The sequence below is a fragment of the Anas platyrhynchos genome, chromosome 30, assembly GCF_047663525.1.
Source record: "Anas platyrhynchos isolate ZD024472 breed Pekin duck chromosome 30, IASCAAS_PekinDuck_T2T, whole genome shotgun sequence".
In the NCBI taxonomy this organism is placed as follows: Eukaryota; Metazoa; Chordata; class Aves; order Anseriformes; family Anatidae; genus Anas; species Anas platyrhynchos.
In genome coordinates this window covers 3646160-3716229 of record NC_092616.1, presented here as the reverse complement: position 1 = coordinate 3716229, position 70070 = coordinate 3646160, and the positions used below count along the sequence as shown (strand labels likewise).

The 70070-nt window shown below is 50.2% G+C and overlaps 4 protein-coding genes across 4 annotated transcripts; 1 reads left to right on the top strand and 3 right to left on the bottom strand.

Annotated features, from left to right (window-relative positions):
• Positions 1-21468: 21468 nt before the first annotated feature.
• LOC139999833 (olfactory receptor 14A16-like) lies at positions 21469-24061 on the bottom strand. Its single transcript, XM_072029459.1, has 2 exons — positions 23134-24061; positions 21469-21566 (listed from the first exon to the last, which is right to left on the bottom strand). The coding sequence occupies exons 1-2, from the start codon at positions 24059-24061 to the stop codon at positions 21469-21471; spliced, it is 1026 nt and encodes a 341-aa protein (XP_071885560.1).
• An 8356-nt stretch (positions 24062-32417) lies between these two features.
• Positions 32418-33386, bottom strand: LOC139999832 (olfactory receptor 14C36-like). Its single transcript, XM_072029458.1, has 2 exons — positions 32997-33386; positions 32418-32825 (listed from the first exon to the last, which is right to left on the bottom strand). Exons 1-2 carry the CDS (start codon positions 33384-33386, stop codon positions 32418-32420), a joined length of 798 nt encoding a protein of 265 aa, XP_071885559.1.
• Positions 33387-43165: 9779 nt separating this feature from the next.
• LOC139999831 (olfactory receptor 14A16-like) lies at positions 43166-45758 on the bottom strand. The gene is made up of 2 exons (XM_072029457.1): positions 44831-45758; positions 43166-43263 (listed from the first exon to the last, which is right to left on the bottom strand). The coding sequence occupies exons 1-2, from the start codon at positions 45756-45758 to the stop codon at positions 43166-43168; spliced, it is 1026 nt and encodes a 341-aa protein (XP_071885558.1).
• Positions 45759-57019: 11261 nt separating this feature from the next.
• On the top strand, positions 57020-57973 carry LOC139999830 (olfactory receptor 14A16-like). Its single transcript, XM_072029456.1, has one exon. The coding sequence runs from the start codon at positions 57020-57022 to the stop codon at positions 57971-57973; it is 954 nt and encodes a 317-aa protein (XP_071885557.1).
• Positions 57974-70070: the final 12097 nt, after the last annotated feature.

Sequence of the window (70070 nt, the reverse complement as noted above, 5' to 3'; positions counted from 1 at the left end):
TCTTTCTGGGGCAGTGGGATGTGGGGTGTGTGATGTTGTGTGAAGGACAATGCTATGATACCCGCTGGCCTCCCCACTGGGTTGCAAGGAGGCAACAAGGCCTCAGTGTCATGAGCACAGCATGTGTCCTCGTCAGCCTCAGTAGCAGAGACAACTGCCATAGCCAGGGGGACAAAGACCTTGGTGCTGCTGGGGCTTTCCAGCCTTGCCAGTGCTCTCGTTTTTTTCCACCACAGGCTGTCCTGCACTGTCCTATCCCTTCCCACTTTTCCCTGCAGGCTGTAGGTACCCACCTTGCTTCTCCGCCTTGCTCTCATCCAGATATTTCCTTACTTTCACTGATGTCTCCCCAACCTCCATGGCAGTTGCTTGAAACACACTAGTATGAGCTGACCACAGACTCCTTCTGGGTGATGTCAGGCACCACAGCACTACCCTTTCAGTGACATTTCCTCCTCCAGGAGAACTTTGCAGTACAAATGACAAGTGGGCCAGGTTGTCCAGCAGAATTCCCACCCACAGCCTCATCCATTTGATAAGTCCACATAGCACCAATCAGGCTATGAGGAGTCTCTGGGAGACAAAGACACAGGCCAAGGTGCAGGTAGACAATGTCCCTTTCGTTCCCCTCCCCTATGGGTTCAGCAATCCTGTTTTTGTCCTTCAAGTGCCTGGAGCTGGCTGTGGAAAAGCTTGCCCCATCACCTTCCCAGGGACTGAGGTGAGGCTGACCAGCCTTAATTCTTCCCACCCTATTTTCTCTTCTTCTGGAAGACAGATTTGAAGTCCTTCTAAGTCTCCAGAAAGTTCTCCGATCCCTCTGGCACATTTGCTGACATAGTCCAGGAAGGCAGGGAAAGGTGATGCAGGAGACAGGCCAGAACACAAAAGTCTTTCTCTTGCACACCCAAAGGCAGGCCATTGCAGTGGTTGTGGTGTCTCGCTGGCTCCTGCTGCCTCTCCCAGATGCTGGGAGGCACCTCAGCCCTGCAGTGCATTGCCCTGCTCTGCACTCATCTGAGATACTGTATGGCATGAGGGAGGAATGGACACAGGCTGAAGGCATTTGTGCTCACTCAGGTTTGCCTCAGTACATGAACAAAATGTACACACTGAAGCCTCATCTATACAGGGCACACATACGGACTTCTGACTTAGCCATTCAGTGTCCTTCTGGGGGGGAACAAACCACCTCTCTGAGCTGGGTTCAGAGCCTAAAAAGTCACCCAAGATGTAACCAGGAAAATATCCACCTCTTATTCTCTACCGTATATACAATGACAGGTTCAAGACTTTCCAATAAGTCTTCATTAATCAACACCCTGCAATTAAGACACAGATATCATTCCCTTAGTCTATGGGTGTCGCGTTAAAGGGGTGTAGCTGATTAACCGTTACGGGCCCGGTTGGATTCAGAGTACTGAACCAGTCGGACATTCACCAAAACTGGGGGTCCGTTCGGACATTCACCAAAAACGTAATAACCGCCTGGGGGTCCGCTCAGACATTCACCAAAAACGTATTAACCACCTGGGGGTCCGTTCAGACATTCACCAACAATGCATTAACCGTCTGGGGGTCTGGTTAGATTCAGAACACTGAACTATCACGGATAACCACCCTCACCCTAGTTGCATTAATGAGAGCTATCACAATGCAATCAAGTATGGTTTATTACAGCAACAGATAATCAGGTTCTTTTGGATTGCCGGTGATAGTGACTATCTGCAAAAGCAAGTTAGTATGCATGAAATACACAGGTGTTATAGGTGTTACAGATGTTATACAGGTGTTGTAGGTGTTACAGATGTTACAGATGTTATAGATGTTATAGATGTTATAGATGTTATAAGTGTTACAGATGTTATAGGTGTTACAGTTGTTACAGGTGTTACAGGTGTCACAGGTGCGCAGCCTAGAAATAAACGCGTTAAAAGGATCAAAGACTCTATAGAGATTTATAAGCAAATATTCAGATCTCACCCAAAGGCGTCCCAATGGGGGGGGAAGAGAGGCTCAGCCCGTCGACTGATACCAGATGTCAAGAGGTCCTAAGGATGTTGTATTTCCTCGGGTTATTATCTACCCTGACGGTGGTATCTTCCCCAACATCCCCTCTCTCTTGGGCCAATTTATATTATTTTCTATCTTTTAGGTGGAGCTTGAGTGGCTCTAGTCAAGCATATCTTAGTTATGATTGGTGTAAAGTTTTCCCGTCTCCGTTTAAAGTAATAGGCTCCGAGAAATTCAGAGCGCATGCTCAGTGAGGGGTGGTCGCACCTTGGAGGCGGGTAGCTTTTGGGATGGAGGTGTGTTTTGGTATTATAATGATATTATAATGAGAAAAAAGTACACTACGGTACAGCATTTGTCAAAACATGACAGGTCTTTGGCTTAGGGTGGCAAAAGTGCAGCTTTGTGCACAAGAACAATTGAGGCCCCACCTGATTACAGAGCCTAGCCGTGGTGTCTCCACTCATCTCCACGCTCCGTGGTGTTCCTTAGAGCTGGCACACCAAGTTTCCCCAGTGCGATAGCATCTAAAGTTGGGAGCCTAGGGAATGCTCAGATAATGCAGTTATGCCCTACCCTGAAAGCCTCTTCAATGCTGTACCTTTCCGTTCAAAACGTGAATGTTAGTTTTATTTTCCTAGTTACTTCAGGCATTTACACCACAATGGGCCTACTTAATGAAATGTCCATAAAATGTTCAATGATTCCATTTAGTCCATGAATTGGGTTCTATCCGTTGTTGTGACCCCAAAGGACAGGAGAAGACATATGTTACATGGAGTGAGAGGGCACCAATGCCAGCTCAGGTTAGGTCACTGCTGCACTTGCACTGCTCCTTGTGAGGCTCCTCTGCTATTGGTTCGAGTGTTTCCTGCTGTGGAACATGGCTGTGTGGTGCTTATCTGCCTGCTGGGTTAAACCACAGCACAGACCAGGCTGCAAAATCTGACATTGCAAATGAGCTCCACCCTTCACCCCTGCCCCAGACTGGGCTCATCCACCGGCCACAGTCCTTTAGAGGTGTACCTGTTCCAACACAGCCTTATTCAGGAGTCTTATTCCCTTCAGAGCTTTACCTAGTGTGCAGCGGTCACGGATGCTTGCAGGTATACCTTCTGTGTTGTACACTTATCCATGTGCCACACTCTCTTCAGAGGTGTACCTGCTCTAGTGTGGCCTTTTCCATCGCAGAAGGATGATGAGGAGTTCTGGGCTGCAATGTAGAGATTCAGTGCAGAGATGATTCAGGTGAATATAGGTCTGGGACATATTGGCTGATAGAGGACCAACAGGGTCAGGCTTTGGAAGAAGCCTGATTAGTTGTGGGGAAACCACTGGTATTGGTAAATACTCAGAAAAACACAGGGATGTATTTCAAGCCACAGCCAGTAAGGATGGAGAGAAGTTAGGACAGCTTTGGCAGTCATCTGGCCAGACTGAACTGAGAATGTGAGTGTATGGTAAAAGTCTGCAGGAATGCAAGCACAGGTAGAGGAAAATGTAGGACAGGCTGTGGAGGGGGATGACAACGGGCCATTTGGGGCTGGAGCCCCCCCAGTGGAATAGATGACCTCAGGGCTACAGCTGCAGCCTCTTCCACTATGGCCCACCAGAGGACACTGGTCCCTTACAGCCCCAGGGCCTTGTTACCTCCTCAATCCCACAGAGCCTGGCAAGTGTCCTACCAGTGTCCTACACTCGGAATTGCACACCCCACATCACACTGCCCCTGCCAGAGCCCCAAGCAGCCCAGGACATGCAGGATCCCCCTTCCCAGGGGATGTGCTCAGGCCTTGGCCATCCCCCTTGGTTGAACACATCAAGGGCTTTCAGAGCCACCTCCCCACTTGATTTTCCACCTGTAACCAGTGCCTCTGATTTCCTCCTCCACCGTCTCCCAGGGACGGGCACCTTGTCTCCTTGTTGCCCTCGTGGTCTCTTCTGGGATGGCCCTCAGTGGGGCTGGCCAAGACCCTTAGACGTTTGCAGGCTTGCTTCTGTCTTTTACTTCTTGAGAGTCTTGCTCAAGCTTTCAGGATCTGCAGTTCAGGAACCTGGCAGCAGAGGGCGAATGTACATGCAAAACTCCCTCACAAGCCAAGGCTCTGGGCATAACTCTTCCAAGTCTTCAATTCTTATGGGGTTCATCAGGGAGATGCCAGGAGTCTCCTTAAAGGGACAGACTTCAAGAATAATACAAACTATAGGAAAGGATTTATTATTTCTGCTATTTCTTTAGTTGTCTGCCTACAGTTAAAGTGAAATCAACAATCTCCAACTGGTATTGATCCTGAATGTCTGCTAAGGGACTCTGAGCATGCAGGGAAATCAAGACCTTTTCTGCCAGGCACTCTATGCACAGTCTTCATCCCTACTCCTCAGCCTCACCCTTTCTCTCATCAGCCTCCCGGGACTGACACAGCTGCGATAAGCTCTGAGATTTTTCCACTAGCATTTCATCGGAATGTTTTCCAGCCCCTTGGCACCAATTCCCATCTGCTTTCCTCGAAGAATGAGCTACATGCAGGCACTAAAGGTAATGTCTTAATTGACAGCATTGAAAAATAAAAGACACAGTCCAGTAAAAAATAAAAGACACTCTTCAGCTCTATATTAAGCCCTCTATTCAGCTCTGTTGATTTACAGAAGGAATCCAAGACACAAAACAAATTAAATGCACTATTTTTCAGAATTTTTAGGCTTGTCTATGAATTCTCATCCAAATTTGCATACATTTTCCCAAACACATTCCTTCCCAAAACCTTAAATAGTGAAACTGTGTTCCCAGGGTATGCTTGTATTGGCACATTGCACATCTCCATATCTAAATGGAGCAGAGAACAATGAAGCTTAGAGGGGTTGGATAGGTCCTGCCTTTAGCTCTTTGCTGTCGACCCATGGCCACACCTGATAGGACTTCCCTTTCGTCCTTCCTCTTTATGAGCTGGCCAAATCTTTATGGGGTGTACAGTTGCATAGCACCATGGCTCTCCATGTGCCAGACTCCAAGCAATACCCAGAAACCCAGAGCACAGCCTTAGAAAGAGGCCCAGAGCACAACTGAGGAAGGCAAATGTGACTCCTATCTTGCACTAAGGCAAGACAGAGGTCCCAGGGAACTAGAGGCCAGAAAGCCTTTCCTCAGATTGTGGGAAGGTGATAGAGCAGATAATCCTGGAAAGCATTTCCAAGCACATGGAGGATAACAAAGTGATCAGGAGTGGTCAGCATGGATTCACCAAGGGTTTGTTGAGACTTAACCACTTGATAACCTTCTCCAATGAAAAGACTGCCTTGGTAAATGAGGGGAGAGCAGGGGATGCTGTCTGCCTTGTCTTCAGAAAGGTTTTTCATGTTTCCCATAAGATCCTCATAGAGAAGCTGATGAAGTCCAGGCAGAATGAGGAGGCAGTGAGGTGGACTGGAAAGTTCCTGCACAGCTGGGCTCATAGTCCTGTGGCAGGTAGTCTAGTTGGAGGTCAGTCACAAGGAGGACTCTGTAGGGGCAATATTGGGATCTATCCTGTCCGTTCAAACCTCAGCCATTCTTTAATTTTGTGATCCTGTGTGGATGATATGGACTGGAATTTTGATAAACATCTGGGTTCAGAGGGTAGTTACCAGATATACACACTCTAGCTGGAGGTTGTTCAGTACTGTGCAAACAGGAAGTCAATACTGGACCAATATTATTTAACAAGTTTATTCATGACTTGTACAATGGGGCAAGTTGGCAGATGATATGAATCTGAGAGCAGTGGCCAACACAGAAGGTGGTTTTGCTGTCATTCTGAGGGACCTCGCAGCCAAAACTGGGCATGAAATTCAACAAAGTGAAATGCTTCTGCAGGAATAACAGTATGCACCAAGACATTGCTTGGGGCCAAGCAGCTAGAAATCAGCTTGGTAGAGAAGGGCCTGGGTTTTCTGGTGGTCAACAAGATGAACAGGTGCCAGCCATGTGGAATTACATCAAAGAAGGCCACCAGCACCTTGGGCTTCATTATTACAAACCTTGCCAGTACATTCAGGGAGTTGGTCCTTCCTCTCTACTGACCTCTGCTGAGACCAAACCCAGTGTGCAGTGTCCACTTCTGGGCTTCCTTGTGCATGAAAGACCTGGACGTAGTGCAGTAAGTCCAGTAAATGCCACAAAGGTCATTAAGAGACTGGAGAGTCTTCAGATGAGGAGAGGCTGAGAGAGCTGGAGTGTTGAGCCTGGAGAAAAGAAGGCAAGGGGGAGGTTTTTATCAAAGAATCACAGAATGGCCAAGGTTGGAAGGGACCTCTGAAGACTGTTTAGTCTAATCTCCCTGCCAAGCAGGATCACCTAGAGCACATTGTGCAGGATGACATTCAGGTGGATTCTGAATATCTCCAGCAAAGGAGACTCCACAACCTCTCTGGGCAACCTGTTCCAGTGTTTTGTCACCCTCTCAGTAAAGAAGTGTTGTCTCATATTCAGACAGAACATCCTGTGTTTCAGTTAGTGCCACGTTGCCTGAAGTCCTGTTGCTGGGCACAACTGAAAACATCTAGTTCCATCCTCTTGTGAGGAATGTTTTAACAATTCCAATTCGTGTCCATAAATTCATGTCCATAAAGAACAATTCTGTTTGAATCCTGTCTGCCTGGGCCCTGCACTGGCAATTTAATTCTTGAACCACAGATGCAGTGTGTCCCAGTCTCCCCCTCATTCCAGTCAATTTATCAAGTCTTCAGAAAACACTCCTTAAATTTATGAACCTGTTTGCTTTTGTTATTCCTGACTTCTAGTTCTAACAGTTACAGTTTTTTTCTGTCTTCTTCGAGATTGATTTAACACCACTATAGATGTTATATAGATGACTGTGAATAGCTGGGAAAGGAATGTTTTAATTGCTCGTGAGTCGTCAACCTGTTTGGGAGTTTCAGAACAACTGATAATAACTGGTGACTGCTGGTGACTGTTATGAGATCCTTGGTATCTGGCCAGGCGGGCCAAGAGATTAAGAGGAAGAAAAAAGAAGCTGAAGGACGGTTGGGAGACAAGACCTGTGGAGAGTGTACAGAGAGTGTTCCATAAACTTGGAATAGTGCCGAGTAAGTACAAAGGGTGAGAGGAAGACTACGAGCCTTCAGCATGAAAGACCCCTAGAGACCCCCAGAGGAGACTGATGCGCATGCTCCAGTAGGAGGGACTGGACCCCGGAAGCTAATTATAATAATCTATTTTTTTTAGAAGTAGTAATGAATATGTATTAGTCTAGGTGCATAAAAATCAGCTGCTTGATGTAACTGGTGTGCGTCCTGGTGGAGCGGAGACTCCCGGTGCACCCAGCGCTGTTTGCTTACCTCTATTCCTTTATATTCTTTTAATAAATCCTATTTTTTTATTTAATCCTAATTTGAATCCTGAGCCATTTATAACACTCTCAACACCCTTCCCTCATATATTTATACACATTGATGAGGTCTCCCTTCAGTCTTCTCTCTTCCAGGCCAAACAGGCCCCGCTCTCTCAGCCTGTCCTTGTATGACAGGTGCTCCTCATCCTCTTTGTAGACCTCCTCTGGACTAGCTCCAGCAGTTCCATGTCCCTCTTGTACTGGGGAGCCCAGAATTGGACACAATACTCCAGGTGTGGCCACATTTGGTGAAGTCATGATGGGAGGAATTAAGACAAAGCAGCCTGACTCTTTTCTGAAGTGCCCATTGACAGGACAAGAGGCAATGGGCACCAAAGGAAACATTGGTAAAACCTCCTGGAAACAGGAAAGCTCTTCTGTACTGTGAAGTGGGTTGATGAGTGGCACAGGTTGCTCAGAGAAGTTGTGGAGCCAACATACCTGGAGATCCTCAGAACGTCTCTGGACATGGACATGAGCATAGACAACCTGCTCAAGCTGGCCCTGCTTGAGCAATGGGGTTGGCCTAGGCAATCTCCAGAGCTCCCTTCCAACCTCAAACATTCTGTAGTTCTGTGATAGCCGGCAGTGTTTCTGAAAACTTTTCTGTGCTACCTCAAACCAGTCTGAGTCCTGGTGCCCGTAGAACAGAGCTTGCTTTTAGGATGACTTAACTCACTAGGTAACCCTGAGGAACAGAGATTACAAAAGCACGCACTGTCTCAGCCCACAGAAGTGTTCCCAGGTCCTGACTCCACTGAACAGCTCCTTCTTCCTTGAGGATTATGAGCCAGAAGGAACCTGTGGAGGTCTGTACCTTGGCCTGGCCTCAGCTGGGATACCTTGAGAGTTAGATCACTTTGGTCAGTACTTGGTTCACCTCTCATGTTCAGATATGATTTTTTTTCCTTAACCTCTTTTGAAATTTCTTTTTCTACCTTTCCTCCTCATTGTCTTTTGTCCTTTCTGCCCCTCCTTGTGCCCAGCCTGATCACCATATGTACTGAGACCAAGGGCAGTCACAGCCTGCTCTTGAAGTGCTGCCTCACCAGGATTCTCTGGGACTGTGCAGGCAGGCTGTGACGGCCTGCTCCAAAAGAAGACTCATTGCTTGAGATCAGGGGAGATCACAGAGAAAAACCCAACACCTAGTGCAGAGGGACAGTGGCAGTAATTGTAGGCTGATATGGGGCCGGGGCCTGAACCAGGGCATGGGTGACAGGGCTGATCATTTCCCAGTGCAGACAGATCCCAGCAGGAGGAAGGACCCAGACATTTCCAAGACCAGCTCCCTCCTGGGCAGTGCTGAATAGTGGTGCTGCTCTGCAAAGCAAGTGGGCTGTGGTTTCTCTCTGGACCAGATGGTGGTACTTCACTAAGGATGACATCGGTCATTGCCAGCTCCCCCTCCCTGTGCCTGCTGGGTTCCACTCTCCCCTCTGGGGCTGCACAGTCCTTTCTTACCTGGAAATAATTCAGTTTAGAACTCAGTTTAAACATATGGATGGATTGATTTATTGTTTTTGTCTTTAGGGAACCCCACCTTGTGTGATCTGTCACTTTGTGGGGCCTGTTGGGTATGCGCACGCTGGGTATGTTATGCAGTAACCATTCACCATCTCCACTGTGTCCTAATTTCGGCTAGGATAGAGTTAATTTTTCTCCTAGTAGCTGGTAAGGTGCTGTGTTTGGGATTTAGGACGAGAGCAATGTTGATAACACACTGATGTTTTAACTGTTACAGGGCACTGCTTACACTAAGCCAAGGACTTTTCAGCTTCTTGATCTGTCCTGGGAGGGGACAGAACCAGGACAGCTGACCCAAACTGGCCAAAGGGGTATTCCATACCATCTGATGTTAAGCTGAGCAAATAATACGGGAGGGGCTGGCCGGGGTGGAAGGACCGGCTGCTCAGGGATAGGCTGGGCATCACTCTGCAGGTGGTGAGCAATTGCATTTTGCATCACTTGGTTTGTAGACATCATTATTAGTAGTCCTAGTATCATTATTATTATTTTTCTTTCTTTTTGGTCCTCATAACATGTCTTTTTTTCAACCCACAGGCTTCATTTTTTTTCCAATTCTTTCCCCCACCCCAGAGAGTGAGTGGGGAGGGCAAGTGAAAGGCTGTGTTGTGCTTAGCTGACAGGCAGGTTAAACCATAACAGTCCTTTGTCACAGTCCACTGTCACTAGACACAACCAGGAGCTATTTGGTCTTGCACCCAGGGAGAAACAGCAAGTATTTAGGCCTATTCCTGGCACCATCTTCGCAGGAAGAGCCCAGCCTTCAGGCAGGACTCTGGGGAGATCGCATTTTGTTACAGAGATGCTATGGGGGAGTCCACACAGAGAAAGGCTTTAAGAGAACCTTTTATATAACCTTCAGGTGAGACAATGCAAAGCCATTCCTCACTAGCAGTGGGAGGAATCCAAGTATTTTTCTAGGAACAGCAGAAGCACAAGAATCAATAAATAATAATAAATTCATACATAATTATAATGAAAAAATAACACAACACAAACCTGGAAGATGATATATTGGGAGTCATTTCAGAAAAGAGAATGGAACTCTATGAATGCTGAAAAACAATCAATAAACACTTTTCAAATTATATCCTTGAGCTCCTGCTTCGTCATGCTGTAGATGAAGGGGTTCAATGCTGGAGACACCACTGATTGCAGAACTGTCACCACGAGATCCAGAGATGGGTAGGAGATGGGGGTGACTTCAGGTAGGCAAACATGGCCATGCTGAGAAACTGGAAGACCATGGCAAGGTGAGGGAGGTAGCTCATGGAGAACACCTGGGCCCTTCAACCAACTCCACATTCCTCTCCTGGAAGACGTCCTCTGCCCTGTCCCATGTGGGACAGCGGTGAGTAGGCATCTCAGTAACCATTTGTCATCTCCACAGTCATCAGACACCAACAGGTTACTCCTAATTCCTACCCATAGTCTCTCACTGCTCACAGCATGGCAATAAGTTTCTTCTCTCCCAAATCCATGCAGCAATAGGCCTTTCAGGGTACAGCTGCACAGCCCTGAACTTGCCACCAGCCTTGAAGGAAAAGACAAGTCTTCAGGCAGCGCACTAGGGACACCCCATTTATTACGAAGGTGCTAAGAGAATCAGTGCTGACAAATCAATAGACATATATTTACAGAGCTTCAAGACTACAGAGCACTGTCATTACTCAATAAAAGGATGATGAAGAAAATACTTTATCTTTTTTTTAGAAAATTATAAATGCAAGAGATACTGAGGATAGCAATAACTGAAACAGCAAGGACACAAAGACCAAGCCTGCAAGAAGATACTCAGAGAGTCATTTGCGGAGAAAGAAGGGAAAATAAGCACCCTTAAGAAACATCCCTGAAAACACTTTCCTAATAGCACCCTTCAGCTCCTGGTTCCTCATGCTGTAGATGAGGGGGTTCAAAGTTGGAGGCAACACTGAATACAGAACTGCCACCACCAGGTCCAGGGCTGTGTAGGAGAAGGTGGTGGGCTTCAGATAGGCAAACATGGCTGTACTGAGAAATAGGGAGACCACAGCCAGGTGAGGGAGGCATGTGGAAAAGGCTTTGGGCCGTCCCTGCTTGAAGGGCATCCCCAGCACTGCCCTGAAGATCTGCACATAGGACAGAACAATGAATACAAAACAGCCAAATGCTAAACTGAAACCAACCAGAAGAAGCCAAAATTTCCTGAGGTAGGAGTGTGAGCAGGAGAACTTGAGGATCTGGGGAATTTCACAGAAGAACTAGTCCAGGGTATTTCCTCCACACAGTGGCAGTGAAAAAGTATTGGCCATGTGAAGGATTGCATTGAGAAAGCCACTGCCCCAGGCAGCTGCTGCCATCTGGGCACAAGCTCTGCTGCCCAGGAGGCGCCCATAGTGCAGGGGCTTGCAGATAGCAACGTAGCGGTCATACGACATGATGGTGAGAAGAGAATGCTCTGCTGAAAACAAGAAGACAATCAGAAAGACCTGTGCAGCACATCCTGCATAGGAAATGGCCCTGGTGTCCCAGACGGAATTGGCCATGGCTTTGGGGACAGTGGTGGAGATGCAGCCCAGGTCAATCACGGAGAGGTTGAGGAGGAAGAAGTACATGGGGGTGTGGAGGCGGTGGTCGCAGGCTACGGCGGTGAGGATGAGGCCGTTGCCCAGGAGGGCAGCCAGGTAGATGCCCAGGAAGAGCGCAAAGTGCAGGAGCTGCAGCTCCCGTGTGTCTGCAAATGGCAGGAGGAGGAATTCCGTGATGGAGCTACTGTTGGACATCTGATGCATCTTGGCCTCAGCTCCCATCCAAAGACAAAGGGACATGCACTGGGTACCTATGAAAGGTGGTGACACATTTTGAAACCCATAGTTTAGTTCAGATTCAGTGCACCTGTATTACAGAGGGGCTGTTTATCATCCTCCAGCAGAAGGGGCAATTGTCCAGGGCCAATGCTGGATGTCCTTAAACCAGAGTGACCTGAACAGAAACAGCTAATTTCTGAGCCCAACACACCACAGTGCCCAGAGCCATATTGACTAGAACTGCATGGGCACTTTGCTCCCAGGATGCACCACCAGAGCAGGACTCAGTATGCTGGTGTTTGAGATCTGGCTTTAATCCCACTGTCCAGAGAGTCTGAGCGAAATACTAAGGGCAGAATGGTTGGAAGGAGAAACACAGAGAAATGCCCCAGTGTTCCTGCTGAGGGAGGAAGGAAATGGAGTGAGAGATGGGCAGCTGGGAGGGGTTCTCTTCTGAGGGTCCTCCTGCCAAGGGGAAAATGCAGCCTGAGATCCCATGGATGTGGGGACAGAGGCTTTGCTGAATGGGAGAAGATACCAAGTGGTTGGTCAGGGGTAAGGACCTGCAGTACAGGGATGGCAGAGAGGTGCTCAAATGCCAATGAGTTTCTGGGAGCCGCTCCCTCTCACTCCCTGCCCATGTCTCTGCTGCCTGCAGCTGTCCCTGCCTGCAGATGGGTCTCTGTCCCCACGCCTCCTGCCTGAAACTCACCGGGTGCAGGGCTGGGAAGTCTTCTCCTGCAGGGAGCTCTGGGCATGCTGCCACTGCTGCCTGCCTTTAAGCACTGTGTCTCTGCAGGCAGTGCCCCCAGGCCTGCTGCGTTGTGCAGAGGAGCTGCTCCTGGGCAGAGCTGTCTCTCTGCAGCGCTGCCCGCTTGCCAGGAGCTCCCCTTGGGCCCAGGAGCCTGGCCCAGCTCAGCAGCAGAGGCCCAGCCCAAGGCCTCCCTTGCTCTGCCCCCCACCAGGCTCCCTGCACATGGCCCTGGGGCTGCAGGGGAACCTGCTGGGGAAACAGCCTGAAGGAATCCCTGGGGCTCCAGCCCTCGCCTGGCACACACACTTCTTCACACCAGTGTCATTTCTCCTTACAGAAAACCAATTAAGTGTAACAATCACATCTTCTTGTCCCAGTATTACTTTGGCATCAAGTCATGGTCAGGGACTGATCTCCTTCATCCCCACTGAAGGAAAGAATTCAGCAGTCAGTCAAGGCATCTCATGCAGGTTGTTATTCCTGGGGCTGGAAAGGGATCTCAGCTCCCTCCCATATCTGCCACAGACCCACAGGAGCTGGGATTCCTCAGGCCTCAGTTCAGGTGTCCACAACCTAGGCACTTTCATGCAAATTACTGAGCCACAATAGCTCCTTAGTGGAGATGGAGGACAGGCAGGAGCTGTTCGGATGGAAATACCTGCTGAAATTTGAGGTTGATCCTCTGTGAGTCAGGTGGAGGCATTCGTTTGGGTAACTGAAATGGCAGCAGACACCACATGTAGGGCAACTGAACCTGTTCCTACTCCTTATGTTCAGGGCAGCCTGCAGAGGCTGCCTCTCTCCCTGGTGGTCCATTTGCCTGGGTGACATACAACATCTTCCCTGAACACCTTTCCTTTACACCTGACAGGAGTTACCTCAGGAGTGGGAGGATTTGTGACCCCTTTCCAACTGCTTTGTCAATGCCCCCTTCCCTGGAGAGGGATCCCAGCTGCTTGTCTTCCCTGCCCTCTAATTCCAGGCTACCAGCCCTGTTATCCCAGTATCGGAACAGGCAAGTGACAATGTGCTGGCCTAGATGACGGTTGAAATCACACATCTCACAGCTCCCCAAGGAATGGTGATCAGGAGCTTACTGCTCCTTTTATGTTATCTCTGTCTTCATCCACCTTTTCCTGTGATGGCTCTACTTGTGAAAAGCATGCCTCGTCTTCTTCTTCCTCCTTCCCTGTATGAGTAGGAGCTTCTTTCCTAGCTAAACAAGCTGATTTTGTCTCTCCTGTTTCTTCTCATGTATATGTATGACTGATAGAGGCACAGGTTGCTTCTCTGGCCCAGTCGCAGGGATTGGAGTTGTGTAGATTTCAACTCAGTAAGCATAGGCCAAGCCCCAGCACATTGCAGTGATTTCTGTCACTTTGGAATCGCCAGGGTGATGACACTCCTTTTTCAAGCATTCTGCCTTTTTATTTATTTATTTATTTATTTTATTTTTTGTTTTTATGATTCTGCACTTCTTCAGGGGTGAAGTTAGAAAGCATTGGAGGTGCCCACAGTTCTAGGTGCCTGCCCATATCCTCCCACACACCCTGCCCCTCATAATTATCCCGCCTCAGGGCAGATCATTGTGTGGCATTCTGAAATAGTTTACTCTGACCTTAAACAAAACCTGAAACACATTCAGGACACATAACAATACGTACAGGCTGGTTTGAACATTCCAAGCATTCCAAGTTTCAAAGAGCTATTGTAACTACCTGTGGGGAGAAGAAGTGTCCCCTCTCATCCCTTCCATAGATTGGCTCCCGGGGGAGAAAAGTAAAGACTGTTAATTATAAATAGTTTCTGAGAGAAAGTTCCTCAAGCATGGAGGTGACAGCAATGCTGAGTACAACTACCAGATTTGTCTCATGACCAGTAATTTTATCACAACATAAGGCAGTGTTAGGCCGTAGAGTAAACTAATAACCATAAACCAGCCCCCACAAAGGATAAACAGCACAACAGGGAACACACACAATATGTATTGTGTTACCCAACACAGTTCTGAGACCAAACAGGACTACTACACCAACAAAATTGAACATTGTGGTCAGCAACTATGAAGCTGATATATTGCTTCTAAGAACTTTATTTTAACATGATCCGGTCATATCTGTCATTATCTGGGCCCTTTATGGCCCCACGCAGGATTCATTTGAGAAGGAGGCCATCCCACAGGAGGGACCCAGAGAGGGCAGAGATTGACCATCAAAGAGCAGTGAAAACAATGTCACGGACTGACAGCAATTCCCAATTCTCCTGTTCCACCCAGGAGAAGGAGTTACAAGAGGCTTGATGAGTGGAATGGTGTTTTTATTTTGCTTGTAGTTCCTCAAGGTTGTAGTCCGCCACTGATAGTCAATACATTATATTAATCTGCCTATGCTAAGTCTGTCTTGCCTGTGATGATAATAGGTACCCATGAGGATATGTGCGGCCTCACCTCGAGTACTGTGTGCAGTTCTGGGCACCACAGTATAAAAAGGACATGAAACTGTTGGAGAGTGTCCAGAGGAGGGCTACGAAGATGGTGAAAGGCCTGGAGGGGAAGACGTACAAGGAACGGCTGAGGGCACTGGGCCTGTTCAGCCTGGAGAAGAGGGGGCTGAGGGGAGACCTCATCGCAGTCTACAACATCCTCGTAAGGGGGTGTCGAGAGGCAGGAGACCTTTTCTCCATTAACACCAGTGACAGGACCCGCGGGAACGGGGTTAAGCTGAGGCAGGGGAAATTTAGGCTTGACATCAGGAGGGGCTTCTTCACAGAGAGGGTGGTTGCACACTGGAACAGGCTCCCCAGGGAAGTGGTCACTGCACCGAGCCTGTCTGAATTTAAGAAGAGATTGGACTGTGGACTTAGTCACATGGTCTGAACTTTTGGGTAGACCTGTGCGGTGTCAAGAGTTGGACTTGATGATCCTTAAGAGTCCCTTCCAACTCAGGATATTCTATATTTGGTGTGTGACCTCCTGTTCTACCTCAGGCCTTGAGCTATTTTCATCATATTTTTCCCCCCTTTTCCTTGTAATGTAAAGGAGCGGTGGCCATGGAGTTCACCTGTGTACCTGTGTAAAACCACCACAGTAGGGAGATTGAAAGGGTCCAGCACCAGAGCTGTGGCCATCCAGGGATGGCATCTCAGCACCCAGAACACGCTCTGCCAGCCTGGTGGCACAGGAGGGGCTGCTTTCCCTGAAGGAGATCAGTACAAGGGGAAGGCTTGATTTCCAACACAGGCATTTCTGGCACATTCCTGAGAGGCCTGTGGGAGCTGGAGGACACACCAGCAGCTGAGAGCCCTTGTGACACATCTTGGGAAGGGGCTCCTGACACCCTTACCTTTGGGGGAGAGCTGCAGGAGCACTGGGAACATGGAAGTCAGGACAGAGGTGATGGTCGTGCTCCAGCAGCCCTCCATCTCACTTGCTGCTGGCCCTCAGCTCAGGACAAGGGATGTCCGCCCTGGGTCCTCAACCACAGCTCCTCTGCAAGGTGCCCCTGCTCCTCCGCCCGTAAGCGAGTGTCGCCCAGTGCAAGCTTGCTGCCTGCTGCCCCCACTCCTGGCCACAGAAGGACAGTGTTGGGGAGCACCCAAGCAGTGCCCAGCAGGGACCAGGTCTTGCAAGGAAGTGCCGACACTGCCGCTGCTCCAGTGACGATATCCTGGTGATGCAGCGCACCCGCTGTGACATCAGCCCGTGTCATCTGAAGGCCTGTGAGGTCAGCAGCATGGAGATGGCACAGCTCAGGAGAGACATGAGAGATTTCCCTTCTTGTCCTGAGAAACAGTCGCCTCCTTTCTGCCCAGTTCTTTTCCACAGGATCCTGACAAATCCACCAGGAACATCTCCAAATGCTGGCAAAGGCCACGGAATAAAGGAAGTAGAGTGCTGGAGAAGTCCCTGCTGTGTTCCTGCCCCAACACGCCTTTGCTCTTCCAGGAAGGTGGGTTTTGAGGCTTGTCCTGGGGCTGGGCTTTTTTCAAACGATGGGAGCAAAGGCACCTGGGATGCAGCAGCCCCTCAGTGTGCCTGAACTCCTCTGCACCGCATGTCGCTCACCTGGACAAGTAGGATGTGTTATATGGAGGGAATTGCAACACATTCCCGGGCCCTCCTCCCATCATGTCCCACAAGGCTCTGTGCTCTGAGAAGATCTCATCACCCTCGGCCAGGACATCCCCCCTGCCATGCCACAGGCAGAGGTGGCACATGAGGGAATGGCAAACTTACCTTCAGCACCTCATAGTAAGGGAGAGGGGTAGTGCAGCACTGCAGAGGAAGGGAGAACAGCTTGGACAGATGCAGTGCACTCCTTAATGCTGACACAGCTTCCTTTCAGTGGGGATCCAGCTCCTCCTGCCTGTGCCCCAGGCTGAGGGCATTGGGGCACATCTGGGCTGCAGCACCTCACCTGTGGCACAAGGGCCAAACTCAGGCTTGTCCCAGACCTTCTGCCCAAGACCCAAGACATGCAAAGGCTTTCCAGCAGGGCAGAGACCTGCTGCCATGGATGGCAGATGGCCATAGGCGGATGAAATGAGGGGCCTGAAGCACAGTATGCCCTGGTGTTCCTGAGGCCAGAAGGAAACAGGCCTGGGCTGTGCCGCTCTGACAGCAGAGGGCCTTTGTGGTGTTGGTGCAGCCCTGAGAGCCAGTGCTGGAGCTGAGGTTGATCTCCAGGCAGGAGAGGGGGCTGCTGACAATGTCCTTGGCTATGGGCATCCTGTGATCCAGGGACACAGAAAATATCACTGTGTCTGGGTAGTACCATCGGAGTGATTAACGGGTGGGGATGAGAAGCAGCAGCAGCGTTTGCGAGCTGAACGACACAAGTGGAAACTCTGGTGTGATGTGCCTCATATCCATGCACTGCCTGCCTCTACCCGATAGAAATGGGACAGACCTTGGCTCTCTGAGAAGCTGTCATTTGCTCATCAGCACCAGGTCTGTCAGAGATGCTCTCAGGAGTGCCCTCTAAGTACCAGCTGTGAATGGCCAGAGGTGCCCTGTGGGTCCTGTGTTGCCCATGTCAGCTCCATGCTCCAGTGGTGCTGGGCAGCGTTGGCATCTCAGGTAGCACTGCAGACCTGCAATTGGCTATTAAGTAGAGCAATTGCCCTGAATTTCATTAGGTAATATAGGGATGTCCATGAGCCAAATGCTGTTACAGTCCCTGGAGATGGAGGGAAAACCAGATGGAGAAGAGGGAGAGAGAGACTCAGCTCTCCCTGTGGCACAGTTCTCCATTGGGTCAGGTGGATGCCTCTACAGGCTGCCCTGAGCCTACTAAGGAGGGACAGGTTTAGTTGTCCTAAATGGGTGCATTTGCTGTCATTTCAGCTGGCCAAAGGCATTCCTCACCAGCCTCCAAGGGGGTGCCCCAGGTGCTGCCCTGTCCCTCACGGTACGTCCATTAGAGCTTGCAGATGCCTGCATGTACCTCTGCCCCCTGACATGTCACCAGGTGTTTTCAACCCCCAGATTTCTTCCATCTCCATTAATAATCCTGGAGCTGAGAAAAGGAGCTCACCTGCAGCTGCCCATGTTATTCACACCTAAACTGAGTGCAGAGGAATCCCAGCTCCCGTGGGTTTGTGGCAGGCATGGGAGGGATCTTTGTCCCATTCCAGCCCCAGGACAAAAACCCAGCATGAGATGCCTCGAGTGACTCTGCTGAATCCCTTCCTTAAGCAGGGGGTTAAAGAAGTTACTTCTATGACCATGCCTGGGTGTCCCACCATCAATTGGGATGAAAAGAGGTGATTGTTACAGAAAATTATTTTTTCACTAAGAGAAATGAGCCTGGTGTGAAGAAGTGTGTGTGCCAGGTGAGGGAGGAAAGCCCAGGGATTCCTTCAGGCTGTTTCCCAGCAGGTTCCGACCTGGAGCAGGGCTGTTTGCAGAGGCCCCCATGGGACGTGCAGTTGCTCCCCATGTTGCTGCATGGACTTGGGAGAGACCAAGCATAGGATTTAGGAGCAACCTGTTGGTGTCTAATGGCAGCAGAGATGGTCACTGAGGTACATAGGCATGGTTGTCCCACATGGCACACAGCAGAGGACATCCTCCAGGACATAAATGTGAAGCTGCCAGGAGAGTCCATTAGCTATATGCAGATTTTCATTGCTGTGCTGAGGATGCCCTCTGAACAGGGATGGCGCAAAGCCTTCTCCACGTGCCTCCCTCACCTGGCTGTGGTCTTTCTGTTTCTCAGGAGTGCCTTTTTTGCCTACCTGAAGTGCCCTTCCATCTCATCCCCATCCTTGGACCTGGTGATGGCTGTCCTGTACTCAGTGATGCTCCCAGCAGTGAACCCCCTCATCTACCGCACACGGAACCAGGAGCACAAGGAGAGACCATTTCTACCATTAGGAAAGTGATGTCGTGGATGTCAAGTGCTGTCAGGGATGGCACTGAGGGGCTGCAGGCTTCAAGGGGATCTGCTGCAGAAGAGAGAAGGGGACACAGCAGGGGACACTGACCACTGTACACTTGTGCCATGGAAGTCCCCATCTGTGGGGCTGAGCCCTCTGTGCCCCAGGAGCTGCTGTGGTCTTCAGAGGGGCTGGGGCTGTGGTGGCAGTGCCCAGAGCCCTGCAGCAGCCTGCGGTGGACACTACCCTGAGGACCACTGGCACTGGCCTGGGATGAGGGCAGGGAGGTGGGCAGAGATCAGGGAGGTGGAAGAGCTGTGCTCAAGGTCTGTGTTGGGGGAACAGCCAGCTCTGTCGGCCTCTGTCCTGGCCCAGAGCCCTGCTGACCTGGAGCAGGGCTGTCTGTAGAGGCCCCCATGGGAGGTGGCTTGGTCAGGGCAGGGGCCATGGGCTGGAGAAGGCTGCAAAGGAAGGAGGGCCATGGTGGGAAGGAACCCTGAGGGAGCCATTGGGATTGTAATGGGGAGAGATCCATCCAGCCCTGAATGTGCACTGCCATGTGCGGTGCCTTGGCAGCATGGCTGTGGAACCATGTGTGGGGCAGTGGGGCTGGGACACTGCAGGGACAGGGCTCTGAGAGGGGCCAGGAAGGATCTGCCAGGGGGTGACAGCAAGGACAGGCTCCAAAACAGAAATTTATGGTTTAGATGGAGGTATGGTTTTAGCATGGGCAGAGCTCACCTGGAAGTGATGTTATCAAGAAAAGTCAAGAGCAAAGAGAAGAGCTTCTGCTGGAGCTAAGGCTCAGATTTCTCACCCAGCTCGCCCAGGGCTCGTCCTGAGCAAGGCGGCCATGAACCCTGCCTGCCCTCCTGCCTGCCCCGCACCGCCAGGTGGCTGTAGCAGAGGGGACCCCCAGCCAGCCCCTCGATGGGGCTCTGCCAGCCCCTCGCCCTCCCCTCTGCAGTGACGTCATTGCTGCCCAGGGGGCTCTCTGATGCGCGGGATGATGTCACAGTGCCTGCCGGCCAGCCCTTCTGAGGGCCAATCAGGCTGCTGCAGTTGCAGTGACCTCACTCCAGCCCCCTCCCCACGGCCTGCCTCTCCCCTTCCCTCTCCCCTGTCTGGACCTCGGGGACAAAAGTCGGTGTTATGCAGCAGCTTTGCAGTGGTGGCCTCCGTGGTGGTTTTACCAGGGAGGACATCTGCCCATGTGCCAAAAGGACCTACTACCACCAAGATGCATTTGGTGCTTTGAGCTGTCACTGGCAGAGGTCTTGCAAAGTCTTTCTGCAGTTGTGCCCAGGGACCTTCACTCCATTGGTCCTGGGCTGGGGCTTTCACTTCAGCTGAACCTGTGTTGGTTGTGGCACAAGCAAGACACCTCTTACAGCTGTGCTCTGTATCCTCCTTCATGGGAGGGCACCACTCCGTGTCCTTCACTGTGCTCACGGTGTTTGTCTTAGCTCATGGATGAACCAGATTTGATCTGCTTGAGTCTTCTGAGGCCCAATCCAGCGCCTACTGCCTGCTGCACCTACAGCACAATAACTATTACTTTCCTTTAATATGCAGATTGAACTGATGGGTGTGTTCATATTAATGCCTTTTAATTTCCCTAGTTGGAAGGGGAAATAGAAAAAGACTGGAGCAAGCTGCTGGGATCTGCCACAGCCACTCAAAGTCACCCACTTTTTCCAGTCTTCCAGCCTGAATTTTTTCACAATGACCCTGCACGAGTTTCTCATAGGCTCAATGTAATTTCAAATGTAGATCATCTTCAAGAATCCACTGGCAAGTGTGCCAGGAGGCATGTTGCCAGCCCACAGGAATCCCGGCCTCCCCCACAGAACCTACGGACTTGTCCAGGCTGTAGTCTGGAGTTCCCAGGCTGCAGTGACCCCCTTGAGATGGTTGTGAGTCTTGTTATTGACTTTCCAAAGCTCTGCTAGAAACTGAGCTGCTGTTCTGGCTTCTTTTACCTTATTTTGTAAAACTTCTGTTTCTAGAACTTGTATTTCTATGACTTCAAACTACAGCTGTTTGATTTGTAACCAGACACTATGTCTGTGGGCTCTAAGATCTTCATGGAATCATATCATAGAATCATAGAATGGCTTGGGTTGTAAGGAACCTTAAAGATCATCTAACTCCAACCCCCCTGCCACAGGCACGGATGCCACCCACTGGATCAGGTTGGCCAAGGCCCCTTCCAACTTGTCTTAAACACCTCCAGGAATGGGGCATCCACAACTTCTCTTGGCAACCTGTTCCAGTGCCTCACTACCCTTAGAAGGAAGAATTTCTTCCTAATGTCTAATCTAAATCTATCTTGTTTTAGTTTATGACCTTTCCCCCTTGTCCTACCATTATCTACTCGAGTAAAGAGTCTTTCTCCTACCTTTTTATTAGATCTCTTTAAGTATTGAAAGGCTGCAGTAGGGTCTGCCTGGGGCCTTCTCTAGACTCAATAGCCCCACCTCTCTCAGCCTCTCTTCACAGGAGAGGTGCTCCAGCCCCCGATCACCTTTATGGTCCTCCTCTGGACTCACTCTAACAGGTCCACATCTTTCCTGTGCTGGGGCTCCCAGCAAAAGTAGGGCCCCATCTTCCTCTCCTCTGGTTACGACAGTTCTCTTAACTTGGGAATTTCCTCCTCCTCTACTTTCTGAATGTCCTTTTGTGCATTCAATACCTTCTCATCTGTTTCTCTATGTGAGCCTGTGAATCACATCAGGCAGACCACATGGTTCAAATGGCACAAGCTTCCTTCTTACTGCCTTTTCAGTTTTCCAGTTGTAATGAGTAATGCTTCCCAGGCTGCAGTTCAAATCCCAGGCTACTTCAAATCAGCCGTTCCTGCAAGGGCATTTCCCTTGTTGAAGGACCTTCATTAGGAGTTCTGTAACATACTTTTCCTCCCTAACAAATGTATTGGGTTTAGGTCAGAATGTTTTGGTAGTGGGGCAGGCTGCATGGGTGGCCTCTGCGAGAAGGGACCAGGAGCTGCATCAGGTGTGGAATAATTGCTGGAGGTGGCTTATTGAGACTAAAGAAGCTGCCCCAGTTCTGATCAGAACCAGTTCCTCGCTCTCAAAAAGGGATCCTCTGGCTTCTAGTCAAAGCTGACCCAATAAACAACGATGGTTGCACAGCTTTGATAACATTTTAAAGAAAGGATAAAGCATAAAAATGTTTGTGCAGCAACAGCTAGCAGAGGAGTGAGAAAATGTGAGAAACAGCCCTGCAGACAGCAAGGTCAGTGCAGAAGGAGGGCAGGAGGTGCCCCAGATGCCAGACTAGAAGATTCCCTGCAGCCCATGGAGAGGCCCCTGGTGGAGCAGGCAGTCCCCCTGCAGCCCATGGGTCCCACATGGAGCAGATCTCCACACTTCAACCCATGGAGGAGCCCCCGGTGGAGCAGGCGGATGTGGCTTGGAGGAGGCTGAGGCCCATGGAGAGGAGCCCACTCTGGAGCATTCCTTTCCTGAAGCACTTCTCCCAGCTTGGTACTGATCCATGCTGAAGCAGTTCCCGAAGGACTGTGGGAAGCCCATGCAGGATCAGTTTGGGAAGGATGGCATCCCATGGGAGGAATCCGTGGGAGGGCTCCCACCCTGGAGCAGGGACAGAAAGTGACCGTGAAGGAGTGGTGGGGAAGAAATATCACAGACTGATCACAGCCCCCATTCCCTCTTCCCCGTGTCACTTGGTGGGAGGAGGTAGAAGTGGATGGATGGGAGGGAAGGTATTTTTAGTTTATCTTATTTTCTCACTCCTCCAGATAATGCATTATTGTAATCTCCTTACACGCAGTCTGTCTTGTCCATCACTGCAATTGTTGAGCAACCTCCCTGTCCTTAAATCAGCCCTGGTGCCCTTTTCCATTCTATATTTTTCCCCTCTTCCTCTGAGGATGAAGACTTAAAAGATCGGTGTGGTGGACTTCAGCTGCCCGTCAGTGTGAAACCACCACAATTTTCAGCCAAATTATTGGCTCCACATTTGAAAGAAGACTTGGGTTTAAAGGCAGTGAATTGGGGACATGCTGTTATTACAAAGATGCTACGGGAGTGTCAGCACTTTTGTTAATGTAGACAAAACTTAACAGAGTAAACAAAGCAGTTTAATTTTTCAACAGAAGTAGGATGAATAAAACATTGTTTATGAGAAAGCTACTGATGTAAATGACACTAAAGATAAACATAGCAATAATAGTAATGTAAGAAGCACCAGGCCTGCAAGGGAATATGATGCAAATTCTTTGTGGAGAAGGAGAGAAACTTACTATTAAGAAGTGTCTCTGAAATCACTTTCCTAGCACAATCCCTGAGCTCCTGGTTCCTCAAGCTGTAGATAAAGGGGTTCAGTGTTGGAGGCATCACTGAGTAAACAACTGCCACCACCAGGTGCAGAGATTGGGAGAAGGTGGAGAGGGGCTTCAGGTAGGCAAACATGCCAGTGCCAGTAAAGAGGGAGACCACAGCCAGGTGAGGAAGGCACGTAGAAAAGGCTTTGTGCCGGCCCTGCTCAGAGGGCATCCTCAGCACAGCCCTGAAGATCTGCACATAGGAAACCACAATGAAAACAAAACAACCGAAGGCTAAAGAGACGCCACCCACAAGGAGACCAGCTTCCCTGACGTATGATTTTGAGCAGGAAAGCTTGAGAATCTGGGGAAGTTCACAGAAGAACTGGTTCACAGCATTGCCACGGCAGAGGGGCAAGGAAAACGTATTGGCAGTGTGCAGCAGAGCAGTGAGAATGCCACTGCCCCAGGCAGCTGCTGCCATCTGGGCACAAGCTCTGCTGCCCAGGAGGCTCCCGTAGTGCAGGGGCTTGCAGATGGCAACGTAGCGGTCATAGGACATAACTGTGAGGAGATAAAACTCTGCTGATATCAAGAAGAGCAAGAAAAAGAACTGTGCAGCACATCCTGAGTAGGAGATGGCCTTGGTGTCCCAGAGGGAATTGGCCATGGCTTTGGGGACAGTGGTGGAGATGCAGCCCAGGTCAAGGAGGGCGAGGTTGAGGAGAAAGAAGTACATGGGGGTGTGGAGGCGGTGGTCACAGGCTACGGCAGTGAGGATGAGGCCGTTGCCCAGGAGGGCAACCAGGTAGATGCCCAGGAAGAGCGCGAAGTGCAGGAGCTGCAGCTCCCGTGTGTCTGCGAATGGCAGGAGGAGGAACTCGGTGATGGAGCTGCTGTTGGACATTTGACATCTCTGTGCATAGAGACCTGCCAAATAGGAAAATGTAGTGACAAATAGGGACAGTGTTCTCTGAGAAAAACCTGCTACACTTCTCATTAAGTGACTTTCTGCTGAGACCTTTCTGCTGCTCCCTCGTTTGAGCTCTGATTGGTGTAGAATACATTTTCACTGGGAGTCCAGGATTCCGCTGTGGGTTCTGCCTGCCCTACAGTTCTAGTGAAATACGAACTGTGAGTGATCTCTGATTAAATCTAACTCTCACGTATGTTGACTTCACAGCATAACTACTGTCAACATTCTTGACAGCCAAACGGCATTTGTGGTTTGCTTTGTTCCAACTTCCTGTGTTACTCTTAGGAGATTTTTTTGAGGGAAGTAAACCCTGGCATTTGTAATGTATTCCAGTTGAGATTTTGTAAGTGCCAGGAGGCAAAGTGACTGTCCTTAGTGCAGTGCAGACAGCCAGTCTGTCTATCTTCCCTGGTCTCAGGCAGAGTCCTCTTAGGCTCAGTCCAATGGCCCCCATAGAGCCACTCAATTATTGTAGCCTCAGAAACTCCCTGGAAGGAGATCCATCTTAATTCTGCTGCATACACTGCATTGCACCAAGCCCCACAGGTTAGAAGAGGTTTTGGGCACCTTCCTTCTACAGGCACATCTACCTAGTGGGTCCTAGAGGGTCAGTGCTTGAGCTGCAGCTGAACACCCCATCTACAGGGAGCCATAAAGCTCCATGGAGATGGGAGAGCATAAAGAACAGCAGCAGAAGGTGCAGGAACAGAGAGAAATACGACGAGGCTTCTGCCAGGGACGGACAGACAGGAACTCAGGAGAGTGTGCTCTGCTGGACTTCCTGCTGCTGAGTTTATGAGGCACATCCTGAATCTGTTGGGCTTGAGGGTGGACTGTGAGGTGCCAGACTATTCTGTTAATGCTCTCTTGCTAATTCCTGCCTGCAGCTGTCCCTGCCTGCAGCGGGGTCTCTGTCCCCACATCTCCTGCCTGCAGCTCACAGCCCCCATCCCACCCGCTGGGTGCTCAGCTCTGCCCTGCGAGAGAAGTTAGGACAGCTTTGGCAGTCATCTGGCCAGACTGAACTGAGAATGTGAGTGTATGGTAAAAGTCTGCAGGAATGCAAGCACAGGTAGAGGAAAATGTAGGACAGGCTGTGGAGGGGGATGACAACGGGCCATTTGGGGCTGGAGCCCCCCCAGTGGAATAGATGACCTCAGGGCTACAGCTGCAGCCTCTTCCACTATGGCCCACCAGAGGACACTGGTCCCTTACAGCCCCAGGGCCTTGTTACCTCCTCAATCCCACAGAGCCTGGCAAGTGTCCTACCAGTGTCCTACACTCGGAATTGCACACCCCACATCACACTGCCCCTGCCAGAGCCCCAAGCAGCCCAGGACATGCAGGATCCCCCTTCCCAGGGGATGTGCTCAGGCCTTGGCCATCCCCCTTGGTTGAACACATCAAGGGCTTTCAGAGCCACCTCCCCACTTGATTTTCCACCTGTAACCAGTGCCTCTGATTTCCTCCTCCACCGTCTCCCAGGGACGGGCACCTTGTCTCCTTGTTGCCCTCGTGGTCTCTTCTGGGATGGCCCTCAGTGGGGCTGGCCAAGACCCTTAGACGTTTGCAGGCTTGCTTCTGTCTTTTACTTCTTGAGAGTCTTGCTCAAGCTTTCAGGATCTGCAGTTCAGGAACCTGGCAGCAGAGGGCGAATGTACATGCAAAACTCCCTCACAAGCCAAGGCTCTGGGCATAACTCTTCCAAGTCTTCAATTCTTATGGGGTTCATCAGGGAGATGCCAGGAGTCTCCTTAAAGGGACAGACTTCAAGAATAATACAAACTATAGGAAAGGATTTATTATTTCTGCTATTTCTTTAGTTGTCTGCCTACAGTTAAAGTGAAATCAACAATCTCCAACTGGTATTGATCCTGAATGTCTGCTAAGGGACTCTGAGCATGCAGGGAAATCAAGACCTTTTCTGCCAGGCACTCTATGCACAGTCTTCATCCCTACTCCTCAGCCTCACCCTTTCTCTCATCAGCCTCCCGGGACTGACACAGCTGCGATAAGCTCTGAGATTTTTCCACTAGCATTTCATCGGAATGTTTTCCAGCCCCTTGGCACCAATTCCCATCTGCTTTCCTCGAAGAATGAGCTACATGCAGGCACTAAAGGTAATGTCTTAATTGACAGCATTGAAAAATAAAAGACACAGTCCAGTAAAAAATAAAAGACACTCTTCAGCTCTATATTAAGCCCTCTATTCAGCTCTGTTGATTTACAGAAGGAATCCAAGACACAAAACAAATTAAATGCACTATTTTTCAGAATTTTTAGGCTTGTCTATGAATTCTCATCCAAATTTGCATACATTTTCCCAAACACATTCCTTCCCAAAACCTTAAATAGTGAAACTGTGTTCCCAGGGTATGCTTGTATTGGCACATTGCACATCTCCATATCTAAATGGAGCAGAGAACAATGAAGCTTAGAGGGGTTGGATAGGTCCTGCCTTTAGCTCTTTGCTGTCGACCCATGGCCACACCTGATAGGACTTCCCTTTCGTCCTTCCTCTTTATGAGCTGGCCAAATCTTTATGGGGTGTACAGTTGCATAGCACCATGGCTCTCCATGTGCCAGACTCCAAGCAATACCCAGAAACCCAGAGCACAGCCTTAGAAAGAGGCCCAGAGCACAACTGAGGAAGGCAAATGTGACTCCTATCTTGCACTAAGGCAAGACAGAGGTCCCAGGGAACTAGAGGCCAGAAAGCCTTTCCTCAGATTGTGGGAAGGTGATAGAGCAGATAATCCTGGAAAGCATTTCCAAGCACATGGAGGATAACAAAGTGATCAGGAGTGGTCAGCATGGATTCACCAAGGGTTTGTTGAGACTTAACCACTTGATAACCTTCTCCAATGAAAAGACTGCCTTGGTAAATGAGGGGAGAGCAGGGGATGCTGTCTGCCTTGTCTTCAGAAAGGTTTTTCATGTTTCCCATAAGATCCTCATAGAGAAGCTGATGAAGTCCAGGCAGAATGAGGAGGCAGTGAGGTGGACTGGAAAGTTCCTGCACAGCTGGGCTCATAGTCCTGTGGCAGGTAGTCTAGTTGGAGGTCAGTCACAAGGAGGACTCTGTAGGGGCAATATTGGGATCTATCCTGTCCGTTCAAACCTCAGCCATTCTTTAATTTTGTGATCCTGTGTGGATGATATGGACTGGAATTTTGATAAACATCTGGGTTCAGAGGGTAGTTACCAGATATACACACTCCATCAGGAGGTTGTTCAGTACTGTGCAAACAGGAAGTCAATACTAGACCAATATTATTTAACAAGTTTATTCATGACTTGTACAATGGGGCAAGTTGGCAGATGATATGAATCTGAGAGCAGTGGCCAACACAGAAGGTGGTTTTGCTGTCATTCTGAGGGACCTCGCAGCCAAAACTGGGCATGAAATTCAACAAAGTGAAATGCTTCTGCAGGGATAACAGGATGCACCAAGACATTGCTTGGGGCCAACCAGCTAGAAATCAGCTTGGTAGAGAAGGACCTGGGTTTTCTGGTGGTCAACAAGATGAACAGGTGCCAGCCATGTGGAATTACATCAAAGAAGGCCACCAGCACCTTGGGCTTCATTATTACAAACCTTGCCAGTACATTCAGGGAGTTGGTCCTTCCTCTCTACTGACCTCTGCTGAGACCAAACCCAGTGTGCAGTGTCCACTTCTGGGCTTCCCTGTGCATGAAAGACCTGGATGTAGTGCAGTAAGTCCAGTAAATGCCACAAAGGTCATTAAGAGACTGGAGAGTCTTCAGATGAGGAGACGCTGAGAGAGCTGGAGTGTTGAGCCTGGAGAAAAGAAGGCAAGGGGGAGGTTTTTATCAAAGAATCACAGAATGGCCAAGGTTGGAAGGGACCTCTGAAGACTGTTTAGTCTAATCTCCCTGCCAAGCAGGATCACCTAGAGCACATTGTGCAGGATGACATTCAGGTGGATTCTGAATATCTCCAGCAAAGGAGACTCCACATCCACTCTGGGCAACCTGTTCCAGTGTTTTGTCACCCTCTCAGTAAAGAAGTGTTGTCTCATATTCAGACAGAACATCCTGTGTTTCAGTTAGTGCCACGTTGCCTGAAGTCCTGTTGCTGGGCACAACTGAAAACATCTAGTTCCATCCTCTTGTGAGGAATGTTTTAACAATTCCAATTCGTGTCCATAAATTCATGTCCATAAAGAACAATTCTGTTTGAATCCTGTCTGCCTGGGCCCTGCACTGGCAATTTAATTCTTGAACCACAGATGCAGTGTGTCCCAGTCTCCCCCTCATTCCAGTCAATTTATCAAGTCTTCAGAAAACACTCCTTAAATTTATGAACCTGTTTGCTTTTGTTATTCCTGACTTCTAGTTCTAACAGTTACAGTTTTTTTCTGTCTTCTTCGAGATTGATTTAACACCGCTATAGATGTTATATAGATGACTGTGAATAGTTGGGAAAGGAATGTTTTAATTGCTCGTGAGTCGTCAACCTGTTTGGGAGTTTCAGAACAACTGATAATAACTGGTGACTGCTGGTGACTGTTATGTGATCCTTGGTATCTGGCCAGGCGGGCCAAGAGATTAAGAGGAAGAAAAAAGAAGCTGAAGGACGGTTGGGAGACAAGACCTGTGGAGAGTGTACAGAGAGTGTTCCATAAACTTGGAATAGTGCCGAGTAAGTACAAAGGGTGAGAGGAAGACTACGAGCCTTCAGCATGAAAGACCCCTAGAGACCCCCAGAGGAGACTGATGCGCATGCTCCAGTAGGAGGAACTGGACCCCGGAAGCTAATTATAATAATCTATTTTTTTTAGAAGTAGTAATGAATATGTATTAGTCTAGGAGCATAAAAATCAGCTGCTTGATGTAACTGGTGTGCGTCCTGGTGGAGCGGAGACTCCCGGTGCACCCAGCGCTGTTTGCTTACCTCTATTCCTTTATATTCTTTTAATAAATCCTATTTTTTTATTTAATCCTAATTTGAATCCTGAGCCATTTATAACACTCTCAACACCCTTCCCTCATATATTTATACACATTGATGAGGTCTCCCTTCAGTCTTCTCTCTTCCAGGCCAAACAGGCCCCGCTCTCTCAGCCTGTCCTTGTATGACAGGTGCTCCTCATCCTCTTTGTAGACCTCCTCTGGACTAGCTCCAGCAGTTCCATGTCCCTCTTATACTGGGGAGAATTGGACACAATACTCCAGGTGTGTCCACATTTGGTGAAGTCATGATGGGAGGAATTAAGACAAAGCAGCCTGACTCTTTTCTGAAGTGCCCATTGACAGGACAAGAGGCAATGGGCACCAAAGGAAACATTGGTAAAACCTCCTGGAAACAGGAAAGCTCTTCTGTACTGTGAAGTGGGTTGATGAGTGGCACAGGTTGCTCAGAGAAGTTGTGGAGCCAACATACCTGGAGATCCTCAGAACGTGTCTGGACATGGACATGAGCATAGACAACCTGCTCAAGCTGGCCCTGCTTGAGCAATGGGGTTGGCCTAGGCAATCTCCAGAGCTCCCTTCCAACCTCAAACATTCTGTAGTTCTGTGATAGCCGGCAGTGTTTCTGAAAACTTTTCTGTGCTACCTCAAACCAGTCTGAGTCCTGGTGCCCGTAGAACAGAGCTTGCTTTTAGGATGACTTAACTCACTAGGTAACCCTGAGGAACAGAGATTACAAAAGCACGCACTGTCTCAGCCCACAGAAGTGTTCCCAGGTCCTGACTCCACTGAACAGCTCCTTCTTCCTTGAGGATTATGAGCCAGAAGGAACCTGTGGAGGTCTGTACCTTGGCCTGGCCTCAGCTGGGATACCTTGAGAGTTAGATCACATTGGTCAGTACTTGGTTCACCTCTCATGTTCAGATATGATTTTTTTTCCTTAACCTCTTTTGAAATTTCTTTTTCTACCTTTCCTCCTCATTGTCTTTTGTCCTTTCTGCCCCTCCTTGTGCCCAGCCTGATCACCATATGTACTGAGACCAAGGGCAGTCACAGCCTGCTCTTGAAGTGCTGCCTCACCAGGATTCTCTGGGACTGTGCAGGCAGGCTGTGACGGCCTGCTCCAAAAGAAGACTCATTGCTTGAGATCAGGGGAGATCACAGGGAAAAACCCAACACCTAGTGCAGAGGGACAGTGGTAGTAATTGTAGGCTGATATGGGGCCGGGGCCTGAACCAGGGCATGGGTGACAGGGCTGATCATTTCCCAGTGCAGACAGATCCCAGCAGGAGGAAGGACCCAGACATTTCCAAGACCAGCTCCCTCCTGGGCAGTGCTGAATAGTGGTGCTGCTCTGCAAAGCAAGTGGGCTGTGGTTTCTCTCTGGACCAGATGGTGGTACTTCACTAAGGATGACATCGGTCATTGCCAGCTCCCCCTCCCTGTGCCTGCTGGGTTCCACTCTCCCCTCTGGGGCTGCACAGTCCTTGCTTACCTGGAAATAATTCAGTTTAGAACTCAGTTTAAACATATGGATGGATTGATTTATTGTTTTTGTCTTTAGGGAACCCCACCTTGTGTGATCTGTCACTTTTTGGGGCCTGTTGGGTATGCGCACGCTGGGTATGTTATGCAGTAACCATTCACCATCTCCACTGTGTCCTAATTTCGGCTAGGATAGAGTTAATTTTTCTCCTAGTAGCTGGTAAGGTGCTGTGTTTGGGATTTAGGACAAGAGCAATGTTGATAACACACTGATGTTTTAACTGTTACAGGGCACTGCTTACACTAAGCCAAGGACTTTTCAGCTTCTTGATCTGTCCTGGGAGGGGACAGAACCAGGACAGCTGACCCAAACTGGCCAAAGGGGTATTCCATACCATCTGATGTTAAGCTGAGCAATTAATACGGGAGGGGCTGGCCGGGGTGGAAGGACCGGCTGCTCAGGGATAGGCTGGGCATCACTCTGCAGGTGGTGAGCAATTGCATTGTGCATCACTTGGTTTGTAGACATCATTATTAGTAGTACTAGTATCATTATTATTATTTTTCTTTCTTTTTGGTCCTCATAACATGTCTTTTTTTCAACCCACAGGCTTCATTTTTTTTCCAATTCTTTCCCCCACCCCAGAGAGTGAGTGGGGAGGGCAAGTGAAAGGCTGTGTTGTGCTTAGTTGACAGGCAGGTTAAACCATAACAGTCCTTTGTCATAGTCCACTGTCACTAGACACAACCAGGAGCTATTTGGTCTTGCACCCAGGGAGAAACAGCAAGTATTTAGGCCTATTCCTGGCACCATCTTCGCAGGAAGAGCTCAGGCAGGACTCTGGGGAGATCGCATTTTGTTACAGAGATGCTATGGGGGAGTCCACACAGAGAAAGGCTTTAAGAGAACCTTTTATATAACCTTCAGGTGAGACAATGCAAAGTCATTCCTCACTAGCAGTGGGAGGAATCCAAGTATTTTTCTAGGAACAGCAGAAGCACAAGAATCAATAAATAATAATAAATACATACATAATTATAATGAAAAAATAACACAACACAAACCTGGAAGATGATATATTGGGAGTCATTTCAGAAAAGAGAATGGAACTCTATGAATGCTGAAAAACAATCAATAAACACTTTTCAAATTATATCCTTGAGCTCCTGCTTCGTCATGCTGTAGATGAAGGGGTTCAATGCTGGAGACACCACTGATTGCAGAACTGTCACCACGAGATCCAGAGATGGGTAGGAGATGGGGGGGACTTCAGGTAGGCAAACATGGCCATGCTGAGAAACTGGAAGACCATGGCAAGGTGAGGGAGGTAGCTCATGGAGAACACCTGGGCCCTTCAACCAACTCCACATTCCTCTCCTGGAAGACGTCCTCTGCCCTGTCCCATGTGGGACAGCGGTGAGTAGGCATCTCAGTAACCATTTGTCATCTCCACAGTCATCAGACACCAACAGGTTGCTCCTAATTCCTACCCATAGTCTCTCACTGCTCACAGCATGGCAATAAGTTTCTTCTCTCCCAAATCCATGCAGCAATAGGCCTTTCAGGGTACAGCTGCACAGCCCTGAACTTGCCACCAGCCTTGAAGGAAAAGACAAGTCTTCAGGCAGCGCACTAGGGACACCCCATTTATTACGAAGGTGCTAAGAGAATCAGTGCTGACAAATCAATAGACATATATTTACAGAGCTTCAAGACTACAGAGCACTGTCATTACTCAATAAAAGGATGATGAAGAAAATACTTTATCTTTTTTTAGAAAATTATAAATGCAAGAGATACTGAGGATAGCAATAACTGAAACGGCAAGGACACAAAGACCAAGCCTGCAAGAAGATACTCAGAGAGTCATTTGCGGAGAAAGAAGGGAAAATAAGCACCCTTAAGAAACATCCCTGAAAACACTTTCCTAATAGCACCCTTCAGCTCCTGGTTCCTCATGCTGTAGATGAGGGGGTTCAAAGTTGGAGGCACCACCGAGTACAGAACTGCCACCACCAGGTCCAGGGCTGTGTAGGAGAAGGTGGTGGGCTTCAGATAGGCAAACATGGCTGTACTGAGAAATAGGGAGACCACAGCCAGGTGAGGGAGGCATGTGGAAAAGGCTTTGGGCCGTCCCTGCTTGAAGGGCATCCCCAGCACTGCCCTGAAGATCTGCACATAGGACAGAACAATGAATACAAAACAGCCAAATGCTAAACTGAAACCAACCAGAAGAAGCCAAAATTTCCTGAGGTAGGAGTGTGAGCAGGAGAACTTGAGGATCTGGGGAATTTCACAGAAGAACTAGTCCAGGGTATTTCCTCCACACAGTGGCAGTGAAAAAGTATTGGCCATGTGAAGGATTGCATTGAGAAAGCCACTGCCCCAGGCAGCTGCTGCCATCTGGGCACAAGCTCTGCTGCCCAGGAGGCGCCCATAGTGCAGGGGCTTGCAGATAGCAACGTAGCGGTCATACGACATGATGGTGAGAATAGAATGCTCTGCTGAAAACAAGAAGACAATCAGAAAGACCTGTGCAGCACATCCTGCATAGGAAATGGCCCTGGTGTCCCAGAGGGAATTGGCCATGGCTTTGGGGACAGTGGTGGAGATGCAGCCCAGGTCAATCACGGAGAGGTTGAGGAGGAAGAAGTACATGGGGGTGTGGAGGCGGTGGTCGCAGGCTACGGCGGTGAGGACGAGGCCGTTGCCCAGGAGGGCAGCCAGGTAGATGCCCAGGAAGAGCGCAAAGTGCAGGAGCTGCAGCTCCCGTGTGTCTGCAAATGGCAGGAGGAGGAATTCCGTGATGGAGCTACTGTTGGACATCTGATGCATCTTGGCCTCAGCTCCCATCCAAAGACAAAGGGACATGCACTGGGTACCTATGAAAGGTGGTGACACATTTTGAAACCCATAGTTTAGTTCAGATTCAGTGCACCTGTATTACAGAGGGGCTGTTTATCATCCTCCAGCAGAAGGGGCAATTGTCCAGGGCCAATGCTGGATGTCCTTAAACCAGAGTGACCTGAACAGAAACAGCTAATTTCTGAGCCCAACACACCACAGTGCCCAGAGCCATATTGACTAGAAGTGCATAAGCACTTTGCTCCCAGGATGCACCACCAGAGCAGGACTCAGTATTCTGGTGTTTGAGATCTGGCTTTAATCCCACTGTCCAGAGAGTCTGAGCGAAATACTAAGGGCAGAATGGTTGGAAGGAGAAACACAGAGAAATGCCCCAGTGTTCCTGCTGAGGGAGGAAGGAAATGGAGTGAGAGATGGGCAGCTGGGAGGGGTTCTCTTCTGAGGGTCCTCCTGCCAAGGGGAAAATGCAGCCTGAGATCCCATGGATGTGGGGGCAGAGGCTTTGCTGAATGGGAGAAGATACCAAGTGGTTGGTCAGGGGTAAGGACCTGCAGTACAGGGATGGCAGAGAGGTGCTCAAATGCCAATGAGTTTCTGGGAGCCGCTCCCTCTCACTCCCTGCCCATGTCTCTGCTGCCTGCAGCTGTCCCTGCCTGCAGATGGGTCTCTGTCCCCACGCCTCCTGCCTGAAACTCACCGGGTGCAGGGCTGGGAAGTCTTCTCCTGCAGGGAGCTCTGGGCATGCTGCCACTTCTGCCTGCCTTTAAGCACTGTGTCTCTGCAGGCAGTGCCCCCAGGCCTGCTGTGTTGTGCAGAGGAGCTGCTCCTGGGCAGAGCTGTCTCTCTGCAGCGCTGCCCACTTGCCAGGAGCTCCTCTTGGGCCCAGGAGCCCGGCCCAGCTCAGCAGCAGAGGCCCAGCCCAAGGCCTCCCTTGCTCTGCCCCCCACCAGGCTCCCTGCACATGGCCCTGGGGCTGCAGGGGAACCTGCTGGGAAACAGCCTGAAGGAATCCCTGGGTTTCCCTCCCTCACCTGGGCACACACACTTCTTCACACCAGTGTCATTTCTCCTTACAGAAAACCAATTAAGTGTAACAATCACATCTTCTTGTCCCAGTATTACTTTGGCATGAAGTCATGGTCAGGGACTGATCTCCTTCATCCCCACTGAAGGAAAGAATTCAGCAGTCAGTCAAGGCATCTCATGCTGGTTGTTATTCCTGGGGCTGGAAAGGGATCTCAGCTCCCTCCCATATCTGCCACAGACCCACAGGAGCTGGGATTCCTCAGGCCTCAGTTCAGGTGTCCACAACCTAGGCACTTTCATGCGAATTACTGAGCTACAATAGCTCCTTAGTGGAGATGGAGGACAGGCAGGAGCTGTTCAAATGGAAATACCTGCTGAAATTTGAGGTTGATCCTCTGTGAGTCAGGTGGAGGCATTCGCTTGGGTAACTGAAATGGCAGCAGACACCACATGTAGGGCAACTGAACCTGTTCCTACTCCTTATGTTCAGGGCAGCCTGCAGAGGCTGCCTCTCTCCCTGGTGGTCCATTTGCCTGGGTGACATACAACATCTTCCCTGAACACCTTTCCTTTACACCTGACAGGAGTTACCTCAGGAGTGGGAGGATTTGTGACCCCTTTCCAACTGCTTTGTCAATGCCCCCTTCCCTGGAGAGGGATCCCAGCTGCTTGTCTTCCCTGCCCTCTAATTCCAGGCTACCAGCCCTGTTATCCCAGTATCGGAACAGGCAAGTGACAATGTGCTGGCCTAGATGATGGTTGAAATCTAATCACACATCTCACAGCTCCCCAAGGAATGGTGATCAGGAGCTTACTGCTCCTTTTATGTTATCTCTGTCTTCATCCACCTTTTCCTGTGATGGCTCTACTTGTGAAAAGCATGCCTTGTCTTCTTCTTCCTCCTTCCCTGTATGAGTAGGAGCTTCTTTCCTAGCTAAACAAGCTGATTTTGTCTCTCCTGTTTCTTCTCATGTATATGTATGACTGATAGAGGCACAGGTTGCTTCTCTGGCCCAGTCGCAGGGATTGGAGTTGTGTAGATTGCAACTCAGTAAGCATAGGCCAAGCCCCAGCACATTGCAGTGATTTCTGTCACTTTGGAATCGCCAGGGTGATGACACTCCTTTTTCAAGCATTCTGCCTTTTTATTTATTTATTTATTTATTTATTTTATTTTTTGTTTTTATGATTCTGCGCTTCTTCAGGGGTGAAGTGAGAAAGCATTGGAGGTGCCCACAGTTCTAGGTGCCTGCCCATATCCTCCCACACACCCTGCCCCTCATAATTATCCTGCCTCAGGGCAGATCATTGTGTGGCATTCTGAAATAGTTTACTCTGACCTTAAACAAAACCTGAAACACATTCTGGACACATAACAATAGGTACAGGCTGGTTTGAACATTCCAAGCATTCCAAGTTTCAAAGAGCTATTGTAACTACCTGTGGGGAGAAGAAGTGTCCCCTCTCATCCCTTCCATAGATTGGCTCCCGGGGGAGAAAAGTAAAGACTGTTAATTATAAATAGTTTCTGAGAGAAAGTTCCTCAAGCATGGAGGTGACAGCAATGCTGAGTACAACTACCAGATTTGTCTCATGACCAGTAATTTTATCACAACATAAGGCAGTGTTAGGCCGTAGAGTAAACTAATAACCATAAACCAGCCCCCACAAAGGATAAACAGCACAACAGGGAACACACACAATATGTATTGTGTTACCCAACACAGTTCTGAGACCAAACAGGACTACTACACAAACAAAATTGAACATTGTGGTCAGCAACTATGAAGCTGATATATTGCTTCTAAGAACTTTATTTTAACATGATCCGGTCATATCTGTCATTATCTGGGCCCTTTATGGCCCCACACAGGATTCATTTGAGAAGGAGGGCATCCCACAGGAGGGACCCAGAGAGGGCAGAGATTGACCATCAAAGAGCAGTGAAAACAATGTCAGGGACTGACTGCAATTCCCAATTCTCCTGTTCCACCCAGGAGAAGGAGTTACAAGAGGCTTGATGAGTGGAATGGTGTTTTTAGTTTGCTTCTAGTTCCTCAAGGTTGTAGTCCGCCACTGATAGTCAATACATTATATTAATCTGCCTATGCTAAGTCTGTCTTGCCTGTGATGATAATAGGTACCCATGAGGATATTTGCGGCCTCACCTCGAGTACTGTGTGCAGTTCTGGCCACCACAGTACAGGAAGGACATGAAACTGTTGGAGAGTGTCCAGAGGAGGGCTACGAAGATGGTGAAAGGCCTGGAGGGGAAGACGTACAAGGAACGGCTGAGGGCACTGGGCCTGTTCAGCCTGGAGAAGAGGGGGCTGAGGGGAGACCTCATCTCAGTCTACAACTTCCTCGTAAGGGGGTGTCGAGAGGCAGGAGACCTTTTCTCCATTAACACCAGTGACAGGACCCGCGGGAACGGGGTTAAGCTGAGGCAGGGGAAATTTAGGCTTGACATCAGGAGGGGCTTCTTCACAGAGAGGGTGGTTGCACACTGGAACAGGCTCCCCAGGGAAGTGGTCACTGCACTGAGCCTGTCTGAATTTAAGAAGAGATTGGACTGTGGACTTAGTCACATGGTCTGAACTTTTGGGTAGACCTGTGCGGTGTCAAGAGTTGGCCTTGATGATCCTTAAGAGTCCCTTCCAACTCAGGATATTCTATATTTGGTGTGTGACCTCCTGTTCTACCTCAGGCCTTGAGCTATTTTCATCATATTTTTCCCCCCTTTTCCTTGTAATGTAAAGGAGCGGTGGCCATGGAGTTCACCTGTGTACCTGTGTAAAACCACCACAGTAGGGAGATTGAAAGGGTCCAGCACCAGAGCTGTGGCCATCCAGGGATGGCATCTCAGCACCCAGAACACGCTCTGCCAGCCTGGTGGCACAGGAGGGGCTGGTTCCCCTGAAGGAGATCAGTACAAGGGGAAGGCTTGATTTCCAACACAGGCATTTGTGGCACATTCCTGAGAGGCCTGTGGGAGCTGGAGGACACACCAGCAGCTGAGAGCCCTTGTGACACATCTTGGGAAGGGGCTCCTGACACCCTTACCTTTGGGGGAGAGCTGCAGGAGCACTGGGAACATGGAAGTCAGGACAGAGGTGATGGTCGTGCTCCAGCAGCCCTCCATCTCACTTGCTGCTGGCCCTCAGCTCAGGACAAGGGATGTCCGCCCTGGGTCCTCAACCACAGCTCCTCTGCAAGGTGCCCCTGCTCCTCCGCCCGTAAGCGAGTGTCGCCCAGTGCAAGCTTGCTGCCTGCTGACCCCACTCCTGGCCACAGAAGGACAGCGCTGGGGAGCACCCAAGCAGTGCCCAGCAGGGACCAGGTCTTGCAAGGAAGTGCCGACACTGCCGCTGCTCCAGTGACGATATCCTGGTGATGCAGCGCACCCCCTGTGACATCAGCCCGTGTCATCTGAAGGCCTGTGAGGTCAGCAGCATGGAGATGGCACAGCTCAGGAGAGACATGAGAGATTTCCCTTCTTGTCCTGAGAAACAGTCGCCTCCTTTCTGCCCAGTTCTTTTCCACAGGATCCTGACAAATCCACCAGGAACATCTCCAAATGCTGGCAAAGGCCACGGAATAAAGGAAGTAGAGTGCTGGAGAAGTCCCTGCTGTGTTCCTGCCCCAACACGCCTTTGCTCTTCCAGGAAGGTGGGGTTTGAGGCTTGTCCTGGGGCTGGGCTTTTTTCAAACGATGGGAGCAAAGGCACCTGGGATGCAGCAGCCCCTCAGTGTGCCTGAACTCCTCTGCACCGCATGTCGCTCACCTGGACAAGTAGGATGTGTTATATGGAGGGAATTGCAACACATTCCCGGGCCCTCCTCCCATCATGTCCCACAAGGCTCTGTGCTCTGAGAAGATCTCATCACCCTCGGCCAGGACATCCCCCCTGCCATGCCACAGGCAGAAGTGGCACATGAGGGAATGGCAAACTTACCTTCAGCACCTCATAGTAAGGGAGAGGGGTAGTGCAGCACTGCAGAGGAAGGGAGAACAGCTTGGACAGATTCAGTGCACTCCTTAATGCTGACACAGCTTCCTTGCAGTGGGGATCCAGCTCCTCCCGTCTGTGCCCCAGGCCGAGGCCATTGGGGCACATCTGGGCTGCAGCACCTCAGCTGTGGCACAAGGGCCAAACTCAGACTTGTCCCAGACCTTCTGCCCAAGACCCAAGACATGCAAAGGCTTTCCAGCAGGGCAGAGACCTGCTGCCGTGGATGGCAGATGGCCATAGGCGGATGAAATGAGGGGCCTGAAGCACAGTATGCCCTGGTGTTCCTGAGGCCAGAAGGAAACAGGCCTGGGCTGTGCCGCTCTGACAGCAGAGGGCCTTTGTGGTGTTGGTGCAGTCCTGAGAGCCAGTGCTGGAGCTGAGGTTGATCTCCAGGCAGGAGAGGGGGCTGCTGACAATGTCCTTGGCTATGGGACTCCTGTGATCCAGGGACACAGAAAAAATCACTGTGTCTGGGTAGTACCATCGGAGTGATTAACGGGTGGGGATGAGAAGCAGCAGCAGCGTTTGCGAGCTGAACGACACAAGTGGAAACTCTGGTGTGATGTGCCTCATATCCATGCACTGCCTGCCTCTACCCGATAGAAATGGGACAGACCTTGGCTCTCTGAGAAGCTGTCATTTGCTCATAAGCACCAGGTCTGTCAGAGATGCCCTCAGGGGTGCCCTCTAAGTACCAGCTGTGAATGGCCAGAGGTGCCCTGTGGGTCCTGTGTTGCCCATGTCAGCTCCATGCTCCAGTGGTGCTGGGCAGCGTTGGCGTCTCAGGTAGCACTGCAGACCTGCAATTGGCTATTAAGTAGAGCAATTGCCCTGAATTTCATTAGGCAATGTAGGGATGTCCGTGAGACACGTGCCGTTACAGTCCCTGGCGATGGAGGGAAAACCAGATGGAGAAGAGGGAGAGAGAGACTCAGCTCTCCCTGCGGCACAGTTCTCCATTGGGTCAGGTGGATGCCTCTACAGGCTGCCCTGAGCCTACTAAGGAGGGACAGGTTTAGTTGTCCTAAATGGGTGCATTTGCTGTCATTTCAGCTGGCCAAAGGCATTCCTCACCAGCCTCCAAGGGGGTGCCCCAGGTGCTGCCCTGTCCCTCACGGTACCTCCATGAGAGCTTGCAGATGCCTGCATGTACCTCTGCCCCCTGACATGTCACCAGGTGTTTTCAACCCCCAGATTTCTTCCATCTCCATTAATAATCCTGGAGCTGAGAAAAGGAGCTCACCTGCAGCTGCCCATGTTATGCACACCTAAACTGAGTGCAGAGGAATCCCAGCTCCCGTGGGTTTGTGGCAGGCATGGAAGGGATCTTTGTCCCATTCCAGCCCCAGGACAAAAACCCAGCATGAGATGCCTCGAGTGACTCTGCTGAATCCCTTCCTTAAGCAGGGGGTTAAAGGAGTTACTTCTATGACCATGCCTGGGTGTCCCACCATCAATTGGGATGAAAAGAGGTGATTGTTACAGAAAATTATTTTTTCACTAAGAGAAATGAGCCTGGTGTGAAGAAGTGTGTGTGCCAGGTGAGGGAGGAAAGCCCAGGGATTCCTTCAGGCTGTTTCCCAGCAGGTTCCGACCTGGAGCAGGGCTGTTTGCAGAGGCCCCCATGGGACGTGCAGTTGCTCCCCATGTTGCTGCATGGACTTGGGAGAGACCAAGCATAGGATTTAGGAGCAACCTGTTGGTGTCTAATGGCAGCAGAGATGGTCACTGAGGTACATAGGCATGGTTGTCCCACATGGCACACAGCAGAGGACATCCTCCAGGACATAAATGTGAAGCTGCCAGGAGAGTCCATTAGCTATATGCAGATTTTCATTGCTGTGCTGAGGATGCCCTCTGAACAGGGATGGCGCAAAGCCTTCTCCACGTGCCTCCCTCACCTGGCTGTGGTCTTTCTGTTTCTCAGGAGTGCCTTTTTTGCCTACCTGAAGTGCCCTTCCATCTCATCCCCATCCTTGGACCTGGTGATGGCTGTCCTGTACTCAGTGATGCTCCCAGCAGTGAACCCCCTCATCTACCGCACAAGGAACCAGGAGCACAAGGAGAGACCATTTCTGCCATTAGGAAAGTGATGTCGTGGATGTCAAGTGCTGTCAGGGATGGCACTGAGGGGCTGCAGGCTTCAAGGGGATCTGCTGCAGAAGAGAGAAGGGGACACAGCAGGGGACACTGACCACTGTACGCTTGTGCCATGGAAGTCCCCATCTGTGGGGCTGAGCCCTCTGTGCCCCAGGAGCTGCTGTGGTCTTCAGAGGGGCTGGGGCTGTGGTGGCAGTGCCCAGAGCCCTGCAGCAGCCTGCTGTGGACACTACCCTGAGGACCACTGGCACTGGCCTGGGATGAGGGCAGGGAGGTGGGCAGAGATCAGGGAGGTGGAAGAGCTGTGCTCAAGGTCTGTGTTGGGGGAACAGCCAGCTCTGTCGGCCTCTGTCCTGGCCCAGAGCCCTGCTGACCTGGAGCAGGGCTGTCTGTAGAGGCCCCCATGGGAGGTGGCTGGGTCAGGGCAGGGGCCATGGGCTGGAGAAGGCTGCAAAGGAAGGAGGGCCATGGTGGGAAGGAACCCTGAGGGAGCCATTGGGATTGTAATGGGGAGAGATCCATCCAGCCCTGAATGTGCACTGCCATGTGTGGTGCCTTGGCAGCATGGCTGTGGAACCATGTGTGGGGCAGTGGGGCTGGGACACTGCAGGGACAGGGCTCTGAGAGGGGCCAGGAAGGATCTGCCAGGGGGTGACAGCAAGGACAGGCTCCAAAACAGAAATTTATGGTTTAGATGGAGGTATGGTTTTAGCATGGGCAGAGCTCACCTGGAAGTGATGTTATCAAGAAAAGTCAAGAGCAAAGAGAAGAGCTTCTGCTGGAGCTAAGGCTCAGATTTCTCACCCAGCTCGCCCAGGGCTCGTCCTGAGCAAGGCGGCCATGAACCCTGCCTGCACTCCTGCCTACCCCGCACCGCCAGGTGGCTGTAGCAGAGGGGACCCCCAGCCAGCCCCTCGATGGGGCTCTGCCAGCCCCTCGCCCTCCCCTCTGCAGTGACGTCATTGCTGCCCAGGGGGCTCTCTGATGCGCGGGGTGATGTCACAGTGCCTGCCGGCCAGCCCTTCTGAGGGCCAATCAGGCTGCTGCAGTGGCAGTGACCTCACTCCAGCCCCCTCCCCACGGCCTGCCTCTCCCCTTCCCTCTCCCCTGTCTGGACCTCGGGGACAAAAGTCGGTGTTATGCAGCAGCTTTGCAGTGGTGGCCTCCGTGGTGGTTTTGCCAGGGAGGACATCTGCCCATGTGCCAAAAGGACCTACTACCACCAAGATGCATTTGGTGCTTTGAGCTGTCACTGGCAGAGGTCTTGCAAAGTCTTTCTGCAGTTGTGCCCAGGGACCTTCACTCCATTGGTCCTGGGCTGGGGCTTTCACTTCAGCTGAACCTGTGTTGGTTGTGGCACAAGCAAGACACCTCTTACAGCTGTGCTCTGTATCCTCCTTCATGGGAGGGCACCACTCCGTGTCCTTCACTGTGCTCACGGTGTTTGTCTTAGCTCATGGATGAACCAGATTTGATCTGCTTGAGTCTTCTGAGGCCCAATCCAGCGCCTACTGCCTGCTGCACCTACAGCACAATAACTATTACTTTCCCTTAATATGCAGATTGAACTGATGGGTGTGTTCATATTAATGCCTTTTAATTTCCCTAGTTGGAAGGGGAAATAGAAAAAGACTGGAGCAAGCTGCTGGGATCTGCCACAGCCACTCAAAGTCACCCACTTTTTCCAGTCTTCCAGCCTGAATTTTTTCACAATGACCCTGCACGAGTTTCTCATAGGCTCAATGTAATTTCAAATGTAGATCATCTTCAAGAATCCACTGGCAAGTGTGCCAGGAGGCATGTTGCCAGCCCACAGGAATCCCGGCCTCCCCCACAGAACCTACGGACTTGTCCAGGCTGTAGTCTGGAGTTCCCAGGCTGCAGTGACCCCCTTGAGATGGTTGTGAGTCTTGTTATTGACTTTCCAAAGCTCTGCTAGAAACTGAGCTGCTGTTCTGGCTTCTTTTACCTTATTTTGTAAAACTTCTGTTTCTAGAACTTGTATTTCTATGACTTCAAACTACAGCTGTTTGATTTGTAACCAGACACTATGTCTGTGGGCTCTAAGATCTTCATGGAATCATATCATAGAATCATAGAATGGCTTGGGTTGTAAGGAACCTTAAAGATCATCTAACTCCAACCCCCCTGCCACAGGCATGGATGCCACCCACTGGATCAGGTTGGCCAAGGCCCCTTCCAACTTGTCTTAAACACCTCCAGGAATGGGGCATCCACAACTTCTCTTGGCAACCTGTTCCAGTGCCTCACTACCCTTAGAAGGAAGAATTTCTTCCTAATGTCTAATCTAAATCTATCTTGTTTTAGTTTATGACCTTTCCCCCTTGTCCTACCATTATCTACTCGAGTAAAGAGTCTTTCTCCTACCTTTTTATTAGATCTCTTTAAGTATTGAAAGGCTGCAGTAGGGTCTGCCTGGGGCCTTCTCTAGACTCAATAGCCCCACCTCTCTCAGCCTCTCTTCACAGGAGAGGTGCTCCAGCCCCCGATCACGTTTATGGTCCTCCTCTGGACTCACTCTAACAGGTCCACATCTTTCCTGTGCTGGGGCTCCCAGCAAAAGTAGGGCCCCATCTTCCTCTCCTCTGGTTACGACAGTTCTCTTAACTTGGGAATTTCCTCCTCCTCTACTTTCTGAATGTCCTTTTGTGCATTCAATACCTTCTCATCTGTTTCTCTATGTGAGCCTGTGAATCACATCAGGCAGACCACATGGTTCAAATGGCACAAGCTTCCTTCTTACTGCCTTTTCAGTTTTCCAGTTGTAATGAGTAATGCTTCCCAGGCTGCAGTTCAAATCCCAGGCTACTTCAAATCAGCCGTTCCTGCAAGGGCATTTCCCTTGTTGAAGGACCTTCCTTAGGAGTTCTGTAACATACTTTTCCTCCCTAACAAATGTATTGGGTTTAGGTCAGAATGTTTTGGTAGTGGGGCAGGCTGCATGGGTGGCCTCTGCGAGAAGGGACCAGAAGCTGCATCAAGTGTGGAATAATTGCTGGAGGTGGCTTATTGAGACTAAAGAAGCTGCCCCAGTTCTGATCAGAACCAGTTCCTCGCTCTCAAAAAGGGATCCTCTGGCTTCTAGTCAAAGCTGACCCAATAAACAACGATGGTTGCACAGCTTTGATAACATTTTAAAGAAAGGATAAAGCATAAAAATGTTTGTGCAGCAACAGCTAGCAGAGGAGTGAGAAAATGTGAGAAACAGCCCTGCAGACAGCAAGGTCAGTGCAGAAGGAGGGCAGGAGGTGCCCCAGATGCCAGACTAGAAGATTCCCTGCAGCCCATGGAGAGGCCCCTGGTGGAGCAGGCAGTCCCCCTGCAGCCCATGGGTCCCACATGGAGCAGATCTCCACACTTCAACCCATGGAGGAGCCCCCGGTGGAGCAGGTGGATGTGGCTTGGAGGAGGCTGAGGCCCATGGAGAGGAGCCCACTCTGGAGCATTCCTTTCCTGAAGCACTTCTCCCAGCTTGGTACTGATCCATGCTGAAGCAGTTCCCGAAGGACTGTGGGAAGCCCATGCAGGATCAGTTTGGGAAGGATGGCATCCCATGGGAGGAATCCGTGGGAGGGCCCCCACCCTGGAGGAGGGACAGAAAGTGACCGTGAAGGAGTGGTGGGGAAGAAATATCACAGACTGATCACAGCCCCCATTCCCTCTTCCCCGTGTCACTTGGTGGGAGGAGGTAGAAGTGGATGGATGGGAGGGAAGGTATTTTTAGTTTATCTTATTTTCTCACTCCTCCAGATAATGCATTATTGTAATCTCCTTACACGCAGTCTGTCTTGTCCATCACTGCAATTGTTGAGCAACCTCTCTGTCCTTAAATCAGCCCTGGTGCCCTTTTCCATTCTATATTTTTCCCCTCTTCCTCTGAGGATGAAGACTTAAAAGATCGGTGTGGTGGACTTCAGCTGCCCGTCAGTGTGAAACCACCACAATTTTCAGCCAAATTATTGGCTCCACATTTGAAAGAAGACTTGGGTTTAAAGGCAGTGAATTGGGGACATGCTGTTATTACAAAGATGCTACGGGAGTGTCAGCACTTTTGTTAATGTAGACAAAACTTAACAGAGTAAACAAAGCAGTTTAATTTTTCAACAGAAGTAGGATGAATAAAACATTGTTTATGAGAAAGCTACTGATGTAAATGACACTAAAGATAAACATAGCAATAATAGTAATGTAAGAAGCACCAGGCCTGCAAGGGAATATGATGCAAATTCTTTGTGGAGAAGGAGAGAAACTTACTATTAAGAAGTGTCTCTGAAATCACTTTCCTAGCACAATCCCTGAGCTCCTGGTTCCTCAAGCTGTAGATAAAGGGGTTCAGTGTTGGAGGCATCACTGAGTAAACAACTGCCACCACCAGGTGCAGAGATTGGGAGAAGGTGGAGAGGGGCTTCAGGTAGGCAAACATACCAGTGCCAGTAAAGAGGGAGACCACAGCCAGGTGAGGAAGGCACGTAGAAAAGGCTTTGTGCCGGCCCTGCTCAGAGGGCATCCTCAGCACAGCCCTGAAGATCTGCACATAGGAAACCACAATGAAAACAAAACAACCGAAGGCTAAAGAGACGCCACCCACAAGGAGACCAGCTTCCCTGACATATGATTTTGAGCAGGAAAGCTTGAGAATCTGGGGAAGTTCACAGAAGAACTGGTTCACAGCATTGCCACGGCAGAGGGGCAAGGAAAACGTATTGGCAGTGTGCAGCAGAGCAGTGAGAATGCCACTGCCCCAGGCAGCTGCTGCCATCTGGGCACAAGCTCTGCTGCCCAGGAGGCTCCCGTAGTGCAGGGGCTTGCAGATGGCAACGTAGCGGTCATAGGACATAACTGTGAGGAGATAAAACTCTGCTGATATCAAGAAGAGCAAGAAAAAGAACTGTGCAGCACATCCTGAGTAGGAGATGGCCTTGGTGTCCCAGAGGGAATTGGCCATGGCTTTGGGGACAGTGGTGGAGATGCAGCCCAGGTCAAGGAGGGCGAGGTTGAGGAGAAAGAAGTACATGGGGGTGTGGAGGCGGTGGTCACAGGCTACGGCAGTGAGGATGAGGCCGTTGCCCAGGAGGGCAGCCAGGTAGATGCCCAGGAAGAGCGCGAAGTGCAGGAGCTGCAGCTCCCGTGTGTCTGCGAATGGCAGGAGGAGGAACTCGGTGATGGAGCTGCTGTTGGACATTTGACATCTCTGTGCATAGAGACCTGCCAAATAGGAAAATGTAGTGACAAATAGGGACAGTGTTCTCTGAGAAAAACCTGCTACACTTCTCATTAAGTGACTTTCTGCTGAGACCTTTCTGCTGCTCCCTCGTTTGAGCTCTGATTGGTGTAGAATACATTTTCACTGGGAGTCCAGGATTCCGCTGTGGGTTCTGCCTGCCCTACAGTTCTAGTGAAATACGAACTGTGAGTGATCTCTGATTAAATCTAACTCTCACGTATGTTGACTTCACAGCATAACTACTGTCAACATTCTTGACAGCCAAACGGCATTTGTGGTTTGCTTTGTTCCAACTTCCTGTGTTACTCTTAGGAGATTTTTTTGAGGGAAGTAAACCCTGGCATTTGTAATGTATTCCAGTTGAGATTTTGTAAGTGCCAGGAGGCAAAGTGACTGTCCTTAGTGCAGTGCAGACAGCCAGTCTGTCTATCTTCCCTGGTCTCAGGCAGAGTCCTCTTAGGCTCAGTCCAATGGCCCCCATAGAGCCACTCAATTATTGTAGCCTCAGAAACTCCCTGGAAGGAGATCCATCTTAATTCTGCTGCATACACTGCATTGCACCAAGCCCCACAGGTTAGAAGAGGTTTTGGGCACCTTCCTTCTACAGGCACATCTACCTAGTGGGTCCTAGAGGGTCAGTGCTTGAGCTGCAGCTGAACACCCCATCTACAGGGAGCCATAAAGCTCCATGGAGATGGGAGAGCATAAAGAACAGCAGCAGAAGGTGCAGGAACAGAGAGAAATAAGATGAGGCTTCTGCCAGGGACGGACAGACAGGAATTCAGGAGAGTGTGCTCTGCTGGACTTCCTGCTGCTGAGTTTATGAGGCACATCCTGAATCTGTTGGGCTTGAGGGTGGACTGTGAGGTGCCAGACTATTCTGTTAATGCTCTCTTGCTAATTCCTGCCTGCAGCTGTCCCTGCCTGCAGCGGGGTCTCTGTCCCCACATCTCCTGCCTGCAGCTCACAGCCCCCATCCCACCCGCTGGGTGCTCAGCTCTGCCCTGCAGACACCTCCTGGCAGCAGGGCTCTGCCCAGGGGCAGCTTGCTGGGGTCACGTCCTAGAGCCCAGGGCACACAGACACTGATGACACTGTGCAAGGGGTGTTGGAGTGTTCTATGGGCTGAGGGGCAGGAAAGGGACTTGCTGGGGGTCCTTGTAAACTTCCTTCTTATGTCGAGTAAGTCTCAGTCTCTTCTTGGAAATAACAGCTTCTATTTCTATTCCCAGTGAGCTAAAAGAAGAGAAAACTGAAAGCAGAGGCTAAGGAAAGATGAGAGTGAAGTTCCCTTTGAAATTGCCTTGGTGTGCTGTGGATCTGTGAGCAGGCTGCCCCAGGCAGCAGCCTCCCACCAGCAGCAGGACCCTGCCCTGCCGGGGGGGCTCCTTCCACCCGCAGCTTCTCCCCGCAGCGCCCTGGGCAGCTCCCCGGGCAGGCTGAGTGCTGAGCCTGGCAGGCAGCAGAGGCCCTGCCCCGGCACACAGCCCCTGGGGCACAGCAGGGACCCTGCTCTGCACCACAGCCCTGGACACCCCTGCCTGCACCCCCGGCTTCTCCTGCCTCCACGAACTGCGGCTGCATTGCCCTCCAGCCAGACACTTACCGGGTGCAGGGCTGGGAAGTCTTCTCCCGCAGGGAGCTCTGGGCATGCTGCCACTTCTGCCTGCCTTTAAGCACTGTGTCTCTGCAGGCAGTGCCCCCAGCCCTGCTGCGCTGTGCAGAGGAGCTGCTCCTGGGCAGAGCTGTCTCTGTGCAGCGCTGCCCGCTTGCCAGGAGCTCCCCTTGGGCCCAGGAGCCAGGCCCAGCTCAGCAGCACAGCACCCGACCATGGCATCACTTGCTCTGTGCCATTGGGCTCCCTCCAGGTGTCCTCAAGGCCTCAGGGCTGACAGCTCCTGAAGTCATCGGGGTCTCTCCTGGGGTGTGGTGTTTGAAGCAGACTGAAGTCAGCAGCGACTGCTCCTCTCTGAACATGGGAGAGACTGATGTTAGAAGAGTGATTTGTGCTATTGATGTGCAGTTTTCAAACATGACGTTGTGGTTCAACCCAGCCGGCAGCTCAGCACCACACAGCTGTTAGCTCACTGCCCCTGCAGCTCCACAACTGTAAAGCTCATGGGTTGAGATGAAGACAGTTTAAAAGGACAGAAAAGGAAGAGATTAATAATAATAATAACAGCAACAATAACAACAATAATAATTAGGTGTACAAAGCAAGTGATGCACAATACAATTGCTCACCACCCAATGATCGATGCCCAGCCTGTCCTCGATCAGCAGTCCCCCCAGCCCTGGCCAGCCTGCATGGGAATCAAGTGTTGCGGTCCCTTGACATTTGTTTTAGGGTAAAACCAGCTTTCAGAAGGATTTGGATTCTTTCCTTCCCTTTCTCAAATACTTCTGCTCTGTTGCCCCACATGATGATGTCACCAAGGTACTGCAGGTGTTCAGGAGCTTCCCCCATTGCAGGGCAGTCTGGGTCAGTCCATGGTAAATGGTAGGGCCAATTGCTTTGTCAATCACCCCTTCCCTAGAGGGGGATCCCAGCTGCTTGGCTTCTCTGCCCTCTAATTGCAGGCTATTAGCCCTGTTCTCCCAGCACTGGAGCAGCCAAGTGACAATGTGCTCATCTAGATGATGACTGACATTTTTTCACAAATCTGGGATAGGTTACTGATGCTGTTCTGATCTCTTCCTCTTTGCCCTCCTTCTTCCTTAATGGCCCAACTTTGTCGAAGCATTCCTTGTCTTCTTCCTCCTTTCTTGTCTGCATAGGAGTTTCCTTTCTAAAAAAAAAAAAAAAAAAAAAAAAAAAAAGTTTTTTTTCATCCATTTTTTTCTCTTGCATATAGGTGTAACCAATAGTAGCACAGGTTGGTTCTCTGGCCCAGCTATGGGGCCCATCAGAGGGGCTGGAGTGGCTGCAGGGCCTGTCACAGGGGTTGGAGTGTCTGCAGGGCCCATTGCAGGAGTTGCTATGGCTGCAGGGCCATTCGGAGGAATTGGAGAGGCAGCAGGGATCGTCACACAGACTGGAGTTGCGGGAGGGCCTGTCATTGGACTTGGAGTAGCATTGGCTGTGTCTTCTATACATAGGAAAAGCCCCAGCTCTTTGCAGCGATTTGTATCTTTTCACAACCTTTTTTCATGTATTTCACCATTTTTTTTAGGATTCTTCACTTGCTCAGGGGTGAAGTTCCAAAGCATTGGTGTGCCCACTGCTCTAGGTGCCTGCTAGTATCCTCCCATACTCCTAGCCTCTACTAAATCTACTGCCTGGGGGCAGACTTCTGGATGGCACTCTCAAGTCCTTGTTTAACCTTAAACAAAAGATGAAGCACATTCAGGAGACATCACAATAGGAACAGGCTGGTTTGACCATCCCCAGGATACTGAAAGCTTTGAAGCTATTGTAACTAGCCTGGAAGAGAAAGGGGAGGAGAAGGAGAAAGGGAGAGTGAAGAAGTTGTGAAAAGTGTCACCCCTTTGTCAGCTCCCTGTCCCTATCTACCAGCTCAGGGGCTGAGTATCAGGGGAACAACTGGTCTTGCTGCTAAAGACTGAGGCAAAGAAGGCATTAAATACCTCAGTCTTTTTCTCATCTATTGTCAAAATGTTTCCCTCCACATCCAATAAAGTATGAAGATTCTCCTTAATCCTCCCCTTCTTGTGTATTTCTAAAACCATTTTTATTGTCTTTGATGGTAACAGCCAGACTGATCTCCAGTTAGGCTTTGGCCCTTCTATTTTTGTCCTTGCAAAGACTTCCAAGATTTAAGACAAAGTTCCAAACAAAATGACAGAAGGCATGAGAAGGAAGCACAGAAAAGGTGGACTCTGGCAGCCTTCCATGCTCGAGCCCTCTGTGAGTCTGTGCTGCAACTCCATTCAACTAGTTACTCCTGTATTGTCCAAACTCTCCTGCAACTGCCAATGCTGCTATCTTGTGAGAGACAGCACAATCAGGGTGAGCCATCTGCCTATAGACATTAACAGCTGACGCAGTGGAGCATCTGTCCAGGGGAACCTGGAGAAACAGCAGGATTTTGCCTACAGAAACCTCTTGACATTTTGAAGGAGAAAAGGAAGAGGGCCTGGGCACCATGAGGGATGCCATACAAGCAGTGGTGCCTGCTCACCAGGAACCAGGCCAGCTTCCTACAGAGCTGCCTTACAAGGAACACGGCCACCAAGAAAATATGATTTGTCTTTCTCAGCTCAGATCTGGTGTGACATGACATGGACAAGGGTCTACAGCCAGCAGGGAAAGAGGTGTACGTCTGGGAGTCCCTAGGGTATCCTGGTCTGGAGAGGAACAAGGACTTAGCAAGGCTGAAATCCCAACAAGACCAAGATATTTCTACCTATGGCTATGGCTGTTGTCTCTGCCACTGAGGCCTATGAGGAGACAGCTCATCATTAGAGCACCACGGTCTCATTGCTGATATTTTGGAATTGCCTGATCCTGTGCTTTTAGGAGGCAGCGCTTAAGACTGACCAGCACTGATGGACGTCAATGACTTCAAAAGCAGTTTCCCAGGGGACCTTGCTAACTAGTTCCCCAGGCAGCCTGAAGTCTGCTCTCCCCATATCCAGGACTGAAGTTTTGGTGGCAGTTTTCCTCCTGTCACCAAAAATTTCAAACTCAACAATTTCATGGTCATTATGACCAAGATGGCCACCAATTGCCACATCTCTCACAAGACCCACTTTGTTCTCCAGCAGCAGATCTAGTAGGGCACCTTTCCTAGTTGGCTCCCTTAGCACCTGAACCAAAAAGTGATCTTCAAGGTGCTTTAGGATCCTCCTGGACCTGCTTGTGTTGGCCGTGTGGTAATCACAGTTGACGACTGGCAAGTTGAATTCCCCATCAGGACAAGGGCAACTGATCTTGAGGTATTTCTTAGCTCTTCAAAGAATAATTCATTGGTGTCATCATCCTGGCTGGGTGGTCTGAGTTATCACACTCAGCTCAGATCCGGAGTGACAGTCCATGCACAAGGGTCTGCAGCCAGCAAGGAAAGAGTTGCAGGTCTGGGAGTCCTTAGGACAGCCAGGTGTGGAGAGGAGCAAGGGCTGTGGCAAGCCACTGCACTATGGGACCCTCCTGGGCAGCAGAGCTTGTGCCCAGATGGCAGAAGCTGCCTGGGGCAGTGGCATTCTCAATGCTGTCCTGCACACTGCCAATACATTTTCCCTGCCCCTCTGCCATGACAATGCTTTGGACCAGTTCTTCTGTGAAATCCCCCAGATCCTCAAGCTCTCCTGCTCGGATGACTACCTCAGGGAAGTTGGGGCACTTGTTTTTAGTGTCTGTTTAGCTTATGGTTGTTTTGTTTTCATTGTTATTTCCTATGTGCAGATCTTCAGGGCTGTACTGAGGATGCCATCTGAGCAGGGATGGCACAGAGCCATTTCCACGTGCCTCCCTCACCTGACTGTGGTCTCTCTGTCTACCAGCACTGCCTTATTTGCCTACTTAAAGCACCCCTCTATCTCCTCCCCATCCCTGGACCTGGTGGTAACAGTTCTGTACTCGGTGGTGCCTCCAGCACTGAACCCCCTCATCTACAGCATGAGGAACAAGGACCTCAAGACTGCCCTGTGGAAATTGCTGACTGGATGTGTTTAAGACACGGTATATTTCCAATCTGCTTCTGCATCTGACTCATAATGTGAATTACTACTCCTGTAGGCAATATCCTTTTGTTTGTTTGTGTGCTTGGACGCATTTTTATTAGAGGGTTTTCATAGTTTTAATTTGGCTTATTTTGCCCATTAAAATAATATAGTTCATGACATTTCCATTTCAGTGTCTACTTGTCAAGTGTAGCTCAAAGACTCTATACATGAGGAGCCAGGCTCTCTGTGAATTGAAACAAAATAAAGGAGCCTGCACTGCCTTCTTTGTCTGGCGTCCTTCCTCTGAGACCCGGTCTGGCTCTGCAGGGACAGTGCCTGTGTGCAGAGGAAGAGTCCCATCCCAGCAGCATGGCCAGGGAGCACCAGTGCTTGGTGCATGCAGAGCTGCTCTCTTGCCACTGCCACCCTCTCCTGCCGGGCCCTGCTTGTGGGGTCAGGCGTGGCTGCTCCTGTAGCTTGGTGCCAGTGCTGCTGTGGGGCTGAGCTGGGACTGCAGGCAGGGACAGGCGGTGGGCACAGCAGTGGCAGAGCTGGCCTCCACTGCAGCACTTCCTGCCTAAGAGGGGATCTCCTCGGGGCACTGCCTGAAGGCTGAGGCCTTCTTTCAAAGCTGCTGTCAAAAACAAGCCCAAGGAAGAAACTCCAAAGAGGCTCCATGCTTTACTGCTTTCCACGTGGGCTTGGTGTAGCGAAAGCGGAGTCCCAGAATGGACTGCAGGAGGGCCTAGGTGATCTGCAGGAGCAATATGAGCCTGGGAGACAATCACAGAGTGTGAGGCTGTTCCAGGTGGACTGACCAGAGCTCAAGTGGTAAATCTGGTGTGAGCTGGCAGAGACAGCTCTGCAGCTCCAGGGCATACAGCAGCCCGGCAAAGGAGTCTGGCGAGTAATTTCTTGCAGCCCTGGGGCAATGGCAGAGACCCAATGAGCTGGGTCTGCCTCCCAGCCTGCCCAGCTTGGTTCTGCAGAGTGCCTCTGTTCCCCAGGCACCACAACCCCCTCGCTTTGAAAAGCAACATCGTCAGCTGGGGATGGATCTGGGGCTGGGGCTGGGGGTGGGGATGGGCACGAGATGGGGCACGAGATGGGGCTGGGTGGGTACTTCCCCTGAGTGTCTTCTAGGCCAGCTGCAGGCACATGGCTTCTGGACGCCAGTGTGATCTTCACTTTGTGCAAGGAGTTGAGAGACCACCAACAGGCACAGGGCTTGGACACTGCCTGCAAGGTCCCTCCTGCCCTAGCACTTCCCAGGACTGGCATGGAACTGGCTCCTGTGCGTCAGAGAGGCTGGGAGTCCAGCAGCAGTGCCATGGGCCGGAAGGATCACAACCAGCTCACTTCTACCTGGACAGGTCCTGGGACAAAAAGGAGGTGTTATGTAGGTGAGGTATTATGAGGACAGTGGTGCCTCAGAAACTCAAAGTCCAGCAGGAAGTGAATGGCTGTTAAACTGCTGTGAGCTAACTACTTTCTGAAGTAGCCAACGGGTCATCCCTTGACTCCTGGCTGGGATCTGTGCCTTTAGGCTCACATCTGCGAATGCACTTGAAAGGCAAGCAGAAGGCACCTGCTTTGCACGTAGTTTGTGAGATCCTTTCTTCCCAAGGGCCTGGTAAACCCCATAGAGGAAGAGGTCTCGAATAGGGGTGTTCACGTCCGAGGTTTCAGCTTTTACCTAAAGTCATCCTTCAGGGTTGTTTTCAGTTTTCTATAAAGAAACTGCCGCTGCCTCCAAGACGCCCGTTACAAACCGAAGCATGTATGAGGGCCTGGGAAAAGTTACCCTGGATCCATAGCAGCCATTCTAGATCCAAAAGTTGTAGGCAGGAAGCACCATTTCAGTGTGGTGCAGAGATGCTGGGCACATTGTGCAGGGTGCTCCTACAGACCTTTGTGTCCTTTTCCATCCTGGCTTAGGTGCTGTGTCTGTCTCAGGAATGGAGTAGCCAACAGAGGTGAGACAGAGACTCTGAGGTCATGAAAGCCATCAGAAAACTTCCCCTAAGGAGATGACTGATATGGGGAAATCAGAGGAAGCCTGGCCAGGAGAGATGTGAGATATGGGAGAGGGAAGAGGAGCTTGGCCAGCAAAAAGTAATGGTTTCAGAGATGTAAGAAGGTTCAGGTAGTGTTTCTGCTGTAACATTAACTAAAAACAGTCACATAAACCCTTTCCCTATTTCTAGCAGTGACATTACTCCCTAAACCTAAATGCTACTCCACACCATGACAGGAATCCACTGCTCTAATGCCTGACCTCAAAGTATCCCCTGAAGCCCAAACTCAGCCAATAGACCCTTGTCCTTACCTTTACTCTCTTGATCACCCTGATCCCTGCCCTTAATATTAGCAGTAAAATGCTCTGCTTAACTCTACACAATTTCCTGACAGCCTTAAACAAAACCCTAAACCAAAATACTTGCCCATACCTAAAAAAACACAGACCTGCCACCACAAGCAAAAGACCAAACCCTCCCACTAAACCTTTGCTTAATCTTTAACCCAGAAAGGTGAGCTCTAGTCCCTAATCCCATACACGAACACCTAACACCCAAAGCCCCTATTCCTGTGCCCCTCTCCATTCCTTCAACCCCTCTCCCAACCCTTAACTTGAGGTGCCAGGCGCCTTGGGTCAGGGCAGGAACCGTGATGTTGCTGTGCAGTCACATGGCATTCAAAGATGAATGCGAGGGGCCATGGATCTGATCAGCTTGTGGGCCACAAGGAGGAGATGGGTGGGAATGCTCTGATCAGCTCAGCTCTGCCTCAGGATCTCCTGCCCCAGCAGGAGGAATGTGACTGTGGCAGTGACTGTGAGGTCACTTCTGTCCCTGCAGTTGATAGGGCAGCAGCAGGAACATGTCACAGAAAGGGACTGTGAGGTCACTTCTGCCTGAAGTAGCTGACAGGTCACCCTTGACTTTTCCCTGGGATCTGTACTTTTGGGCTGACATCTGCCAGTGGCCCTGCTAGGCCAGCAGAAGGCACCTGGTGGGCATGCTGACTGTGGGATCCCCTCTGCCTACATACCCAGGAGGACCCAGACAGAAAGAAGGCCCGGATATGTGTTCTCTTGTCCCTTCTGGTGCATCCAGGAAGGTTGGAAGTGGCCACAAGGAGGAAGAAATGTCCCCCACCATGACTTCATGTCCAAACTGATACTGGGGCATAAAGAAGTTATTGTTACAGCTAATTCATCCTCTGCTAGGAGAAACAACACTGCTGGTGAGAAATGTGTGTGCTCAGGGGAGGGAGGGAAGCCCAGGGATCCCTTCAGGCTGTTTTCCAGCAGGTTCCCCTGCAGCCCCAGGGCCATGTGCAGGGAGTCTGGTGGGGGGCAGAGCAAGGGAGGCCTTGGGCTGGGCCTCTGCTGCTGAGCTGGGCCGGGCTCCTGGGCCCAAGGGGAGCTCCTGGCAAGCGGGCAGCGCTGCAGAGAGACAGCTCTGCCCAGGAGCAGCTCCTCTGCACAGCGCAGCACGGCTGGGGGCACTGCCTGCAGCTGTCACGGGGAGAGGAGGAAAGGGAGAGTTGTTACAGGCTGTATGGATTGTTAGAAAGCTGAAAGTATAATGGAAAATCAATGCTTGTAACCCTTAACACGGTAAGTCTAAGTGCATTGCAATGCACTGGAATATCCTGGAGGTGTCCTAGACCTCAATTGTCCCAGAGCAGAAATGGCTGGAGACACTGTGTGTTTCTTTAATACAGAGAAGGACATGCTCCATAGCAGGGCTTCCAAGCTGCAGGGTCAGCGTCGAGGACCCGAGAACTCCCTTGTCACAGGCTGGCTGCAGGCTGTGAAGCTGGGGGTGCAGGCAGGGGTGTCCAGGGCTGTGGTGCAGAGCAAGGTCCCTGCTGTGCCCCAATGGCTGTGTGCCGGGGCAGGGCCTCTGCCGCCTGCCAGGCTCAGCACTCAGCCTGCACGGGGAGCTGCCCAGGGCGCTGCGGGGAGAAGCTGCGGGTGGAAGGAGCCCCCCCGGTAGGGCAGGTTGCTGCTGCTGGTGGGAGGCTGCTTCCTGGGGCAGCCTGTTCACAGCTCCACAGCACAACCAGGTTGTATCGAAGGGGGCTTTGCAAGAACACAGAGAAGGTGGGGAATTCCAGCTTCAGGCTTAGGTTTCCAGACTCTCTGCTTTCAATTTTCTCTTCTTTGACTCACTGGGAATAGAAATAGAGGTTATTATTTCAGAATAGATGTTGTAACACCTAAGCCTTCACAAGAGGCTTAAAAGGACCATAACCAGTCCCATTCCTGCCCCTCAGCCCATGGAAAGCTCTACCACCCCTTGCACAGTGTCAGCAGGGTCTGTGTGCCCTGGGCTGTAGGACCTGCACAGAGTGACCTGCCCCTGGGCAGAGCCCTGCTGCCAGGAGGTGTCTGCAGGGCAGAGCTGAGCACCCAGCGGTTGGGATGGGACTGTGAGCTGCAGGCAGGAGGTGTGTGGACAGAGACCCAGCTGCAGGCAGCAGAGCCATGAGCACGAAGAAGGAAACCCAAGAAGCTCTAAGAAACTCTATGGCAGGGGGGATTTGTGTACTTCCCTCCCATCCCTGCACTTTAGATGCCTTCTCCGCAGTAACCCCTTGCTCTCTTTTCCCCCTACAAAACTGATCTCCCTCCATAATTTTAGGGGAACTTGGTCATGAGCTCTGGATTCCCTTGTGCTGAGGGAGAATTCAGATATCTTTGTACTAGATTAGTCAAGGTAACATTCAAGGTAGGGGCTACTTCCAGGATAAGAGCTGTCCTGAGTATCAGTTAACTTTTTCATGCCCTGCTGGGGAGCCATGGGGTTAGTAATGAAATTATAGTGTTTGTAAGAGACTGAGGCTCCAAGAACATTCCTCTGTAAAAGATGTACAGCTCAGTGACGCACTTTACAAAGACCTTTTAGATACCTCAGCTTACAGCCAGCAACAACATCAATTATGTTGTTTCTTGAGGGATTATTTGACCTACTCCTCCAGATCTGCAATGAGGAGGATGTCCCTGGACAGTGGGCATCTGAGGTTGCACCCAGTTCATATATGCCTTCTGGAAGCAGAGCAGGACTGATACGCCCAGTGCCCAAGGGCTCTGCTCACAGACTCCTGCTGACAGACCGAGCCTTAGCCAACAGAGCTCAGTCAGAGTTCTGGCCAAGGAGCACTACAAATTTCTTCCAGAACTGAGCAGGAGGTAGTATGTCTTTGATGTTGTGGGTAGTTAGGGTCTGGCGGCCGGAAGATGTTGTGCTGTACGGAAAAGTGGAGCCCCTCCCTTGATGGACAGTAGAGTGTGGCCTGTGGTGTAAGCAAGCGGAAGTGACGCTATGGGCCTCGGGTATATAACCCCATGTGACTCGACAATAAACGTCATTTGCCATCCACCACATTGGTGTCTGTGAGCCGATGGACCAAGCGGCCTGGGGTTGGCCGCCGTGCCGTTCCTGAACCAGGTCGCCACTGCCCCCTGAAGGCAACAGATGTGGTGTGGAGGGCACTTCCTACAAGATATGCAATAGGTGTTGTACATGTTTGACTTTTCACTTGTAATTCCTTCCATGAACAGGACCCATGTCCAGAGGCATCAGATGTCCAACAGCAGCTCCATCACCGAGTTCCTCCTGCTGGCATTCACAGACACACGGGAGCTGCAGCTCCTGCACTTCGCGCTCTTCCTGGGCATCTACCTGGCTGCCCTCCTGGGCAACGGCCTCATCCTCACCACCATAGCCTTCAACCACCGCCTCCACACCCCCATGTACTTCTTCCTCCTCAACCTCGCCCTCCTTGACCTGGGCTGCATCTCCACCACTGTCCCCAAAGCCATGGCCAATTCCCTCTGGGACACCAAGGCCATCTCCTACTCAGGATGTGCTGCACAGTTCTTTTTCTTGCTCTTCTTGATATCAGCAGAGTTTTATCTCCTCACAGTTATGTCCTATGACCGCTACGTTGCCATCTGCAAGCCCCTGCACTACGGGAGCCTCCTGGGCAGCAGAGCTTGTGCCCAGATGGCAGCAGCTGCCTGGGGCAGTGGCTTTCTCAACGCTGTCCTGCACACTGCCAATACATTTTCCCTGCCCCTCTGCCAAGGCAATGCTCTGGACCAATTCTTCTGTGAAATCCCCCAGATCTTCAAACTGTCCTGCTCAGATTTCTATCTCCGGGAAGTTGGGGTGTTTGCCAGCAGTTTTGTCCTTGCTCTGGGGTGTTTTGTTTTCATTATCCTGTCTTACATTAAAATCTTCACTATTGTGTTGCAGATGCCCTCTGAGCAGGGACAGCACAAAGCCTTTTCCACGTGCCTCCCTCACTTGGCCGTGGTCTTTATGGTTATCAGCACCAGTATGTTTTCCTACCTGAAGCCCTCCTCCACCTCCTCTCCACCTCTAGATCTGCTGGTGGCAGTTCTGTACTCAGTGATTCCTCCAGCAGTGAACCCCCTCATCTATAGCATGAGGAACCAGGAACTCAAATATGCCCTCAGAAAACTGATTCAATGGGTTCACAGTCAGGAGCAGGAAGATGCCCATGTTTCCTGACAGGTTTTTCCTTCTTTTACCCCAGGGAAGGTCTGTGCATTTTTTCTTTTAAAGTCTGACGATCATGTTAATACACAAATGTATTTATCCACCCCTCATCTCCAAAGGCATGAACCTGCTGTGCCTGCTAACCCAAAGACCTTCTGTACAGTTGTCATCAAGGTGTTATTTCTGTCTTCCTGAGGAGCATCTCTAATAAAAGGGTGCCTCCTCACTGCAGGAACCGAAGGCTGGTCTCTTTTTCCTTATGAAAGCAGGAATTAGCTTCAGGAATTGCAGTCTCCATTGCCTTGGCTGTGCTTCGTTTTCCATAGGTTCAGGGGTGGGGATCACAGGGAGGTGTGTTGCAGAATGAGGACTGGACTCTTGTGCACTTGTGGGTGTTTCCTACTTTGACCATCTTAGCCAGTACAAAGTAACTGCAGCACCTTGGGCATCACGGTCCCCTCTCTCTGCGGAGCAGCACTCAGGGTCCTGTGAGGAGCACTTGGAGGAGGCCAGGAGCACCAGGCCTGATCAGAAGAGGAATGGGGAGAGATCAGAAAGGAGCTGACCTGGGCTGGAAATTTTCTGATAGACAAAAATGTGGATACTCTATTAGCTTGGGAAACTGTTGACCATCACTGTGCACATGGGACCCTCAGCCGAAGATCCCAATTGGCTTGTTGTTGCATGAACAGATAGGGGAAGCTGTCGCAGGAACCTTAGTCCCAGATCACACAATTTCACAGAATGCTTGAGTTATCGGTCATTTTATCATAGAACGTTTTCAAGTTGTTCAAGCATGACTTCCCTTTGGTGAATCCAGCTTACTACTGCTGATGACTTTCATGTCCTTTCTTTGCCTGTAAATGGTTGACAGGATGAGCTGCTCTGTTATCTTCATAGGGAAGAAGGTGAGGCTGACCAGCCTGTAAGTCTCATTGGTCCTTCTTCTTGCCCTTGAAGAAATGGAAAGAACAGCACTATTTAAGCTGCTCTAAGAATGTTAACTCAATCCCAGCAACACTTAAAAATATTAGGCTTGAAGAAGGCAGAAAGAAATTTATAATGGTTTTAAGGAGAAAATAAATCACCATGAATGTGAATTAACACTTGGTCAGGAGAAAGTACTGACCAATCCGATCTCTTAGTTAAGTTATCCCTGCTCAGAGCAGACCATGGTGCGAGAGAGCTCCAGAGGTCCTTTGTGACACTAAGTCTTGTCAGGGGAAGGGGCTGGACAGTGGAGCCAGGGGTAATGGGCACTTCTGTGTGTTGTGACGTTGCTGGCTTTTGTAATCCCTGTCTGGCCCTGTCCTCAGCACTACCCAGTGACCATGTTCATCCTCAAAATGCAGCTCTGATCCATGGGCTGCAGGACTCATTGAGGATGAGGGTACCACAGAAAATTTCTCAGAAACATTGTTGGGCATTACAGAATCACAAAATAATGAGGGTTGGAAGAGGCCTATGGAGACTGTCTAGTTCAAGCGCTTCCTACTCAAGCATGGCCAGCTGGAGCAGGTTGGCCAGGACAGGGTCCAGCAGTGTTTAGAACATCCCCAAGGATGGAAGCTGCAGTATCCCTCTGGGCAACGTTCGTCAGTCACCTACAGTAAAGAGAAGTTTTCTTAGGGTCAGTTAGTGGCCATTGCCTCTTGTCCTGCTGCTCAGCTGCCCTGAGAACATCCTGGTTCCCTTATCCTGTCCTTTTGTCAGACATTGACAAGAACACCCTCGGAACGGTCTCTTCTCCAAGCTGAATAGTACCAGCTCTCTCAACCCATGTCCTTCTTGTACTTTGAAGCCCAGCAACAGACATAGGACTGCAAAAATGGCATTACCAGTGCTGAGCAGAGTGGAAGGACCGCCTCCTTTGACCTGCTGGCAATGCTCTGTCTAATGCAGTCCAGGAGGCTGTTGGCCACCCTTGATGCAAAGGCAGCCTGCTGGCTCATGGTCAGCTTGCTGTCTACCAGTACCCCAAGGTCCTTGTCTCTTCATCAGTCCCTCCCCAGCCTGTACTGGTGCAGGACTTATTTCTCACTATGGGAAGGACTTCCTTTTCCCTTTGTTAAAATTCCTGAGGTTCCGGTTCCCCAGCATGCTGAGGTCTATCTGGATGGAAGAACACCCTTCTTCTCTATCAACCACTTCTCCCAGTTTTGTGTCCTCAGACACCTGCTGAGGGTGCCCTATGCCCCATTGACCATGCTCTCTATAGAATTATGGAATCATTTACGTTCATACACACTCACTGCTACACACACTCTGCTCTCTCCCTGCATCTCATGTATTTCACTGTCCCCCTGCAATAAAGGGACATCACTCCAGGAGGTTCATGCATCCTCCAGGATTGTGGATGTTTCATGTGTCCATCCAAGTGTGGAGAGTGACAGAGGGGAAGAGAGCAAGGTCAACTCACAGGGTACAGCTGAGCACAGATGCCCCAGCACTGGGCATTCCCCACCTCCTATGCCAAGGCACAAATGCCAAAACGAAACTTCATCATCTCTGATTTTGTAAGGGCCTTCAGCACTGCCATGTTGACATAACATATGTCTTTCTCCTTCACTCACAGACATGAATTCTTTCCAATTCATGATTTCAAACATTTTCTACTCTAGAGAAGATATCTTGAGCTTGCTGGATCTTCCTGGTGCTAGTTACAGTCTTCTGGGTTCCCTCCAGAGCTCACAGTGAGGCTTCCTGTCTGCAGCAGGGCCTTCATGAAAAGCTTTGATGAAATGTTTGTCTTTTTGTCATTCTGCTGTGCAGAAAGAGGAGTCACAGAAAAGCACTTCTTCCTGGCAAAAATTCTCTCTTGAGAAGGGGACCCAGCCTTTTCCACATTAGAGAGCGAAACCAGCACTGCCCATGCCACTTGGGCACATAAGGGCGCAACTTCTGCAAGATCACTTCTCATTGGCTGCTTTTTGCTTTTGCTTTTGCTCTACTCCCGATCATTTGATTTTGCTGTGGTTGGACCAGATGGTCTTGGAGGTCTTTTGCAACTTTAATGATTCTCTGATTCTGTAATGTGCTGAGGGGAACCTGAGTGAGCACTAATGTCTTCAGTCTGTGTCCATTCCTCATGCCATAGGGTATCTCAAACAAGTACCCAGAAGGGCAATGCACCACAGGGCTGAAATGCCTCCCAGGCTCTAGGAGAGGCAGAAGGAGCCAGAGAGACACCACAACCATTGCAATGCCCTGCCTTTGGGTGTGCAAGGGAAGGACTTGTGTCTCTGAATACAGTTCTGAGTATGAGAAGTGCAGAAGGCCAGCTCAGATGTGGACGCCTCACAAAGCCCTGATGCTTCCATGTATGATGCCATGAACAATCCCTACCATCCCCATGAGATCCATCTCACCTGCCCTGCACAGGTTCATTGCAAATGCCCCTGTCTCTTGCATCACCCTCCCCTGCCTTTTTGGACTGTCAGGAAATGTGCCAGATGGACCAGAGAGCTTTCTGGAGACTTGGAATGACATCAAACCTTTCTTCTGGAAGAGGACAGTGGAGGGTGGGGAGAATTCAGGCTGGTCAGCCTCACCTCAGTCCCTCAGAAGGTGATGGACCAAGCTACAGCCACCTCCAGGCACTTGGACAAAAACGGGATTGCTGAACCCATAGGTGAGGGGAAAGAAAGGGATGCTGTCTACGTGCATTTTAGGAAGTCTTTTGACATTGTCTTCCAGAGACTTCTTCTAGCCTGGTTGGTGCTATGTGGACTTAACAAATGGATGAGGCTGTGGGTGGGAAGCATGCTGGACAATCAGGTCCAGGTGTCATCTGTGGTGCAAAGTTCTCCTGTCAGACAGTTCCTAGCAGTATCCCTCAGTGATCAGCACTTGGGCCAACACTGTTGAATGTCTTTATTAAATCTTGGAATTAGGAGAGAGCAGAGGTAGAGATACATGTACATCATGTGTTACTAGGAACACAGTAGATCCTCTGAAGAGTGTATATTTGAAGCAGTTTGTGATACATGGCGTAGTAATTTGTGTCATTTAGATGACTGAGACAATGCTGGCAAGACTGTGGCAAGGCTGGAGAAAGTTTATGGCTTAGCTTGTACTCATGACACTTGCAGCTGGAAAAGCTGACCAGAGGACAGCGGGGGAAGATAATGATGGATGAAGTAACAACTTTCGCGGAGCCAGTTCAACACCAACTCAAGTGGTGCACATGTGCATTTGTAGTCGTGCTTATACAACACCAAGGAGGAGCATGGCGGCCATTGTGACATGTGTTGGCCCCACGTGTCAGAACAGCTACTGGATAGGAGGGGATAAAATGAGTACTCCACCAGAGGAGAGAGATGTGATGCACTATCAAGGACAACATTGCCTCAATGGGGACAACCGTTCAAGCAGTATGCCTACTGACTCCTTCCTCTAGTACATCATTGACTGGGGAAACCACCATGCTCATCGGTACCAGTGTCATCGCCCTGGGGTCTGTATGTATGCAAATAGCTCATAATAAAGCTTGCTTAGTTTATACATATATTGTATTGGGTCTGGCTGGAATGTTAACTTTCCCGGCAGCAGCCCATACAGTGCCGTACTCTGTACTTGTAGCTGGAACAGCAGTGTTATCACACCAGTGTTGTGTCTGCTGCTGAGCAGCAGTGGCACAGTATTAGGCCTTTCTCTAACCCTCCTAGGGGGTGGGCAAAAGGTGAGGAGAGAAACATCACTAGGGCAGCTGGCCTAAACCAATCAAAGGGATATTCCATACCATGTGATGTCACACTCAGCAATAAAAGGTGGAAACAGGAAGAAGAGGGGAGGGGTGGGCTCTCGTTTGGAAGACGTCGGTCCTCCTCTCGAACACCGGCTGCGTGCGTTGAGGCCTTGCTTCAAGGACGTGGTCAATCATCGCTCATTTGTGGGAAGTAGAGAGTAATTTCTTTCCTCTGCACTTCCATATAGCCTTCATTTATTTTGTTTGTTTGTTTTCCTCCCTTCTTTTTATTTTCCTTTTTTTTTTCCCCTCCCTTTCCCCTTTCCCTTTTTATTTTCCCCTTAGTTAAATTGTTAGTTTATGGTAGTCTTTATTTAACTATTATAATTATTTCCCTTTAATTAAATTATCCTTATCTCAACCCGTGAGTTGTTCTTCGCTTTACTTCTCCCCCTCCTCATCTAAAGGAGGGGGAGTGAGAGAGCGGTTGTGGGGTTTAGCTGCCCAGTACGGTAAAACCACCACAGTCCTTTTTGGCGCCCAACGTGGGGCTCGAAGGGTTGAGATAACAATAGAATTGATTAAACGCATATAACTAACACGCTTGCTTGCTAGTAACCATGTACATTGCCCTGTTAATAATAATAGCTTTGTTCCTATGTCATGCAATCCGTGTCATATTCTCCTTTCTCCTATATATCCGATCCGACAAAGTGCTACAATCTGTGTTCACTTTTTTTAATTCGCTGTGCTGCCAAGCACTGACCTTGGTTTTAATCTGGAATTCAGGCTCTGCACTGTTATCATTTGGGTCCCATGGAAACATACCCTGTAAACCATGCCACGGCCCGAAATACTATCTTGGGCCTGGAAAGACAAGTATTGTGGCGTCATGGTACACCAGAGAGAATTGAGTCTGACAATGGGACTCATTTCCGAAACAATCTTGTTACCTCCTGGGCAAAGAGGCATGGTATTGAGTGGGTATACCACATCCCTTATCACCCACAAGCCTCTGGGAAGGTTGAGAGGTACAATGGACTGTTAAAGACTATGTTACGAGCATTAGGTGCTGGGACATGGAAACAATGGGACACAAATCTACCAGAAGCCACTTGGCTAGTTAACAATAGGGGGTCTGACAGCCGTGCTGGTCCTGCCGAAACAAAACCCCTACACACTGTGAAAGGAGCTAAAGTTCCCGTAGTGCATGTAGGAAGGTGGATGGGGAAGGCAGTGTGGGTTGCTCCTGCCTCGGGAAAAGGCAAACCCACTCGTGGGATTGTCTTCGCCCAAGGACCAGGGTATACCTGGTGGGTCATGCAAAGGAATGGGGATATCAAGTGTGTGCCTCAAGGAGATTTGACACTGAGAGAAAACTAATCTGTAATCTAAGTTATATGTTGTAGGAAGATGCTGTAGGATCAACGACAGGTCAACGTTGCAAGGAGCCGGGCAGTGCAACAAGAACTTGAGCTAAGCTGGTGCTCGCGTCCAGACATCCAACTCCACCTGCCTTGAGTGGCCACTTTGGCAGATGAAGACCTAATCATCAACAGTTCTTATGAACGTTTTCCAAGAAAGACCTATGGAATGAGAAGATACACCTGCCTATTAATCTTGTCCTATTAAATCCTTGTCCTGTTAAAGGACAAGGAATAATGATGAGGATGCTTGTATGCTAAAGTATGGGGATCTGAGTGTGACACAAATGTTATGGAATAAGGGGTGGAGGTTGTATTGGGTCTGGCTGGAATGTTAACTTTCCCGGCAGCAGCCCATACAGTGCCGTACTCTGTACTTGTAGCTGGAACAGCAGTGTTATCACACCAGTGTTGTGTCTGCTGCTGAGCAGCAGTGGCACAGTATTAGGCCTTTCTCTAACCCTCCTAGGGGGTGGGCAAAAGGTGAGGAGAGAAACATCACTAGGGCAGCTGGCCTAAACCAATCAAAGGGATATTCCATACCATGTGATGTCACACTCAGCAATAAAAGGTGGAAACAGGAAGAAGAGGGGAGGGGTGGGCTCTCGTTTGGAAGACGTCGGTCCTCCTCTCGAACACCGGCTGCGTGCGTTGAGGCCTTGCTTCAAGGACGTGGTCAATCATCGCTCATTTGTGGGAAGTAGAGAGTAATTTCTTTCCTCTGCACTTCCATATAGCCTTCATTTATTTTGTTTGTTTGTTTTCCTCCCTTCTTTTTATTTTCCTTTTTTTTTTCCCCTCCCTTTCCCCTTTCCCTTTTTATTTTCCCCTTAGTTAAATTGTTAGTTTATGGTAGTCTTTATTTAACTATTATAATTATTTCCCTTTAATTAAATTATCCTTATCTCAACCCGTGAGTTGTTCTTCGCTTTACTTCTCCCCCTCCTCATCTAAAGGAGGGGGAGTGAGAGAGCGGTTGTGGGGTTTAGCTGCCCAGTACGGTAAAACCACCACATATATATATATATAAATGTAATTATATATATACATATAGTCTGCTCTTTGCTAAACTGAACCAATCAGCTTCAGCCCCTGGAATCTAACTACAACAGAGCCTGATAGACCCCATGCAGGAAGAGGCTTTGGGTGTGGGTTTTCAAGTCCCTTCTGCCTAATTATACGGTGGGACAGCAACAGGCACACAGCTTGGTCACATCTCCCTGAGAAGCTGGAAGGCCAGCAGCAGGTATGTGGATTGGAAGATGCTGGTAAGGTTTCATCTGTCTGATCAGCTCACAGTGTACCAGAAGGCTGATGGGTTAGGACACCTGCTTGAAGGGCGATTTGGGGGCAGGGATAGGACAGTGCAGGACAGCCTGCGGTGGAGAATACCAAGAGCACTGACAAGGCTGCAAGGCCCCAACAGCACTAAGGTCTTTGTCCCCCTGGCTATGGCAGTTGTCTCTGCTACTGAGGCTCATGAGGACACATGCTGTGCTCATGACACTGGGGTCTTGTGGCCTCCTTGCAACCCAGTGGGGAGGCCAGCAGGTGTCATAGCGTTGTCCTTAACACAGCATCACACACCCCCCATCCTACTGCCCCAGGAAGAGCCCTGAGCCATGGGTGAGGAACAGGACCTCCCTGCCCAGGGGCTGGGGGCCAGGGCTTGGCCTTTCTGCTTCACCAAACAAACCAAGGCCTTTACTCAGCAGCAGAGTCTCCTGCCCAGTGCCTTTGCCTACCTGCAATCATGGCCTCCAATTGTCTGTTCTAACAAGTCCATGGGGAGGCTTTGTCAGTAATGACCCTCACTGGGGCCCATTAATGCTCCTAGACACTTCAAAGTTTCCTTCTGACTTTTACTTGTCCTGCAGTTACATCATTCTCCTCTCACTACCTGAAGTTTATGGACTCAGCACCAAATGCACCATGGGGCTCATTACCATTCAGCCATTTTCATCCAGTCTCCAAGACTTGTACAGTTAATTAGTGAGGTTTGAAGAATGCAGTTTAAAGAGAAAGTATTCAATTACCAGATTTCTAGGTGCATTTTCCTTCTTTAAGATTATTTTCCATTAGTTTAGAGTTTTCAGAAGAACGGGTAGCTTCATTCTTTATTTGTAATGGATCCAATCTGCCTCCTAAGGAGGTCTGGAGAGGTAGAAAACAGTTCCTTGATGTTCTAGACTGTGTGGTCAGCCTTGCTGCTCAGCTCTCCATCCCCACCACTTCTCTCATCAGCCACCTGGGACTTGCATCACTTTTCCTTACACCAGACTTCTACACTGTATTCTGCAGGTTGTTGTTACAGCTCCTTTGCACCCATTCCCACCTCTGTTCCTCATTCAACTGGCTGCACACTGGCACAGTTTTTTTGTTGGTTTTGTTGTTAACATCTAACACCAACCAAGCTAACAAACAAACCCCACAGTCCTCAACAGTAAGCCAAATCCAAGTTGCCTCCAATGAGGTGCACCTTCCAAGGGTTAGCTATACAAGAAAAGATTGACATAGGTTAGAAATGACGAATAGAAGTGCAATTACACAGTTGGGCCTCACAAGGACAGAGTAGAGGGGGACAATCACCTCCCTCCACCTGCTGGCTGCTCATCTCTTGATACAGCCCAGGACACAGTTGGACTTCTGGCCCACAAGCACACACTGCCGACTCACATCAAGCTTTTCATCTAACAGAACCCCCAAGTCCTTCTCTGCAGGGCTACTCTCAATGAGTTCTTCTCCCAGCCTGTACTCATGCCCAGGATTGCCTCGGCCCAGGTGCAGCACCTTGCACTTAGATGTGTTGAATCTCATTAGGTTCACATGGGCCCACTTCTCAAGTGTGTCCAAGTCCCTTTGGATGTCATCCCTTCCTTCTGTCATATCAACAGCACCACTCAGTTTGGTGTCATCTGCAAATTTGCTGAGGGTGCACTCGGTCCTACTGTCTATGTCATAGATAAAGATACTGAACAGTACTGGTCCCAGGACAGACCCCTGAGGGACACCACTCATCACCAGCCTGCACTCGGACATAGAGCCATTGACCACCACTCTCTGGGTGCAAGTTTAAGCCAATTCCTTATCCACTGAACGGTGCACCCATCAAATCCATACCTCTCCGATTTGGAGAGCAGGATGTCATGTGCGATCACGTCAAAGGCCTTGCAGAAGTCCAGGAAGATGACATCGATCAATCTTCCTTTTTCAACTGATGCAATCACTCCATAGTAGAAAGCCACCAGATTGGTCAGGCACGATTTACCCTTGATGAAAATGTGCTGGCTCTCTCGGATCACCTCTTTGTCTTGCATGTACCTTGACATTGCTTCAAGGAGGATCTTTTCCATGGCATGTTACTCTCTCCTGCATGTTAGAGGAAACCAGAGTGAAAATGTTTCATGAAATGCTTCAGATGGCTAAAGTTGTTCCAACCATAACTGTATTATTTGCCTTTCTTGGTGGGAATATTCACATCTTTCTGTATGCATAGAAATATATATTTGTATAGCTCCATCTGTAACTACAGATATATGTGCAAGTAAATGGAAAAGTATATACACAGTTACTGCATACATATAGATAAGTGGGAGACTCACAGGCAAGTGGATGGGATTCTAGAATTTTATATCGCCCAAACTATCAGGAAACCAACCCAGCAGTGCTGGGAGCTGGGGAAAGGGGACACGTGGAGGAAAGTCCCAGTGACACAGCTGGGAGGTGGGTTGTGATGCAATTCCCACTGCAGTGACCTGACTGCCTGGTGGCAGGCAGGCAGACACGGCGATGTCATCGAGTGCATCACAAACCCCACGGGACACAGGCGGCAGCTCTGACAGGGGACAGCTCTGTCGAGCCACCATGGCTGGGCTGCTGCTGCTGAGGTCACCTCCTCACAACACTGCGATGGGCCAGGAGCAGGCAGGCCTCAGGAGGCCATCAGGAGCAGCAGCTGTGGAAGTTGAAGGCTGATGCCTGTGCCCTGGGGAGGGCTGCCCTGCAGTGATGCCAGCTGGACACAGGGTGGGAGCCTATGGGAAAAGGCACAAGAAAGTGCTGGATGTGACAAAGCACAGTGGGAGAAAGGAGCAGAGTACAGGCAGGGCTGTGAGGGACAGCAGTATCTCACGTGCCCTTGGTGGGCAGAGATGTGAGCTATGGACAAACGGCAAAGAGAGATGGAGGGGAGCAGTGGAGACCAGAGGTCTGGTCCTTGCTCTAGAGACTCCAGATACCCTGTACTTGATCACATCTCTCTGTCCTGCCTTCTTCCAGTTGCAGTTGCTCTGGGAGTGCTCAGCCATACCCGCCTGCGTGTGCACATCCATGTGTGTTTAAAAGATTGTGTCTTTGTGTACACATGGCTGGATATTCCTGCAGACACCAACTCTAGGTGAGCTTTGCCTTTCCTAAAAGCATATGTCCACCACAAAGGTAAGATAAGTAAGTTTCTTTTTTGGAGCCTGTCCTTGCTGTCACCCCCTGGCAGATCCTTCATGGCCCATCTCAGTGCCCTATCCCTGCAGCGGCCCAGCCCCACTGCCACACACGGTCCCACAGCCGTGCTGCCAAGGCAACACACATGGCAGTGCACATTCAGGGTTGGGTCAAGTCCTGCTATTACAATCCCAATGGCACACTTGGGGTCCCCTCCTGCCATGGCCCTCCTGCGTTTGCATCCCCCTCCAGCCCCCAGCTGTGGGAGTGTGGCCATGGGGGTCGACAAGCCCCATGGTTGGTGATAACATCGGACTCTTAATGATGAGACCATCAGGAATGTAAAGAGTTTAGAGGGAACAAAGAAGGGTGATTCAGGAGACCCCTTGTTGTCTGGGGTTGCTTGTTCTCCAGCCGTTAAGGCATGGAAGTTGCTGGGTGTTTTCTGTTGCAGGGCAAAGTTGTTGACCAATGAATAGTTAGTGGAAAAGTACTGCTGGGGGGCAAATGGTATAAGAAGGGAGCCTGTCCTCGATAAGGGATAATGAAGTTATGTCCTCAATATGAGAGATGAAGTTAGGCCCTCAGTAAGAAAGAGCTGAAGTTATATCATCAATAAAGATGTAGCAGTTACAGATCCTAAAAGAACCCTGGTGTCCGTGTGGTCATTATGCCACACCCGGCCCCTGCCCTGACCCATCCACATCCCACAGGAGCCTCTGCAGACAGCCCTGCTCCAAGTCTTCAGGGCTCTGGGCCAGGACAGAGTCCAGCAGGGCTGGCTGTTCCCCTGACACAGGCCCTGAGCCTGGCACAAGGATGGAGATGGCCTGGCAGCCAAATGCACCCCTAAACCTGGGAGCAGCCAGTGCTGGACATGGATGACAAGAGGTGACGAAAGCCCTGGGCCACCTCCCTGCTCTGTCTGTGCCTGATGGGCACAGCCCGGCCTCCTCCCTCCTGCACCAGCCTGTCTTCCATCCCTGCCACACGACCCAAAGCCAGCAGTGCATGTCCTCCCCTTGCGTGGCTGCACATCCCAGCTCAACACAGATGTTTCTCTCTGCTGGGCAGCTTCCAGCCTGGCCCAGCTGGCCCCCAGCTCTCCCAGCTCCCTGTCCTCTGTCCACCTCCCAGGCTGGCCTGGCCCCACGGCAGTGCTCACTGCAGGCTGCTGCAGGGCTTTGGGCATTGCCACCACAGCCCCAGTTTCCATTCACTCCTGATCTGCTGAGAATGGGTCTCAGACCAGGATTTGTTTGGTTTAAATACACAGAGAGCCTGTTTCATTGTTTAGAGAAACCATGGATCACACAGATGGGAATACTTAGATACAAGGGAATGGAGAAGGGCATTTCTGTGTAGGCAACATTATCACAAAGCCAGAAAGGAAAATCAAACAAATGAACAAGCAAACTCCATATGGAAAGTTCCTGGGGAGGAATAACCCCAAGTAGCAGAACAGGCTGGGGGGGTGACCTGCTGGAGAGCATCTCTGCAGAGAGACACCTGAGAGTCCTGGGGGACGGCGGGCTGAGCACAAGTCAGCAGTGTGCCC

Excerpts from the sequence above, each read along its gene's own strand:
- LOC139999830 (XM_072029456.1), top strand. The coding sequence starts at position 57,020 with ATGTCCAACAGCAGCTCCATCACCGAGTTCCTCCTGCTGGCATTCACA.
- LOC139999833 (XM_072029459.1), bottom strand. The coding sequence starts at position 24,061 with ATGTCCAACAGCAGCTCCATCACCGAGTTCCTCCTCCTGCCATTCGCA. Across the intron at positions 21,567-23,133 it reads TTCAGAGACACTTCTTAATA|GCTCACATAGAGAAACAGAT; the intron begins GTAAGTTTCTCT and ends TGTGATTCACAG.
- LOC139999832 (XM_072029458.1), bottom strand. The coding sequence starts at position 33,386 with ATGCATCAGATGTCCAACAGTAGCTCCATCACGGAATTCCTCCTCCTG. Across the intron at positions 32,826-32,996 it reads ACGTTGCTATCTGCAAGCCC|TTCTCCTGCTCACACTCCTA; the intron begins CTGCACTATGGG and ends CAGATCCTCAAG.
- LOC139999831 (XM_072029457.1), bottom strand. The coding sequence starts at position 45,758 with ATGTCCAACAGCAGCTCCATCACCGAGTTCCTCCTCCTGCCATTCGCA. Across the intron at positions 43,264-44,830 it reads TTCAGAGACACTTCTTAATA|GCTCACATAGAGAAACAGAT; the intron begins GTAAGTTTCTCT and ends TGTGATTCACAG.